This window comes from Lissotriton vulgaris, chromosome 10, assembly GCF_964263255.1.
Source record: "Lissotriton vulgaris chromosome 10, aLisVul1.2, whole genome shotgun sequence".
NCBI classification, from domain to species: domain Eukaryota; kingdom Metazoa; phylum Chordata; class Amphibia; order Caudata; family Salamandridae; genus Lissotriton; species Lissotriton vulgaris.
The window spans coordinates 49,897,534-49,969,622 of record NC_141698.1 but is presented as its reverse complement, the minus strand read 5'-3'; the positions used below and the strand labels follow the sequence as shown (position 1 = coordinate 49,969,622).

The following is a 72,089-nucleotide window of genomic DNA, read 5'->3' as shown; positions in this document are numbered from 1 at the left end:
TTTGTATAGCATTTCTAGTATCTTAGTGCTTCACGTATCTCTTTCCAAACACTGTGTGTACATCCATTTTACGAGTAACTCCGTATAGCTACACAGCACACACTGCGTGCAGAGCTTGCTCAGTATTTGAATGTTTGTGTGTATAAGTCCCCCATACATCTTGTTTGCAGTCTGCATAGTTGGTGAGCAAATGTAAAAACTTACCCACTGTATGCACCATGCCCAGTTATGTGAGTGACTAGGGCCCAGATTTACTAACGCTTTGCACCGGGTTTATATCACTTTGTGTTACGGTGGGATTTATTATGCAACACAAATCAGGATTTGCTTTGGATAGTATCTCAAAGAAACTCAAACTTCCATTATGCGCTGCTTTGCAGTACTTTGTGTCAAGGGGTGTTCCATGGGTGGTGCATGGGCGTTCTTATGCAAAAAGTCATGGATTTGTGACGCAAATCACTATCTATAATTTTTGATCACACTGGGTTATGCACCAGAATCTTACACCTCCTCAAGGCAGGCATAACAAGGAGACATTTTTCATTTATTCCCATTTTTCCGACTTTGCATGTATGTTGCATTGTACACCAGACATACAAAGTCTAAAAAAACTTAAATATACTGGAAGGGACCATTTTCAGTAGTAATCCTAAGCTACAAAGTACACGAACACCCTCGCACTGTGGCTCAAGGGCAGCTGCGGTCCGGGCAGGTTACAGTGGTGGGGCGGTGGGGCCGCGTGAGGGGGAATTTTGAGGGAGCATGCCTAGAGGAAATTAATTGTTTATTTAATTTTACCTCTGCATCGTCCCTTGGAATCCCCCCCATCTGACCCCACCACCCCACTTCTGTTACCTGAACAGAGCGCGGCTGCTTAAGGGGGTGTGCATTGATGTGTAAATGTGTTTGTATTTTTATAGTGCCTTCTACCCTGAGGTCTCGTAGCGCTGTATTCATACCGCTGTGGAACCCTTCCTGGCTTTCCTGTGAAGTGTCCACTCCTGGGCACCCCCAAGGTGAAGCCAGGCATCCAAGCGCTGCTGGGGCCGTTGTGGAGATTAAGCAAGGTATTACCCAGAGTCACAGAGTGGGACCCATGATTAGACTAGGCACCGAGGCGAGAATTATCAGGTCCGGGGAGATTGAGTCCAAGAGCCGTAGAGGCGGGAATTGAACCCTGGTCCCGGGCCAGACCTCTGCAACAGGGTCTGCCGCTCTAACCATTGAGCCACGCTGATGCATGGCTGCTAAAAGTGCACCCGTGCATGGGTACATAAAACATCATTGTGTTCTTGTGCCCCCACGCTGTAAACATGGCCTTTATGCTGTATGTCTTTGTATATATACTCCACAAGCTGTATGTTTTGTCTAGCTCCTCTCCACATATCATTGGTGCTTTGAGAGTTTATTTTTGGGGTTTAAGCGTGTGCAGCAATTTTGTGTCTACTTTAACCACCAGACTGCACAGTTTTTTTCTGTGTTTAAGCTTTCCCACGCTATGTACAGATAGTGCAATGCATTGCAATGTGTGATTGTCTTCATGACCCCCCCGCCAAACACAAGGTAAGTGCAGTCTGGAGTGTATGCGTCTGTGCTGCCGGTCCACAGATAAACCCTCCCACACACACAGGGCCAGATTTATTAACACTTGTGCCATTGTAAAGTCACCAAAAGTGACACAAATCAGTGCAAAGTGTTGAATTGCGATTTTCTTTACAGCGCAACACATATTCTTTCCCCCTTTTGTGTTTTTCACTCTCTTGCTCTGGATCAAAGTTTATTAAGAAAAATAAGAGCCAGTCCTAACTAATAAGTGCCAGCGGGACTTACCTGCAACCCCTGGATCTGGCTTAACAGATAGAGTGGCCGCCTTTGAAGCTGAGGAACCAGGGGGCATATTACCAACAAGTAGCGATATTTATCGCTAAATAGGCTTAGCGATGATTTTTTTAATCGTTGCCTATCGCTGGATATGTTAGCGGAGAAAACATGCTATTAGCAACGTTTTTCTCCATTGTGCTACAATATCCAGCGAAAGCGGCGAAATGCGTGAATATCGCTGAGAATACAGCGATATTCACGCATTAGCGACGAAATGCTCTTAGTCATGTTATCCACCTCCCATTGGATAACATCGCTAAGAACTGGTCTGGGCAGGGGATAGTATTTGGAAATATTCGCGCTTAGCACGAATATTTCCAACGCTACGCCTGCCTTGCTAATAGGCGAGAGCGACGTTAGCGACTGCTTTCAGTCGCTAACTGGTTGGGTACGCCCACTTTGAATGTCATTAGCAATAAACATCGCTGACATGCAAAGCGGGCCCCAAACCGCTTGCTATCGCCTAAAAGCTGTCGCTAACATCAGTTAGCGACAGCTTGCTAATAGGGCAATAGAATTATTGCCGCTTAGCGGCCGAAAACAGCTGCTAAATCGGCGATAATTGGCTATCGCCTCCCCCTTGGTAATATGCCCTTAGGTTCGAGTCTGGTGGGAGGCTCAAACATCCTGTGTGCCACTTATACTCCAAGGCATAAAAATGAACGTGTCCATCTGTAATGCAACTGGTGCTCCTGTAAATCGCTCTGATACCTTCAGGTCGAGTTTGCAACATAAAACTGCAAAAACAAAAAAACTGAGCACTAAAGCGTGGCCTCGTCGCCATCCTATCATGAGGAAACAATGCTAGATCCATGTGTAGGAACAACCGCAGGCCTGAAGCAGTGTGTAAGGAAGGACAGGAGGCGGCTCAGATCAGGCACCTGTTTTCCCAGCACTAATAGAGGCCTTCTTAACACACCGTGCTCTTTGAAGCCTTTGGTGACATTCCATGGCCTGAGGGGACTCAAATCACAGAGTATGCGATTACCAGCTGTGGACAGCCATGTTTAGTCAAATAGAGAGACACCATTTTTCTTTGAAGGCTGCATCATTCATGCCAATGAGCAGCATTCTTAGCAGCTGATCTAGTACGTAAATGCAATGCAAAGGTGCAAGGCATGCACCATGCTTCTATGCCCATGGCTGCCTTCTGCCAGGCTCTGCAAGGGTGCACTACCTGCACAGAATACTTCTATGCCATGGGTGACTCTCTGACAGGCTCTGCAAAGGTGCACGGCCTGCCCAATGTTTCTATGCCCTTGGCGTCCCTCTGCCAGCCTTTGCAAGGATGCACTGCCTGCATAGTGTGCTTCTTTGCATTGACTCCCCTGTGCTTGGCTCTGCAAGGGTGCACTGCTTGCGCTAAGAGCTTCTATGACATTGACGACCCTCTCCCAGGCTCTGAAAGGGATAACTGCCTGTACAGTGTGCTTCTATGCCCTTGACTCCCCTCTGCCAGCCCTTGCAAGGGTGCACTGCCTGCATAGTCTGTTTCTATGTCATTTACTCCCCTGTGCCAGGCTCTGCAAAGGTGCACTGCCTGCAGAGCGTGCTTCTATGCTGCGGGCGCCGCTTTGCCAACCTCTGCAGGGGTGCACTGCCTGTACAGTGTGCTTCTATGCCCTTGACTCCCCTCTGCCAGCCTTTGCAAGGGTGCACTGCTTGCATAGTCTCCTTCTATGTTATTGACGCCCCTATGCCAGGCTCTGCAAGGGTTCACTGACTTCGCAAAATACTTTTATGCCATTTACACCCCTCTGCCAGCCTCTGCAAGGGTGCACTATCTGCACAGTGTGCTCTATGCCGCAGTCACCCCTCTGCCAACCTCTGCACTGCCTTCACAGTGTGCTTCTATGACAGAGACAACGGCTCTGCCAGTCTCTGCAAGGGTGCATTGTCTGCACAGTGTGCTACCATGCCACTGACACCCCTCTGACAGGTTCTGTGCTTCTATGCCATTGCGTCCATCACCATCCCCTTTTGTACCGCTTTGTTCGCCATAAGTTGGCTGGGTATGCTCAGACGTGAGTCCCTTGCTCACTTTGCCACTGGATTCAAGCAAGCCGGGCTGAAGTCGGCTGAAATGCCAGAAACCGGTCCTCGGAAGCTTGTTTCCGGTCCAGGGAAGGCATGGCTTGGCGGTTCGGGCTGGACTGTTCCCATGAGGCACAGGGTCAGACTGATTTGCATATGGCCATGTCTGAACTGGTGTGGCAGAGTGGGCTAAAGAACAGTGATGGATTAAACCCAGATCTGCTGAATGGGTGTGAGTGTTTGATTGGTTCAGATGCTCCGTCCATCACCACCCCCTTTTGTACCGCTTTCTATGCCATTGACGCCTCTCCGTCTGCCTTTGCAAGGGGGTATTGCCTGCTCAGTGTTCTTCTATGCACAGTTGCCCCTCCGCCAGCCTCTGCAAGAGTTAACTCCTTGCACACTGTGTTTCTATACCACTGACTCCACTCTGCCAGGCTCTGCAAGGGTACACTAAATGCACAGTGTGATTCTATGCTGCGGACAAACCTCTTCCAGGCTCTGCAAGGGTGCACTAAATGCATAGTGTGCTTCTGAGCCACGTACGTACATCCTCCAGGCTCTGCAAGGGTGCACTGAATGCACAGTTTGCATCTATATCACGGACGCCCCTCTGCTAACTTCTGCAAGGATGCATTGACTGCACAATGTCCTTCTATGCCTTAGATGTGCCACTCCCATACCCTGCAAGGGTGAACTGTCAGCACAGTGTGCTTTTGTGCCACAGACGTCCCACTACCAGCCCCTGTAAGAGTGCAATGACTGCACAGTGTGCTACTATGCCATAGATTCCCCTCTACCAGCCTCTGCAAGTGTGCACTGCATGCACACGCCGACATAACCCAGCTCATCCTCTCGCTATCAGAAGGCCCATCCTCCACCAGGACCAACTTCTGCAGTTGCGTGACTTGCGTCGCTCTCTGGATGAAAGATAACTGCTTGAAACTCAACACAGACAAGGCAGAAGGGAACAACGCATCGTCTTGGAGAGCCACCTGGTGGCTTTCTGAACTTGGACCCTTGCCGACGCTGTCTGACAATTCCTGGAACCTTGGCATCATCCTTGACAGCAAGCTCAGCATGAAAAACCAAATCAATGCAGTCTTTGCCTCCTGTTACCGCACCATGCACATGCTAAGCTAGACCTTCAAATGGATCCCCGTCGAAAATAGAAGAACCGTCTCTCAAGCCGTAGTCACCTCGAGCGCAAGCACGGCAATGCACTTTACGTAGGCATCACCGCACACCTCCTGAAAAGGCTGCAGACCATACGGAACGCAGTGGCCCGACTCATCCTCAACCTCCCCAGATGAACTCACATCACCCCTCACAATAGGAAACTCCACTCGCTGCCCATCCAAAAGAGATGCCAATTCAAGAAGCTAATCCACACCTACAAAGCCCTTCACAACCAAGAACCAGTACACGCGGCGAAGGCCTGGAACAACCTCCCCCTTCACCTCCGAACATCCTCCTCTCTGCCGGAATTCAGGAAAGGACTCAAGACTTGGCTGTTCAACTAAACCCCCACCACTGCAGGGTTCACGGCATCTGGAGACCCTTACGGGGGATTAGCCCTGCGCTACAAATCCTATCTGATCTGACGGTGTGCTCCTATGGCACTGGCACACCTCTGCCAGCCCTTGAGGGTGCACTGCCTGCATAGTGTGCTTCTATGGCACTGGCGCACCTCTGCCAGCCCTTGAGGGTGCACTGCCTGCATAGTGTGCTTCTATGGCACTGGCGCACCTCTGCCAGCCCTTGAGGGTGCACTGCCTGCGTAGTGTGCTCCTATGGCACTGGCGCACCTCTGCCAGCCCTTGAGGGTGCACTGCCTGCATTGTGTGCTTCCATACCACAGGCGGCCCTCTGCCAGCCCCTGCAAAGGTGCACAGTGTTGTTCTCTGCCGTGACGTGAGGGCCATTCCACCAGCCTCTGCAAGGGTGCACTTTCTGCACAGTGTGTTCCTATGACTCGGACGCCCCTCTGCAAGCCTTTTCAAGGGTGCCCTGCCGGCATCGTGCTTCTATGCCACGGGCGGCCTCTGCCAGCCCCTGCAAAGGTGCACTCTTTGCACAGTGCGCTTCTGTGCCAGGATGCCCTCTCTGCACAGAGTTGTTCCGTTGGTTAGCACCCTGTACAATTGTCTTGTATTGCATTGTAATGCTTCTATGCTCTGGACCCCTACTCTCCCTCCCTCAGTCGCCCACACCCAGGGTGCACCAGCCCCGCCCCTGGGGGTTGCACACCTATAGAGGATGCTTCTGTGCTCTGGAAATCCCCCTGTGCACCGCGCGGCCTGCACTCCGCGGCGTGCACACCGCAGGCAGCTGCTTCGAGCTCAGACTTGCCGCCAGGCCCGGGCCGCAGATGCCATGTCTCACCTGAGCCTGGCTGAGGCAACAAAGGACCTGGAGAAGAAAAAAAAAAGCCTTGTTATCCAAGCTGGCCACGCCCTCAGCCCGGCTTCTCACATCCGACACCTGCCCCGGCCCCGACATTCCTGGCAGAGCAGTCTCACCTTCCCTGCCCCCAGCCTCACCTCACCGGGTCCGTGAATCCCACCGAGGGGCTGACAGCACAGGTGAGCGATCACCCGTACTATGCACGAGCGCCATTGCTGAACCGAGGCCTAAAATGCAGCCCCCCTGGGGAGGAAAGCCCTGCAGTGATGACCCAATTTAGGACTCACAATAGAGGAGTCGTGCGCTCGATGCAAATTTAGGAACAGATGTCTGGGTTTGAATCCTGGCTTCCCCACTTGACCCAACATTGTGATCTTGGTTAAATTATTTGGTTAACCTATTGGTACAACTAGTACCCCCTTGACTTTATTCTTTTGTTTTCTTTCCTCTCCGTATGACTCTTTTTCGTGCTTAACCTATATCCTTTTGTATAATTCTACGAAAGTTATGAGTTATGTGGTATAACCAATTGTAACTTGCATTACAGAATTCGAGGTATCAATATTGCTTGGTCTATCAGGACTATTTCACATAACTATCTTACATGTTAACAAGGATCTTGAGAAACACAATTTAAGGTTAAATCACTCCTGTCCCATCAACGTGTATCATGTGTAAGACCTGACTACCATGCCTCATCCTTCCACCTGTACTGATGAACACACAACGTTACTGTGTCTTTTTTTCCCTTCTGTACTTGTTAAAATCCAATAAAAATGATTTGAAATAAAAAAAAATATATATCTTGGTGTGCATCGGTTCAATTCGTGTTTACACATAGGGAGGTGATTTATCTGCAGAATGTACCGGATAAAACAAACACTGGCAAAGGCAGTAGGTTTCCCACTATACCTGCCAATGTAGACCCATTGACTTTGTTTATACTTTTTGTAGATGATTATCAGATTCTGGAAAGCATGGGCAAAAAAAACCCTTCATCAATGATGTGTACACACTGTGTCATGACGATGCTACGGTGGCCATGGGTGATTACACAGATGCCATTTTTTTTTTTTTTACCACCCCAAGATGGTGGAGCCGTTCTTTGAGTCATAACAAAGAAATACATTGATAAATGTTCAGAAAAGTGCCTTTTGTAAACGGAGTGGCCCGGTAATAAACTGCAACTTACTTGCCCTCCAGAAAAGTATATATATATTAACGGTGGAGTGGGTGTGGGAAAAATCAATGTGGGGGTGCAGCCGAGGAGCCTGAGTGGGGGAATTAAATAACAAAATATAAGCAGAGTGATAAAGCAATGGACGAGCTGAGGAGAGGAAGGAGCAACATGGATCATGTGAGGGTGGATATTTTAGAAAGGGATACCACATGACTAAAGGCAAAAGAAAAATGCAGTTCCTTGAATGTAAGCAGTGGAAGGATACAAGTCATCCAATCAAAAGGGTAAACAAAAAGCTATGCCCCAAGGGAAGGACAAAGACAAGAAGAGGAAGGAAAGCCATTGAATATGATGTGAGCAAATGAGAGTGACAAAAAGCAAGGGTAAGCAAGTATTTGTATTGTCCACAATAGTTAATTTACAACAGACAGCAAAACTTGCAAAAGTAGAATACATTTTTTTCCACATAACTTGATTTTATGAGAAGAAAAACTTTCAAGATTCCGGAGATGGCTCTTCTACCCTTCACCTGCTACACGAGAGGTTATAGAAGAGGCTGAGAAAAGGTCTTCTTTTTTGGTTCTGGCCTTTAAGGCAGCTTTTGTAGCGTCTGCAATCTATTGCTCTCCAAAAAATGTCATACACAATATACATACATATCAGGGCCTTTGGTCAGCGGCTTCAGCCATTGGTCTACTAATTCGCATTTGCATGTGGCTTTCACCCTCTAGAGCAAATCTTATGGGGTAGTGGTACTGGAAGTAGGGCTGCAGGGAGTGCTGCAGCACCCCATAAATCCTTGGGTTTCTGATTTAAAATTAACCTTGAAGAGGCCTTTATTTATGAGACCTGAATCATTTATTGTGCATTCAAATACAAACAGTATCTTGACGGGCAAATTCGTTTTGTTAATTCTTTTAAAATGGAGAGCTGTGTTTGCTATTCCCTTCTCTGACATGTTTTTAGATATTTTGTAATTTTAGGTAGTGGCACACTTGGTGGGCTACAGGTGAAAGGAAAATGACACAGTATCCCAGAAGTCTTCTAACACATACATCAATCAATCAATCAATCAATCAAGGCATTTATAAAGCGCACTACTTACCCGGAGGGTCTCAAGGCGCTTGGGGGGGGGGGGGGGGTGCCGCTACTGCTCGAACATCCAGGTCTTGAGTTTCTTCCTGAAGGAGAGGTGGTCTTGGGTCAGGCGAAGGTCGGTCGGGAGGGTGTTCCAGGTCTTGGCGGCCAGGTAGGAGAAGGACCTTCCTCCTGTTGTCTCTCTTCGGATGCGGGGGACGGCGGCGAGGGCGTGATTGGTCGATCGGAGGTGGCGTTTGGGAGCGTAGAAGTTGAGGCGGTTGTTGAGGTAGCTCGGGCCTTGGTCGTGTAGGGCTTTGTGTGCGTGGGTGAGGAGACGGAAGGTGATTCTCTTGTTGTCGGGTAGCCAGTGCAGGTCTCTCAGATGTTCGGAGATGTGGCTGCTCCGGGGGATGTCGAGGATGAGTCTGGCTGAGGCGTTCTGGATCCGCTGGAGTCTCTTCTGGAGCTTGGCGGTGGTTCCGGCGTAGAGGGCGTTGCCGTAGTCCAGTCGGCTGGTGACGAGGGCCTGGGTGACCGTCTTCCTGGTCTCGGTGGGGATCCACCGGAAGATCTTCCGTAGCATGCGCAGGATGTTGAAGCACGACAAGGAGACGGCGTTGACTTGTCTGGTCATGGAAAGGGAGGAGTCCAGGATGAAGCCCAGGTTGCGTGCGTGGTCTGTCGGTTTGGGTGCGGTGCCCAGGGTGGGGGGCCACCAGGAGTCGTCCCAGGCGGAGGGCGAGGAGCCCAGGATGAGGACTTCCGTCTTGTCTGAGTTCAGTTTCAGGCGGCTGGTCGTCATTAAGCATGAGCGAATTTTGCGGATCTCGCGTTCGTGAATTTGCGGATTTGCGAACTCGCAATCCGCAAAATCCGCGAATTCTTGCGAATTTGCGGATTTTTTTTTTTTTTGTGTTCGCAAGGATTTCTGCCAGTTCGCGAGGGTTTCGTACCAGTTCGCAATTGCGAACTTACATTTCGTCGCGCAACGGTCGCGAATTATGTTGTTTCTACGTCTGGTTCATCATCACAGGTTCCCAGCACCCTCTGTTTCACCACTGCAACCCTCTGTTACATCAATGCCACCCTCTGGTTCATCATTACTGTAGATTATGGGGGGGAAAAGCAAGCACACCATCCCTGCTTCAACTCAGATGAATTAATTTGGGGTTAGTTTATTAATGTGTCACTGTTTTAAAATTCCAGTCTGGCACCTGCTTCCTTATCTGTAATTTTGCTTTCTGTTGCAGTGCATTTTTTTTCCCCAGGACCTTCTTTGTGGCCTACTTGTAGCTATTGTATGAGCCTGCTGTGAGGGTCAGAGCAGGGTCATACAATTGTTGCAACTAGCAACTGAATTCTGAGGGGCCCCAGTCAGGAAGCACTACCGGGAATTGTTACTAATGATGAGTTTGAACTCTTGCCCCTGCCGAGTGCTTTCACTTTTGAAAAACTCGTTTTTCTGCAATTTCGCGGGGTTCGCGGGGTGCGAACACGCGCAAGATCGGATTCGGAAGCCGCAAATTCGTGCGAATATGCAATTTGTTTTTTTTGCGGCGTGTTAGTTGGCAAGGTTTTGTGCGTTTTTGCGAGCCGCTCGTAGCGCAAGACGCGAAGTTACCCTCGCGGTCGTTCAAGGGCGCAGCCATCTTGTTTGCCTGACGTATTTCCGTTTCCGGGCGCGAAGTGTAATCTCGCAAAGTCCGCGGTTTGCCAGTACAGTCTCGCGCGTGTTCGCAAGGAAAATCTCGCGCGAACTTACCCGCGCGGTCGTGAACGGGCGCGGCCATCTTGTTTCTCATTCATTGCTATGGTTCTGGGCATGGTCTTTGTATCCTCTGTCAATCTCTGCCATCCTTTGCTTGTTTGAACTTTTTTTTTATCTATTTTACTTATTATCTATCCCTCTATTTTTCTAGCCCTATATTTTTGTGTTTACTGCTACTTTTGGTTAATTTTAAACTACTTTTGTAAACTCTTTTCTTTTCTTCTCTTCCCTATTCTATTTTCTTTATTCCTTTCCGCCCAGACCATGGTGAAGGGAGCCGGGAAGCATCCCGAGAAGGGGAAGGGTCCCGCACCCCGTGTCCGGCTCCCGTGCGGGCGTTTGAGGGGGGAGCTAGTGATGCCACGGGAGATCTTTACCCCGGAGGAGGTGGCCCAACTCATTTTTTATGTTCAGCGCCGCCTCCCCAGGACCATCATGGGAGGCGGCAAGATCAGTGCCGGGTACGGGGCCCGGGAGCGCCGGAAGCGGTGGGAGAAGGTGTGCCAGGCCATTTACCACCACTCTCGGGTCTGGCGCACCTACAACCAGGCCACCCACCGCTGAACGGATGTCCTGACCCGTGAGCGAGATCTGCTCGACCTCCTTGGCCTTGAGATCCCCGGGCTTGGTGAGTAGTAGTAGCTATGTCTTTACTACTATGTTTTCTCCTGCTGTGTTATTATATTGCAAATTTTTGTTTTTTACCAAGAGCAATAATGCTGCTCATTACATTGTAGGTACATTTTATTTCAAAATCTTCTGTGCATTTCAGGTACACTGCTCTCCTTCTCAGTAGTGTTGCTACTATGCTTATTTTTTTTAGATTTTGTGTTCATTTCATTGGCCTGTGAAATTATGTATGAGTGTAGTTGAAAGAACTGCGCAATGCTACACACTAAGGTTCAGATTTTTAATTACCGGCGCATCCCTGCAAAGTTGCAGGGATGCGCCAGTAATTGTGCGTCACGCCACCATCACCCATGGTGCGCCGTATTACAATGCGGCGCGCCATGGGCCCAAAACGTCACCAAAGCGTTACGCATCTGTGCCGTAAAGGTGGCGCATTGCTGGAGTTGCGTCGCAACGATGGTGCAGCTCCATCAATTCTCTGGGGTGCCCTATCTCCCCAATGCTGCGTCAAGCCGTACGTCTGCTTCAAGCAGGCGCAGGGTTTGAGTCACGCATCATTGTCCTCAAAGTGACTGATTGAAATCTTGTAGATTTCCCTCAGCCACTTTTAGGATGCGTTCCTGCGCAGGAACGCCCTCCCTTGCGCCGGAACACCCCTATTGGCGCAGGGCTTTACAACGTGATGCATCTCCCAGATGCGTCACGTTGTTAATATACGCCGCACCATTGCGCCTCTTTTGTGCTGTCGCTGCGTCACAAAAGTCACGCAACAATGGAGCAAAAGAGCCGCAAGGGCCTTATAAATCAGCCCCTACAGACTCAAGTCCAGTCCTTCCTTTGTACACATGGCGATAAGAAGAAATAGTGGTGGTGGATTAATAGTTTGAGTATTTTAATGCCTGGTGAATGTAGTAGGAAACTTTAGTGTTGTCGCTGATCTTCAATCACGATGGACTTTGGCTGTCACTTTGCGTGCTGCGGACTGCTGCCTGCCAATCCTAGGCAAACCTTTTTAGTACTTTGTTTAGTGAGTTACATAGGGTAGTTTCCAATTCGACGGTCCGCAAATCAAGCAATACTAAAGTAATGACGTAGTCGACCACATGAGATTGGTCAATAATATATCCCGTGGAGTCGTTCCCTATTTGCTATTTCGCAAAAATATTTTGTTACTTTGTTAGTTCTTTTTTAAATGTTTGATTTGGTTGAGAAATAAATATCATCCATGTTTTCTGTTTTTCTTTCTTTCATGTTGTACATCAGCTTCCCCCAGGGGCAAGAGGAGGACACAGGAGGAGGAGGAGGAGGGTGCTGTTGTCGATGCAGGCCAGGACCGGGCAGTCGAGGGCTCCTTTGCTGGCCCCAGTAAGTTTTAATTGTAATATAGAGTACTTATTTTTTCCTAGCGTTCCTCATTCGATTTTTTCTAAATCGTCTTTGATCTTCTTGTAGACAGGATCTAAATTCTTATCCCTATGACTCCGTGTGGTATTACTAGATTATTCTTATTAGTCTGTCTGTGTAGCTAACTAAGATTGCACATTTGGCATTTCCATTGGACTCCCATTCTAGTCAGCAATAGCTCTATGCACTGAGTGTAGTCCTCTGGGATTGTCCATAATGTCTTTTCAAGTATTCTAAATGTTTATGCTTTGACCATTGCCAACAATAAAAAGGTGAATGACCACCACCAAGAAATAATAAGATACTACTTTACTTTTGGTTTGGATAGGACAATCCATTCTACTACTGTTGCAGGGACAAATCTGCACAAACAGAACTATGGACACTAAATAATGCATCGCTTAGCTTATCAATTATAATAGGTGCTGTAACTGTTAGACTTTCCACATACCTCAGTGATAACAGACTTTGTAGTTGAACCCCCAATCTCCTTACTGACTAGATAGTGTGGCAGAGTCATTTAGCTCCCAAAGTCACCGATGGCAGAGGCACGGACTCATGCTTGCAAAAATTCGAAAACCTTTAGCTCATCCACTCTAGTCTGGAGGACCAAAAACCACAGAGTCTATTTAAGTTTAAAAGCTTTATTAAAAGTAAACACATTTATTAAATTCAAGTTTGTCATAAAAGTGAACGTGTAACTGAAAATGGAAAAGTGCTTAGTGCTGACGATTAATTGGACACATTTCTTGTGGTCGAGCCGAGCTCTCACCTGGTTTGAACTTGATCCTGCTCGTGTTCTTAGAAGTCAAGGTTCTGTCTGTTAGGAGAAAAAGTGGTGCGTGTTAAAAAGTAAAAAGCAAACATTCATCAGTTGTGCCAAAAAGTGCAGCAAGACAACAGCCTTCCCTGGAAAAAGGGACATTTTTACTCTAGAGTACACAGTCAAAAATTATTAAATTGTACACTTTTTTTCACATTTCTTTCTTCCTCCTAGACCAAATATTATATAGTAGTGAGTGGTGTATTCTAACATTATTAAATGTACTTTGTAGGTGGAACATCTGGAGACGGGGCCAGCGCGGAGGTGGTGGCATTGGACGAGGAGGACAACTCTGGGGAGGAGGCGGTGCAAGTGCCGGAAAAGGACATGCCTGTGAGGGTTCACACGGTGGTGGCGGGCAGAGGTAAGCTATACATTCCTTAGTCATTGAGATTGAAGACTGCAGAGTGTGCTTTCTGCACGGGTGTATTATAAAAAAAGCAGGTAGTAGCCTCCTCTAAATGTACTTCGACTTAGCTGTGAAGTTTTTGGCGAGAAGAATCCCAATCAGATCTGAGGTGAACTTGATGGATGGGATGAACGAAAAGCGAAAGAAGGGTGTAAGTAAGTGTGGAAGCACGAGAAATGTAATGATGACTGGCAAAGAAGAATGATATGTGTTTGCTTGGTCCCCGAGGTGGCTGGGAAGGTAAGAAAATGGTATGGTGCATGGCTGGGTGAATGATGAAGCAAGGATGGGTGGAAGGAGAACAGCCTGGGTGGGTGAGACAGAAACTGTATGTGTGCAATATACTTTGAATGGATGGATGGATGCCTGGATCATTCATGGTACTATCTGACTCTTAGATAGCATATGTGAATCTAGAGAGAGTAGACGGTCACTGGATGAACTAAGTGTTACTTTGAAGAGCATGTAACACCGCACCCGCACGTCCGTTCCAGTGTAGGAAAGGCAAGGAAAAGAAGTTGTAACGTTGTCCAAAGACTACCATGAATAGTAGCAGTAGTTTGTATTGCAACTGCAAGCACAGCATATATCCAGTTATTACGGTGGGCACTCCCTACCTCCCTTAATAACTTTAGTTTAGTAGTAGTACGTCATTCATGTGTGGGGGTATCACTGTTCACTCAATAATAAGCAAAGCACCTAAAGTCATCCCATATGTCATCAAATACATCCCATGTGAAGTGATAGATAATCAGATAATTTAGCTTCTTCGTTTTCCTTTTCTAATACTCATTTGCACTGTAGGGTGAAAGCTAAATTAATTAAGCAGTAGCCCTTTTAACAGAGTATTCTCAGTGCCACCCGTAATAGAAAAGTAAGAGCTTCACCACCTGCATGTACTGGACCGGTACAGTAACGCAAGTCTGTCTCACTCACCATGGTGTGCGTCTGTTTTTCTCGGGTGCAAGTTCACTGCGCTGGCATTATGCCGGCTTGCATAAGATAACGTACCAATTTTCCTAAACAAGAGAGAAGAAGAAGAATAAGAGTGGTGTACTGTCATAGTCGACTGTAATAGAAGTCCATAGTGCTCGTAGAATTTGTTCCTTAAACTCCCACTAATGTTAGAGCAAGGATGAAGAAGTCGGAGGTTACATAGATACTGTCCTCAATAGTTATGCACTGTGCTTTCAATTTGCTACTTGTACTGTGACAACTTTCTGCTCAATCATTTTGTGTTAATCTTAAGGAGCATTGGTTACAGACTATGTCTTTCTTTTTTCATGTAGTTGCTCCTTCCAAATCCAAGACACCATCAAGGAGGAAGGAGCAGGCTCGAATGGCCTGGCAACGGAGGCTGGATGCCACTGTTGCTGAATATCGGCGGCTGGTGTCCCTGGAGGAGGAGGAGACGCAGTCTGGAACAACAACAACGTCCACTGGGACAGCTGCCTCCTCCTCTGTGCGGGCTGCCAGCCAGCGCAGTGCTCCAGCGGTACGGAGCCGGGCTACCAAAGCCAAACGCCACCGCCCAGCAGCAAAGAAAGCAGCTGCCCCTCACAGGATTTGCAAGGCACACCGGCGCCGCTTATCCCTCAGACTGTCCTACCTGGAGCAGGAGGTCCATAATTATAAGAACGTGGTGGAGGGCCTCCGCTTCGAACTTGCCACCCTCCGCAAGGAGCATGATGCCCTGGCTGCTAATTCCAACAGCACCCTGCCATAGTGTCCCTTGCCCCTTTTTTAGAGACTTTTGGGGGGTGGGAATTGGGAGTTGGGATTTTTGGGGACTTTTGAAGGACAATCGTTGGGGTTAGGGAGGGTCTTGCGGGAGATTCTTTTGTTAGGGCTATAAAAATATACTTTTTGAAACTTTATCTGACCATACCTGTTTTTTACTGCTTTTGAGTCTGGTGGGTGGGGGTTTAACATAACAGTAAGTTTGTTTTCCTGAATAGTCCTAGGACTTTAGTAGTACTACCGTCAATCAAATCTCTCGTCTCTCCTAATACTCCATTATACTACCTCCAACCAAACGCCTATCTTACCTGTAATTTCTGTTTGCAAGTAGGGCTAGGCCCAGGGCTGGCTCCACGGGAAACAGCAAATAAGGTTGGCAATCCTGGGCGGATAAAATTTCCTCATAGCGGTGGTACTAGTGGTGTGACACAGTGGCAGTTGCTTGCCTATGAAAAAAAGAAAATGAAATCTGGTTTGTCCTCCTGAGCAATACAAAGGTACAATACAGAATATAGCAGGTGACAGAAGTACACTAGAACAGTGCCACGTTGTAGCCTAACAAATGTTAAAGTATAACTAATTCGGTTGAAGTTCTTTGACATTAGCCATGGGTCTTTGTCAAGCAGAGTAAGAATATATCCTGGGATTTCTTCACCAGCCTGTTGCTATCACCTTATCCTCCCCAGCAAGTGTGTGGATTTATTGCTGTAATTTAGTCACACATCAATCAAAACCACACAGCCCGGGGGAAGAGGGTTAGGGTTTGAAAAATGGATGGGTACGGGGGTTTTTGGGAAAGGTTTTGGGAGACAAGAAAAAGTAGCACAGCATGGACGAACAATTGTGAACATAAACAAATCTTTGGGTACAAACCTATCCATCAATCTTTGAAAGTGCATACACTACTGTAACTGCATGCATGTCAGTTAAAAGTAATTAGTACTTTCGACAACTGTGGAAGAAAGAATGCGACAGTACAGGGCGTGGGTGGAAATATTGATAACTATATTCAACATAAGGTCTCTGTAGCCAGATACCTGAGAGCCTTGCTGGTCACTATAAATCCATTCACAACAACACTCAATGGGGTTGGTCTGGAAGGTGTCAGGTTTACTCCCCGTGATCCAGTCGATGCAAATATGGTTCCACCTCCAAATGTCACCAACACCCAGAAGTGTAAACACAGGGTGTTCGAGGCATTAGGCGGGGGAGAAAAATAACAAACTAAAATAAAAAATGTGGGATGGGTAAAGGTAGGGTCAGCAGGGAAAGGATACCTGTAACAGAAGACAAGACAGGCATCAGTGAAGTGCTGTCCTAACATACAAGGGTACTCTCATATAGTCTCACTAAATAGTCTGCAAGTCTCCCGCCTACTCATGGGAAATGTAGTTTCATAGTACGGTAGGCGCTTAGGGGCTGCGTAACCTGACAGAAGGTATAGTAGATAGAAAAGGAGAAATTGCTTTTTTTCTAGGTGTCCCCTCACTCACCAGGGTTGCCCCTTGGTGACATGCTTCATCATTGGGGCCATCCCAGTCCTCTACGGCCTGGGGCGTGCTGCGACTTGCGAATTACGTAGGAGCACTTACAAATGACTATGTGTGGTGCAGATGTGATAGTGGAGTGGACTAAGTGATGTGTTAAGGGATCAATGTAGAAGCAGAGAGAGAGCCAAGAAATGCAGTCACAGTCAGAGAAAAAGGCAAGGGATACTGTATCTATGTGGTTGTAGTGGTCCTGTTGGAAGTGGTAAGTAAGTTGCCCGCAGAAAAAAAATCCTCCTATTAGCGGCACTCCTCCATTGCAGCCGACGCTTCGTCCATCGATGTTGGTCACCAGAAGACACCCTGTCCACTGCCTGCCTGATGCTGAATTGTGGCTCGCTACTGTGAAGCCTGACTCCATCCTTTTTTCCCCATTGCAGAGACTGAAACCCGGCCTGTAATTATTCAACGAAAAACAGGAAGTGATATAATATTACAACACCACTGATAAATAAATATAAGGTATGTAGGCTGTAAACTGTGTTTTAGAACAAAATTAGATCTTCCTAGCAGTGCTCCCACCCAGACCCTTACTAAAGCCAGTCGCAAAAATGTAGAAGACCCCCAATCAAATCTCAAAAAACGAGGCCTAGCAGAAAACTGGTGACAAAACTTACTTTGAAAGTAAAAGTAGGCCGAAGTACCCTAATTACCCATTACCCACCGTGGATTGCATTCAAACCACTTGCAAGCAACCAAGCAAAAGTAGCCATAGCCAGCATCGCTCCAAGACTCGAAATCCCCCCCACTCAAACACATGCAATAGAAATACTGCTAACCCTAACGAACCCTAAGTTAAGAATAGTGGCAAAGGCTTTCTTTAACTATGCCAAATCCCCCCTTTCCCACCATGGATTTTCTTCAAATGACTTGCAACCAAAATTACACATTCTCACGAGTGCTCTAAGACCCCAGAACTCAGTTTGAAAAATCTAGAACACCCCGAAACACATGCAATCCTGCTGCTAGGGCTAACCCTAACGAACCCTAAGTTACAAAAAGTGCCAAAACTAAAGGCTTTTCCGCGCGGATTTTGTCCCAACCACTTCTACCCGGTATTAGACCTTCCCAGGAATGCCCCAAGACCCGGCAACCCACCCGCCAACAAGCGTAACACCCCCAAACAGGCCAAAAGCAAAATCTCATACTTGCAATATTTCTGGGCCTTCGGTCCAAACGCGCTGCGTAGCTAGGCCATAAGTCGGGGTTGGCACGACGGATTTCCTGAAAAGCAAATGCAATCAAGATTAGAGTGTCCCAGCAGTGCTCCCAGACCACGAAACTCACCCACAAACACCAGGAAGCCCCCCAAACAGGCCCCCGAAAACGCTACATAGAGCAAAATGTCAGAAATAGCCCAAAAAAAAATCGGCCTGGATTTTGTCCCAACCACTTCTACCCGGTATTAGACCTTCCCAGGAATGCCCCAAGACCCGGCAACCCACCCGCCAAGAAGCATAACACCCCCAAACAGGCCAAAAGCAAAATCTCATACTTGCAATATTTCTGGGCCTTCGGTCCAAACGCGCTGCGTAGCTAGGCCATAAGTCGGGGTTGGCACGACGGATTTCCTGAAAAGCAAATGCAATCAAGATTAGAGTGTCCCAGCAGTGCTCCCAGACCACGAAACTCACCCACAAACACCAGGAAGCCCCCCAAACAGGCCCCCGAAAACGCTACATAGAGCAAAATGTCAGAAATAGCCCAAAAAAAAATCGGCCTGGATTTTGTCCCAACCACTTCTACCCGGTATTAGACCTTCCCAGGAATGCCCCAAGACCCGGCAACCCACCCGCCAAGAAGCGTAACACCCCCAAACAGGCCAAAAGCAAAATCTCATACTTGCAATATTTCTGGGCCTTCGGTCCAAACGCGCTGCGTAGCTAGGCCATAAGTCGGGGTTGGCACGACGGATTTCCTGAAAAGCAAATGCAATCAAGATTAGAGTGTCCCAGCAGTGCTCCCAGACCACAAAACTCACCCGCAAACAGACGGAACCCCCCCTAAGAGCACCTCAAAGGCAAGCAAGTCATCAAAAACACAAAAAAAATTCCGCCTGGGATTTGGTCCAAAACACTTTTATCCGGTATTAGAGCTTCCCAGCAATGGCCCCAGAGCCGTCAACCCAGGAGAAAACGAGTAGAAGACCCCCAAACAGCCAAAGAGCAAAAGTACAAAAATGGGGACTTAGTCACTTTTTCACAAATTTCCCAAATCACTCCGCGCGCGCTCTGCAGCTAGGCCCTAAGTCCCCTCAGCCACCATGGATTTGCTTCAAACCTCTTGCAAAGTAAAGTATATATAGCCAGCAGTGCTCCCACACCACGAAACTCACCCACAAACACCAGGAAGCCCCCCAAACAGGCCCCCGAAAACGCTACATAGAGCAAAATGTCAGAAATAGCCCAAAAAAAAATCGGCCTGGATTTTGTACCAACCACTTCTACCCGGTATTAGACCTTCCCAGGAATGCCCCAAGACCCGGCAACCCACCCACCAAGAAGCATAACACCCCCAAACAGGCCAAAAGCAAAATCTCATACTTGCAATATTTCTGGGCCTTCGGTCCAAACGCGCTGCGTAGCTAGGCCATAAGTCGGGGTTGGCACGACGGATTTCCTGAAAAGCAAATGCAATCAAGATTAGAGTGTCCCAGCAGTGCTCCCAGACCACGAAACTCACCCACAAACACCAGGAAGCCCCCCAAACAGGCCCCCGAAAACGCTACATAGAGCAAAATGTCAGAAATAGCCCAAAAAAAATCGGCCTGGATTTTGTCCCAACCACTTCTACCCGGTATTAGACCTTCCCAGGAATGCCCCAAGACCCGGCAACCCACCCGCCAAGAAGCATAACACCCCCAAACAGGCCAAAAGCAAAATCTCATACTTGCAATATTTCTGGGCCTTCGGTCCAAACGCGCTGCGTAGCTAGGCCATAAGTCGGGGTTGGCACGACGGATTTCCTGAAAAGCAAATGCAATCAAGATTAGAGTGTCCCAGCAGTGCTCCCAGACCACGAAACTCACCCACAAACACCAGGAAGCCCCCCAAACAGGCCCCCGAAAACGCTACATAGAGCAAAATGTCAGAAATAGCCCAAAAAAAAATCGGCCTGGATTTTGTACCAACCACTTCTACCCGGTATTAGACCTTCTCAGGAATGCCCCAAGACCCGGCAACCCACCCGCCAAGAAGCATAACACCCCCAAACAGGCCAAAAGCAAAATCTCATACTTGCAATATTTCTGGGCCTTCGGTCCAAACGCGCTGCGTAGCTAGGCCATAAGTCGGGGTTGGCACGACGGATTTCCTGAAAAGCAAATGCAATCAAGATTAGAGTGTCCCAGCAATGCTCTCAGACCACGAAACTCACCCACAAACAGACGGAACCCCCCCTAAGAGCACCTCAAAGGCAAGCAAGTCATCAAAAACACAAAAAATTTTCCGCCTCGGATTTGGCACAAACCACTTTTAGTGCTTCCCAGCAATGGCCCCAGACCCGTCAACTCACCTGCAAAGAGGTAGAACAACACCCCCACAAGTGCTGAGTCTTTCTTCATTGGGCGTAAACCAGCCCTCTGCTTTGATGGAAATAGGAGTCTGGAGGAGGAGGATAGAGGAGCATGTTCTTCTGAACTTGTGAACCTGAGGAATGCAGACTGCGGCACCTTCAAATAAATTAGCAAACAAGTGAAGACAGTTCTGCTGATGGGCTTGTTTTTGTGATTATCTGATTAAAGTTTGAATTATATTAACTGTGCACAACAAAGAAAGACAGACACACAGGAATAAAAGTGAATAAGGATGAAAAAGAAAGTTATTGATTCGTTGTCTCATTTTCAGGGCTCGAAGTCGGTATCACGGTCCAGGAATAAGAATAAGGCTTCGTCATCATACTCTGCGAATTCAGCCAGGGTGAGGTCAGTGCCACCTGACAGAGTAGAAATTCCCTCATCTATGGTGCTGGCCACCTCCTCTTCATCCGGCACGCTCTCTCGTACTCTTATATCTGGTGGTATGAGGTGCTGATTCATCTTGATCATTGTTAACCTCTCCACATTTTTGGGCGAGAGGCGGCTCCGTTTGGGAGTTACAATCCCACCAGCCGCACTGAAAACCCGTTCAGAAGACACACTTGCGAGTGGGCAAGACAAGTAGTTTAAAGCCAGGTTGGTGAGCTGTGGCCACAATTCTTTTTTCCCATGCCAATACGCCAATGGGTCAGAATTAACATAGACCTCTGTGGAGTCATTCAGATAGTCCTTCACCATCGACTCAAGGTCCTCCTCCAAGGTTCCTCCACTTTGCGTAGCTCTTGCTGTGCCTCTGACCTTTTGAGAACCAAACCCACGCAGAGCTAGCCAATCCTCTTCAGCCTCCAATGTTTCTGTTGTCTTTCGTGCAGATGATCCGGTTGCCGGTGTCTTTAACGGCTGAGAGGTCACTTGTGCCACAGCCACAGGTGCAGAAGTGGATTGTTTTGACTGGGGATGGCCTGCTGATGTACTGCCATTTCCTTCAATTTCCAGCCGTTCTGTTTCAAACTTCTTGGCTGACAAGGCTAGCCAACGTTTGTACTTTGTAACATCTTCATCAGCAAAAGGAAAGAATGCTCTGCCTGCCAGCGCCTTTTTGTAGCGTGGATCCAGAATAGTAGCACAAATGTAATGCTGTTCTGAGTGGATCTTTTTAAGACGTTCATCACCTTGTAGGAGCTCTAATAATTGCTCAGCCAGAAGCAAAGAAGAGTCTTTCTTTTTGTCATCTTTTCGAAACACAGAACACACCTCCTTCAGTTGGTCCTCCAGCATGTACAACAATGGGATAGCTTTTCCCAAATTAGAGTCCTCCTTGCTGACTGCACGCGTGAAGACCTCAAAAGGACGAAGCATGCGTGTTAGGCTTTCAACTATGTTCCATTGCGGCCCACCCATCCTCAGCTCCTCTATACCCTCTTTCAAGAAATATTGATCGAGTTGCGTATACTGCTCATACAGACGCTCAAGCATGTAGAAGGTTGAGTTCCAACGTGTTACCACCTCCTGGATGAGTGCTTTCACTGGCATTTGACATTGATATAGCATGCTCCTCAGCTGCTTGCGGGCCTTAAAAGAATGCCTGAAATGCTTGCAAATTTTTCGGCAGTTCTCCAATACACTGTACGCTGCACTGCGTTTATTACCCAAGAATTTTTGGACAACCAGGTTTATACAGTGCGCCAAACACGGCACTCTGAAATAGTAACCGTCCCTCATGGCCTTAACTATATTGGAGCCATTGTCCGTGGAAACATAACCAACCTTGCGTTTTAGTGGGGACAGACAGTTAAGGACCTTTGTGTTAAAGACATCCAAAATGTTTTCTGCTGTGTGACGTTTCTCCAAACCAAACATGGCTAGTGTTGCATGTTTCCGAGCACCTTTAAAAACAATGTTAGTGTCAACACCTGAGTTTAGCTTTGCTTTAGCCCCTGAAAAAGAGACCCAGTGTGCAGTGATGCACATGTAATCAGCGCCTGCGCCACTGGTCCACATGTCTGTTGTCAGATGTATAGTGTGAACAGCACTCTTCTGCAAAGCTGCCCCAATCACCTTCAGAACATCTTCATGTAGTGCTGGAACCGCAACTCGGGCAAAATAGAACCGGCTAGGAACCTTCCATTTAGGGCAGAGCACTGCCACTAATTCTAGAAAACCAACCCCTTCTACAAAAGAAAAAGGGAGAAGGTCCAGAGCTAGCATTTTAGCCAGCTTAGTGTTATACAGACGGGTCATTGGGTGGTTGCGTTCATATTGCGCTTCTGTAAACAACATCTTTTTAATGTTGCCCTGGACCAATGATTTACGGGATGATGATGATCTCTTCGACCCAGTTACGCTCGCTGATGAACTTTTCCGCATTGATGTCTCACTCTCTCCCACACTCTTAGTGTGGCTCCCATGGGGTGTGCTGCTGACATGGGAACTGGGTGTAAGTGAAGTGTTTGAATCGTCTTCTTCTACCTCCTCGTCATCAGCAGATGACAAATCAAAGTTTTCATTACGTGCAATTCCGGCTTTCTTGACCGCCTCTAGGTGCGGAAACCATTCGACAGCGTGCCTTCTCTCAAGATGACCTCTCTGGCCTCCGGTACCATAGTTAGAACCAAGCTTACCACGACTAAATCGAAGCTTACAAAGGCTACAAATGGCTACGTTTTCCTTTTTTGGGCAAACACTAAAGAAGTCCCAAACTGGAGACTTGAAATGTCTTCGGGGGCCGGAGTAGGTGGCGATACTGGTGGTGGTGGTCCTGCTGCTAATGACAGATGAAGTGGAGGATGTGGATTGCCGAACTTCAGTACGTTTTGCACTTTCACCACCACAAATTGAGGTCGAGGACGAGGTGGGTACCTTCTTGCGAAGAAATATGGAAGCGGTAGGTTTTGGTGTACTACTTAACTCCAAATCTAATGATTCCATTTCCATTGCCTCCTCGCCGACATCATCATCACGCTCAGCAGCTTCTCGGGATAGGGTCAAAATGTCTCTTTGCTGCATGCCCGGTGGGGCTGCAGTGACCTTTGTGATGACTGGCTCGTCGTCATCGTGAGAGGCTTCATCACCAGCAGTATCTGTCACTTCTTGTTGAGCCTCATCACACTCCATAGGTTTGAGTTTTTGGACGACCTTCCTTTTACGCTTAGGTGCCGGTGTCAGATCATGGTGTGCCTCTGCCTCACTGTCAGACCGCAGTTGTTGTGGTTCCCAAGACAGATCACTTGCACCAGAACGAGGTGGGCTTGAAGAAGATGTAGACACCCCCCTTGATCTTTTCCTTGCTAGGGATGTGGAAGACAATGAATGATCATCAGGAGGAGTGGCTTCCAATGATACCTCAGCTTCAATGTCGATTTCCAAATGTGCCCCTACTTCGGGAGGAACAACTATTGTGGGCACTTGTGAACCTCCATGCACCTTTGCTTGCGCATCTCCTTTTGCTGCCTCTCCTTCCACATGTACTTGGGCGTGTACTTGCACATGGTGTTGTTGCGGCTGTGGTTGTTCAACACTTGTCAGATGAGTTACAACAACCTGTGTTGATTCAGGGACATTGCTGCTACTTTCTTGCGATGAGCCAACATCACTGGCCGATGGTGATTGGAGAAGTACACTGACTGCCTCTGAAGCACTCAAGGGCTTTGACTTAAGTTGCCTTGGTGGTGGAGGCACTGAACCCAATGGAGCAGGGGTGCTGCTCTCAGGTTGGTCCCCAGCAGATCCTGCTGCTGCAGGCGTACTTTTTTTTTTGCTCCCAAAAAAAGTGGCGGGTGGCACACCAGCCTCCTTGGTAACTTGCTTCTTCTGCTGCTTACTAGCAACTTTCTTGCTAGAGGAGCTACGGAGAACTTTCTTTGGGGGCGGGGCCATCTTCTTCAGAGCAGGTCAGACAGCAGGCCGCAGTTGCACGAATTGTAGAGTTGTCTGAGGCCAGACGTGACGTCGCGTGACGTTATGCTGCACACACACACGCACCGCTGCAGGACTTCTTCCTGGCACTGGTGGTTCTCTTGAGTCTTGTGCACCTAAAAAAAATGGAAGACAGAGGAACATCAGTTCAGTTATAGAGCACAAAAAAATCGAAAAACACTGCAAAATCAGCACAATCCCAATCCATCCATGCCCTCCATAATGTTTAAATTCAAGACAACCCACAGAAAGACTAGGCCCATGCAAGACTCACTACCCCTGGGCATAAATAAAGGTTGAAAAGTAGGCAAAATGGTTGGAGGCCTAACAACAAAGCCTGCATTCAAAATGGCCACTTGCCTGCCAGCACATGGCCAGTGCCTGTAGCTGCACTCAAAATGGCCACCAGCCACATGGCATGTCCCTCCCCATGAACACCCCCAAAAATCGAAAAACACTGCAAAATCAGCACAATCCCATTCAATCCATGGCCTCCATGATGTTTAAATTCAAGACAACCCACAGAAAGACTAGGCCCATGCTAGACTCAAATACCCCTGGTGAAAAGGCCACAAGTACAGGCCCAAAAATCGAAAAACACTGCAAAATCAGCACAATCCTATTCCATCCATGGCCTCCATGATGTTTAAATTCAAGACAGCCCACAGAAAGACTAGGCCCATGCTAGACTCAAATACCCCTGGTGAAAAGGCCACAAGTACAGGCCCAAAAATCGAAAAACACTGCAAAATCAGCACAATCCCATTCAATCCATGGCCTCCATGATGTTTAAATTCAAGACAACCCACAGAAAGACTAGGCCCATGCAAGACTCACTACCCCTGGGCATAAATAAAGGTTGAAAAGTAGGCAAAATGGTTGGAGGCCTAACAACAAAGCCTGCATTCAAAATGGCCACTTGCCTGCCAGCACATGGCCAGTGCCTGTAGCTGCACTCAAAATGGCCACCAGCCACATGGCATGTCCCTCCCCATGAACACCCCCAAAAATCGAAAAACACTGCAAAATCAGCACAATCCCATTCAATCCATGGCCTCCATGATGTTTAAATTCAAGACAACCCACAGAAAGACTAGGCCCATGCTAGACTCAAATACCCCTGGTGAAAAGGCCACAAGTACAGGCCCAAAAATCGAAAAACACTGCAAAATCAGCACAATCCTATTCCATCCATGGCCTCCATGATGTTTAAATTCAAGACAGCCCACAGAAAGACTAGGCCCATGCTAGACTCAAATACCCCTGGTGAAAAGGCCACAAGTACAGGCCCAAAAATCGAAAAACACTGCAAAATCAGCACAATCCCATTCAATCCATGGCCTCCATGATGTTTAAATTCAAGACAACCCACAGAAAGACTAGGCCCATGCAAGACTCACTACCCCTGGGCATAAATAAAGGTTGAAAAGTAGGCAAAATGGTTGGAGGCCTAACAACAAAGCCTGCATTCAAAATGGCCACTTGCCTGCCAGCACATGGCCAGTGCCTGTAGCTGCACTCAAAATGGCCACCAGCCACATGGCATGTCCCTCCCCATGAACACCCCCAAAAATCGAAAAACACTGCAAAATCAGCACAATCCCATTCAATCCATGGCCTCCATGATGTTTAAATTCAAGACAACCCACAGAAAGACTAGGCCCATGCTAGACTCAAATACCCCTGGTGAAAAGGCCACAAGTACAGGCCCAAAAATCGAAAAACACTGCAAAATCAGCACAATCCTATTCCATCCATGGCCTCCATGATGTTTAAATTCAAGACAGCCCACAGAAAGACTAGGCCCATGCTAGACTCAAATACCCCTGGTGAAAAGGCCACAAGTACAGGCCCAAAAATCGAAAAACACTGCAAAATCAGCACAATCCCATTCAATCCATGGCCTCCATGATGTTTAAATTCAAGACAACCCACAGAAAGACTAGGCCCATGCAAGACTCACTACCCCTGGGCATAAATAAAGGTTGAAAAGTAGGCAAAATGGTTGGAGGCCTAACAACAAAGCCTGCATTCAAAATGGCCACTTGCCTGCCAGCACATGGCCAGTGCCTGTAGCTGCACTCAAAATGGCCACCAGCCACATGGCATGTCCCTCCCCATGAACACCCCCAAAAATCGAAAAACACTGCAAAATCAGCACAATCCCATTCAATCCATGGCCTCCATGATGTTTAAATTCAAGACAACCCACAGAAAGACTAGGCCCATGCTAGACTCAAATACCCCTGGTGAAAAGGCCACAAGTACAGGCCCAAAAATCGAAAAACACTGCAAAATCAGCACAATCCTATTCCATCTATGGCCTCCATGATGTTTAAATTCAAGACAGCCCACAGAAAGACTAGGCCCATGCTAGACTCAAATACCCCTGGTGAAAAGGCCACAAGTACAGGCCCAAAAATCGAAAAACACTGCAAAATCAGCACAATCCCATTCAATCCATGGCCTCCATGATGTTTAAATTCAAGACAACCCACAGAAATACTAGGCCCATGCAAGACTCACTACCCCTGGGCATAAATAAAGGTTGAAAAGTAGGCAAAATGGTTGGAGGCCTAACAACAAAGCCTGCATTCAAAATGGCCACTTGCCTGCCAGCACATGGCCAGTGCCTGTAGCTGCACTCAAAATGGCCACCAGCCACATGGCATGTCCCTCCCCATGAACACCCCCAAAAATCGAAAAACACTGCAAAATCAGCACAATCCCATTCCATCCATGGCCTCCATGATGTTTAAATTCAAGACAGCCCACAGAAAGACTAGGCCCATGCTAGACTCAAATACCCCTGGTGAAAAGGCCACAAGTACAGGCCCAAAAATCGAAAAACACTGCAAAATCAGCACAATCCCATTCCATCCATGGCCTCCATGATGTTTAAATTCAAGACAGCCCACAGAAAGACTAGGCCCATGCACCACTCACTACCCCTGGTCAAGGCCCCAACAACAGGTCAAAAATCGAAAAACACAAAATTTTACAAAAAAAAAAAATCGAAAAACACAGAAAAATCAGCACAATCCCAATTCATCTATGGCCTCCATGATGTTTAAGTTCAAGACAACCCACAGAAAGAATCAGTCCACCCACCACTGAGTACCCTGGGCCCTGGGCAAAAGGCCCCAAAACAGCCCAAAAATCGAAAATCCCAAAATTTTAGTTGCAGCAACTGTAATGCCCCAAACAAACTTACTTGTAAAATTTCTAATCCAACAGTGATCCAAACAAAGTCAAAAAGGCCTCAAATCCAAAGATCCAGCAGCATCCACAAAAAGTAATCCTTCCAGGTCCACATCCAAATGAAAAGTGACCAGGAGATGGACAAAGCACTGGGAGGAGCCTGCTGAACAGGAACAGGAAGTTGAAGACTATGGGGCACTTCCTTCCTCCCACCCCCCTGCCCCCTCCCCAAAATGGACTCCTCGCTAAAAAAGTGCAGGCAAATGTCAAACTAAGGAGTTATTCACATAAAAATCATCATTTCTAGAAGGTTTATGCTGCTTGCTGGTGGATTTCTTGTGCAGAATTGCAAATTTATATTTTCGCTCGCCGCATCTCAAATCTCGCAATTGCGAAGTACCGCGAGACGTGATCTCGCCGTACTCGCGTTGACAAACTCTCGCTGTGCAAGTTGGCAAGCCGCGATGACGTAATCGCGCTCGCCAAATTCCCGCGGGATCACACAGCAAGATCCAAAATGGCGCAGCACTCGCAAAATATCGAGAAAAACAACTCGGCAAACGATGAGAAACGCCGCGCGCCGCAAAAATTGTATCACCAACGCCGCGCGCCGCCAAAAAAATCCGCTCTGTGCGAATTTGCGGATTTTGCGGGAAATCCGCAAATCTCGCGGATTGCGGATTTCCCGAAAATCCGCAAAATCCGCGAGCGGAACGGATTTTCCGCCCACGCTTAGTCGTCATCCACTCGGCTACGTCTTTCATCCCTTCGTGGAGGTTGGTTCTGGCGGCGGCTGGGTCGTTGGTCAGGGAGAGGATCAGCTGGGTGTCGTCGGCGTAGGAGATGATGTTGAGGTTGTGTTGGCGTGCGATGGCCGCAAGGGGGCTCATGTAGACGTTGAAGAGGGTGGGGCTGAGCGAGGAGCCCTGAGGAACGCCGCAGATGACTTCCGTGGCTGCAGATCTGAACGGTGGTAGGCGGACTCTCTGTGTCCTTCCAGTGAGGAAGGAGATGATCCACTCCAGTGCCTTCTCCTGGATTCCGGTGTTGCTGAGGCGCTGCACTAGGGTGCGGTGGCAGACAGTGTCGAACGCCGCGGAGAGGTCTAGGAGGATGAGGGCCGCTGTTTCACCGTTGTCCAGCAGGGCTCGGATGTCATCGGTGGCAGTGATGAGGGCGGTCTCGGTGCTGTGGTTGGCTCGGAAGCCAGACTGCGAGGGGTCGAGGGATCCATTTGTCTCGAGGAAGGCGGCCAGCTGCTTGTTGACGGTCTTCTCGATGACTTTGGCTGGGAACGGGAGGAGCGAGATGGGGCGATAATTCTTGAGTTCGGTGGGGTCCGCTGTTGGTTTCTTTAGTAGAGCGCTGAGTTCGGCGTGCTTCCAGCTCTCAGGGAAGGTGGCGGTGTCGAAGGAGGAGTTGATGATGTCCCGCAGGTGGGGTGCGATGACAGCGTCGGCCTTGTTGAAGACGTGGTGGGGGCACGGGTCAGTCGGGGATCCGGAGTGGATAGAGTTCATCGTGCGGATGGTGTCTTCTGTGTTGATCTGGGTCCAGGCGCTGAGGGTGGTGGTGGGGGGCGTTGGTGCGGTCGTTGGGAGCGTTGTTTGTGGGCTGAAGCTGTTGTGTATGTCCGCGATCTTGTTGTGGAAGTAGGAGGCGAGGGAGTTGCAGAGGTCTTGCGACGGGGTGATGTCGTTGTTTCCGGCGTTGGGGTTGGAGAGCTCTTTCACAATGTTGAAAAGTTCCTTGCAGTTGTGTGCGTTGTTGTCCAGCCGGTCCTTGAATGCTGTTTTCTTGGTGGCGCGGATCAGTTGATGGTGCTTCCGGGTGGCGAGCTTGAGGGTGGTCATGTTGTACGGTGTTGCCTCCCTTCTCCAGGCTTTCGCAAGGGCTCGGCAGTTCTTCTTGGAGCTCTTGAGTTCGTCGGTGAACCATGGGGCCTTCTTGCTGCCGGGTCTGCTAGGCGGGGTCCTCAGTGGGGCGAGGACGTCTGCGCAGTTGCTGATCCACTTTGTGAGGTTGTCGGCGGCCTGGCTGGGGTTCGCTGAGCTGGCGGGAGGGTGCTGGCTAAGGGAAGCGGCGAGCTGGTCTGCTGTGATCTTGTTCCAGTTTCTTCGAGCAACCTGTTGCTGTTGGTGGTGGATCGTGGATCTTCTGAAAGTGAAGTGGACGCAGCTGTGGTCCGTCCAGTGGAATCCGGTGGCGTGGGTGAAGATGATGTCCTTGCTGGATGAGAAGACAGAGTCGAGTGTGTGTCCGGCGAGGTGGGTGGGGGTGGTCACCAGCTGCTTGAGTCCGAAGTTGGCGAGGTTGTCAAGCAGGGTGGTGGTGTTGCGATCGTTGTTGTTCTCCAGGTGGAAGTTGATGTCCCCCAGGAGGATGTAGTCAGCTGATGGGAGGGCGTGCGGGCTGATGAAGTCGGCGGTGTCTTCGCTGAATTGTGTGCGTGGTCCCGGGGGTCGGTAGATGAGGGTGCCTCTGAGGGTGGTTCTGGGGCCCGTGTGGATCTGGAAGTGCAGGTGTTCGGCGGTTGTCAGGGTGTCGTCGGTGTTGGTCGTGATGCGGATGGTGTCCCTGTAGATGATGGCGATGCCTCCTCCCGTCTGGTTGCCTCGGTCTCTTCGGGTGATCTTGTAGCCCTCTGGTATGGCGATGGCGATGTCGGGCGCTGAGGAGTCGTTCATCCAGGTTTCCGTGAGGAAGGCGACGCCAGGATCTGTGGTGTCGAGGAGGTTCCAGAGTTCGATGATGTGTCTGTGGACGGAGCGGGTGTTGAGTAGGATGCACTTGAGGTGGTTGCTGCTGGTGATCGGCTTGGCGGGTGCTGGTGCGGGGCAGGTCCGGATGCAGGAGAACTTGCAGGCGTGACAGCTGAAGGGTCCGTGAGTTCGTCTCGGGGTGGCTCGGTAGCATCCTGGGATTCGGCCGGTGTTGAGTGCGCTGAGGGTGGCGGCGTCGTACGTCCGGCGGGTGGGCTGGGGTCCTCGGGGGCCAGGGGTCCTGGCACTGGGCGCGGTCCAGGCGCGGACGGGCGCCGACGGGCTTACCTTACCATCAAGACGTGTACTTGCTTAACAAAGTTCAAATATGTTAATGCACTAAAGCAAGGAGATGTCGATGGCCTGCACACCCACTACAAAGGAAATGAGAGCGTCAATGAGCCATGGCTTAGCCATCTTTACCAAATGGTGTCCATCACTTTGAGTGACTGTGCAAAGCCTTTGCACATTGTTCTCATTCACCGATAAATAGTTCCTTTCTTTTCAGTTGCAAAGTTGTATGCTTTTACTATTATTTATTTTTATGTTAACTTTAAATACAGGCTATTTATTTATTTTATTTATATATTTTATTGTTTTTTTAAAGACAACAATGGAGGCAGTGAGTAAGACATGAACACAAGGATTTAATGTGCAAAGCATAGAAGGTGATACTATCATTCTACAGTTTGTAACAAAGAGAGCTGATAGGGCCTCGTGCAACCACCCACCAGTTTGTAGGCATCATAGTAGTGTCTCGGGCTCACATTACCCTGGGCTTCAAACAAACCTGAGGAGCAAATCGAACATCCCCGGCCCACAACCTAGTCCTGTCATCACCCAACAAATACTACACAATTAAGCCCACAATCTATTCACGGCTCGCAAGATGTATAGAGGGGAAGTAAGCTATGGTACAGAAGATAAGCTGCTACATCAAAGGTGAGTCAAACAATACCATTGTCCAGGGGAATATGTGTGATGCTGAGGTGTTGCACATATTTACATTGTCAGTGTCAAGGGTGTCGTCCGGTTAAAGGTAATCTAGAAGGCCCTTCCAAGGTCTGGCCGTCTCCATCGGGACCCTCCCTCCCTTAGCATCTCGCATAAGGGCCATACTCTCATATTCTGCCAATCGCGTCAGATCACCCAGACATTTCACCAACGTTGGGCCCCTGTAGTTTTTCCAATTAAGAATGATCAGCCTTTTGGCCAATATTATTGCAAGGTCTATGAATTTAGCAGTCACTTTGCGGGTTTAGGAATCGGGCCCAAAAGACACGTCAATGGGGATGGTACAATATTGCGGTTTGAGATGTCATTCAGGAAGGCCATCACCCAAGTTCAAAATATACCAAGATGGAGGCAGTCCCAGATCATTTGTAACAGCTCAGGTCCACCTCACCGCACCTGGTGCACCCCTCCTGGGTAGAGTGTGTAGGAGACTGGCTCAGTATATAGTGTCCACCCATGGTGAGGCACTGTGAACGGAGTCCAGGCAGCCCTTAGTGATTGTATTTAGATCCCTGATAACCAGAGCTTCCAAGGAGTAGCTGTCGGGAGCAGCTAAGACCTATTCAAGAGGGTGGAAAGCAGATACATTTACCACATTGTCAGTCAGTAAGCCTTCACACAAGAAAGAACCGCACCAGCAGTGGCGGCTCCTCCGCTAAGATGGGGGAGCGTTACCCCACTGCTTTTTGCAGTGAAAAAAGGAAATATAAACTGATAAGAATACGTGTTATTATCATCTTTTTATTGGATCCTGCTGCGGCTTCTGGCGGGGGTGGATATTGTCTTGTCGCAGAGCAGGGGGAGAAGTGGTGGGCACTATGTAAGTGTTTATGAATGCTTGACCAGCCCTCTCGGGCCAGCCAGTCATGCACACTTTGCATGTTCTCCATGCAGGCTGCATTACAGCCTGTGTGGAGACCATGCCCAGGCTCCAATTTCCTGCTTGAGCGCTGAACCACGGCGCTCAGACCAATCACAACGCAGCATTGTGATTGGCTATGGGGAGCCCGGGCTCTTCCTGTTTCTACAGAAGAAGCCAGGAAGAGGACGGAAGATAAGCTGCGGCGGCCGACCAGCTGGCCGGAGGGCAGGTATGTGATTTTTTTCCATTTGAACCCTCCTCCCCCCTCCCTGCCCCCACTGCTGCTTCCCGTGAGCAGTCACCACTGCACACCAGTGTTTATAAAAATAATGTAGTATTTCTTTACACCGCACTAATAACTAACTTGGTATATCTCCTACCAGGAGATATCAAATACATATAATAAACACTTTAAAAACAGGTAAGTATCCTAGAAAAACACATGGGGCCCTATAGGGGGACCAAACCGTATACTAAGAAAGTGATATAGAAGGTAAGTACGAAAACAAGACTGTTACCCAAGTATGGAGAAGCAAGAAATCACCAAAGTTGAAGTAGCTAGGAAACCCAAGGTGCCCGGGTGAAGAGTGGCTACACCGGGTCAAACGTCCATAGGATAACACAGGGAAAGTTGCAGGACCCTTTCCAAAGGACTCCAAAGACACCAATTGGATCAACGGACGTTGGAGAGCTACCCCACCCATGGATACCCAGGGAACCAGGATACCTACACCAGGGGACCAGGGTGCATAGGTGTGGAATGGTGTCGGCACCGCCTGTAGGAGCCAATGGAAGATCTTGGAGGCTACAATGACTCATGGACCTGGACGGTGGAACCCAAACATGTATTCTGGACAAGAAGTACCTGAAAGCAAAGGGGACAAATTCCAAACCCCCCAGAGGTAAGCAGGAGGAGCAGAAGCACAATGCCACTCCTTGTCAGAGGTACTTGCTGAAGCACGACAGCCTTGTGGAAGCAGCTGTGGAGCCCAGGCGATGATGCACCAAGGGCAGCCTTGTCTGGGGTCCTGGCTTGAAGAAGCAGCAGAGCTCCAGTGTCCACCAGAAGAAGAGTCTTTAGACGACCATAGGAAGAAAGACAGTCTGTCCTTGAAGATGTTGCCTAAGGACCCACCCTCAGGGGAGCCCTTAAGTACCCCTAAAAACTCAGATGACTAGCCAGTCAGATGCTCCCAGGGGCCAAGATTCAACATGGCAGAATGAAGTGGCCACCTAGAGGAGCTCTGGGCACCTCCCTAGGGAGGAGCTGGACGCTCCCCTGTGCTTTGTGTAGTTTTGCGCCAGAGCAGGAGCCTTGGGCTCTTGAACTGGGCCAAACTGGTTTATGCAAGGAAGACACCAAATGTGCCCTTCAATACAGCCTGGTGGTGCTCGGAAGCACCCCACCCTTCCTAAGTCTAAAGGAGAGATGGTCACACCTTTTCTTCGCAGGAAATCCTTCGTACAGCTTCCCCTGCCTGAGTTAGGCTCATCAGTAGGTGGCAGAGCAGTGTCTGAGGCCGGCAGCAGCGCGGGCTGGCAGGCAGACATTGCAAGGCTACACAGGTAGGTATTAGGGGTTCTCTAAGGGGCCCCCCAATACTTGGCATCATGCAACTATCACTGGTATCTGTGTAGTTGCAGGATTGTAACATGTTTGATACCAAACATGACCATGTTCGGGGCAGCCATTATGTATTGGGACATCTTGACTTGTCATTGTCCACTACATACCTTAAAATGGCTGCCCCACGCTGACAAAGCCCATAGAATGGGGTTTGGGGTTTGTAGGGGTATCTGTGCTCATGTGGGGGTACTCACACACCTAGAACCATGTATCCTGCCCTTTGATTGAAGGGCTTACCTTAGGGGTGATGTATAGGTTAAAAGTGCAGTGACCAGGATATAAGGAAATAAATAAATCTATAGTGAAAGGTACCGTGCGATAGCAGCTCTGCAGACACAATTTGCATGGACTTCAATGGGTGGCAGAATACATGCTGCAGCCCATGGGAGACCCCTGGTGTGCCACTGCCCTGGGTATCTCAGTACTAAGCACTAGGGACTTACAGTGGTACCCCAGTATGCCAATTGTAGGGTGTACAAAGTACTTACCATCAAACTTAGAGGAGAGAGTACTGCCACCGGGCTCCTGGTTAGCAGGATCCCAGTGAACTGAACTACAGTCGAAGCACACTGACACCAGGAAAAAAGTGGGGCTATCTCTGCCACAAATATTCTTATTTCCTACATAACCACCCCCCCCCCCCTCCCCAACGAAAGAAGATAAGACTAACCTTGCCCAGTGCACCTTTATTTTCTAAGTGGAAATATCTGGAAAGTCCATCTGCGTTGGTATGGTGACTCCCATGTCCATATTCCACTGGAAAGTCCTTCACCTGTAGGGAATTGGACCCTCTCAAAAGATTTGGGTTTCTACCTGTCAAGCGTTTAATCCATAAGAGGTGCCTGTGGTCTGTCTGAACATGGAAGTGAGTGCCAAGCAGGTATAAACTCAACTTCTTCAGGGTACAGACCACAGCAGAGGCCTTCCTCTTTATGGCTGACCTATACTTCTCTATAGGGGTCAACCTTCTGCTGATCACAGCTCCTGTTTGATCCTGTCTGTCTTCAGACATGTGGGGCCAGTGAAGGTGTGGAACAGCTCTGTCCCTGGTCTTGCTTTGCTCAACATGTCTTATAAGGGGGATGTCATTTACCAGGGACAAGAAGGATCCCTTAGATTGCTGAGGGTCATCCAACTTCCTAGTAGTACCAGAATCTGTCTCCTCTATCGATTCCCGCTACATCCTTTTGGGCATCGTGTGCTGGACACTCCAATATTGGCCTCAGCCTCCACCGCCCTCTTCGATCCCATTGGGATTCTTCTCTTGTGAGCAGAGTGTTGCCCATTGTTCTGGCATGGGTGGATGACTACCTTCATCTCAGCCGACTCGGTGGGGCTTGGAGCGGGTCTCAGCTCCCGACAACGAGTCCATTCAGACCCAGACATCCCGACACTCAGTGACAAGCTTGGTGCCACCATCAGTAATAACCTTCTGTTTTGCAGGGAATCACATGGCATATTTTATCTGCAATTGATGGAGGCGTTTTTTGGCATCAAGAAAGAAATCCCTCTGCCTCTGGACCAGCAGGTTAAGTTAGGAATATCATTAATTTCTTATTTTCACACACGAGAACCTCTTAGTTCTAAGCTTCCCTCAGGATATGATCTCTGTCCCTAAAATGCAACAATCTCACAACCACTGGGCGTGGTGGGGCTCCCGGGTTAGGGGGCCTCACGGGCACCCTAGGGGCACACTCAAGTGCAAAGAAGGGGGACAGGTCAACTGAGGCAACAGGAGACCATGCTCGCCCCCTCACTCCTTTCAGGCAGGTACACCACTCAAATGTTATTTCGTCTAGCTCTACCCTCCACATCCTCTGCATGGTGTTGCAGGATCCAAAGCCACTTGGTTGCATCCGAAATCCATTTTTTGGAGGGATCCCACTGACAATTGTGTCTCTTCAATTGTGCGATCTGAAGTTTTAAGTCTTCCCCTCAGTTTGCGTTTATCATCTCGGAGGATGTTCAAGCCGGTCACCACTGTGTCCATTTTCAGTTCCAACACCTCCCTAGTTTCTGTGATGGCAAGTAGGATAGAAGCCAGAGAGGCCCCGATGGGGCTGAAGGCGCATGGGGGCCGGTCTCCCTGGTCACCAGTGGGGCGAGTCTCTGACAGCGAGCCACGATCTGCTCCACAGCGCTTTATATGGCGACCCATGACAGCCAGTTGGCCAGCAGCAACAAGCAGTCGGGAGCCGGGGGAATCAAGTAGGTCATAAGTTATCCCTGAGCAAAGTTCCAGGGTTGGTAAAGTGAAGAGAGATCACACGGTCCCCCCTGGAGGCGGTAGGGATCCAGGGGGAGGTAATCAGGCCACGGGTCACACCCCAACAGTGTGACCCCGAGATGTATATCGAGGTCAGGTTCCTTAATTTCCCATGTAGGACCAGGAGGGATAGAGGTGGGAGGTTGTGCCCACAAGCCCACGTAGTAATCCGGACCCAGTGCCTTCCTTCCTAAAGTAGTGGTTGTGTGTGGTTCTGTTCCATCATCTTTCTTCTTCAGCTGTTGCTTCTGCTTAGTTGCATTTCTCATTTCCATTACTCAGCTCAATGTCTTCTTTAGTTTTTTCTGCAGCTTGCTTCTGTTTCATAATTTTTGTTGCTGCTCAGTTCTCTTCATTTTTGTTTACAGTCGTTGCTACTGCTCAGTTCTGTTTCTTGGTCGTTATTCGTTCAGTCTCTGCAGCTGCTTGGTTCTATTTAATCATCTTTCTTCAGTTCTTTTTCTTCGTCTTTCTTCTTCAACCTCCCTAGTCAGTTATGCCATCATCTTTTTTCTTCAGCTGTTGCTTCTGCTTAGTTGCATTTCTCATTTCCATTACTCAGCTCAATGTCTTCTTTAGTTTTTTCTGCAGCTTGCTTCTGTTTCATAATTTTTGTTGCTGCTCAGTTCTCTTCATTTTTGTTTACAGTCGTTGCTACTGCTCAGTTCTGTTTCTTGGTCGTTATTCGTTCAGTCTCTGCAGCTGCTTGGTTCTATTTAATCATCTTTCTTCAGTTCTTTTTCTTCGTCTTTCTTCTTCAACCTCCCTAGTCAGTTATGCCATCATCTTTTTTCTTCAACCTCCCTAGTCAGTTCTGTTTCATCATCTTTCTTCTTCAACCTCCCTAGACAGTTCTGTTTCGTCATCTTTGCTTCCTTCTGTCATTGCTGGTGCCTTGTTTATCACCTCCCTCTTCTTTTTACTCACTGTTTGTCCTTGCCCTTTTTTTCGTTACTCTGGATTGGTGGCATCTTTACCCTGGTGCACTGAGCCTATCTTCCTAGGACATGCATCATCATATCGATATCCCAATGCATCAATAAATGTCTCTTACTGTTTTGGAACAAATAAAAAACCTGCTTTTGGAACCCTTCCTCAGCCTAGGGAAGGGTTTTAATAAACTGGTGGTAAGTTGTGTTGTGATCTGAATAAGGCCAGGAAGTAAAGTTGAATAGCACTTCCGGGTCAGCCCACAAAGAGAAGGCAGTGGGGTAGCAAAGGTACAATGGGCTACAATACACGCAAGGGAGATGGGGCCCCTTTGGAGCTCATACGGTCATAATTGTGGTGCATTGCACCTGCTGCAGTAGTGAAAGCTAGGCTCAGATTTAGAATTGCAAATTGAATTCAGGAGGTCTAACTTCAGTTAGGAGAAGTAAACTGGACCTCAAGGTGAGATTAGTGCAGAAAAAGACTGTTTGGACACAATTTTGGCCACTTGTGAAGCCTATAATGATATGGTTGTGAAGTTGCATGCTTTTTGGGGTGTTCAGATAAATAATTTTGGTTTGTTTCATCGTTTGGTGTCTAGTTTTTCATAAGATATTGTGTGAAGATACAATCACTAGTGTGAACGTTGACTGTACCTGTGTGCGTCACAATAATTAACCGCCGTCAGCGACAGACCTCATGTCGCTCGTTTGCATTAGTAGAGGAGAACTTGGCTTGTTAAGCATCTGATGGAAGATACAAGGTTCATTGAACGCCATGGGAAATGTGAATTAATTTTAAATATATTTTGTTGGATTCAAGGATGGTATTGTATTGTAATTGCATTTATATTGCACTTACTATCCCTGACGAAGCGTTGAAGCACTTTTTCAGCAAGTAGCATGCTACTCCAGAACCCATAAAGGATTAGTGGTGAATTAGTATAATTAAAAACTAAAGTAATTTAAGTGGTGGATACGTTAGTCAGTTATTTGGATTGAAGTATAGTGGAGGGATAAAAGAGGGAAACGGGTTTGCATTTATGTAGTGCTTGCTACTCCTGAGGAGGTGTTAAAGAGATTTTTCGGCGAGTAGCGCACTACTTCAGAATCCATAAAGGATTAGTGGTGAATTAGTATAGTGAAAATATGAAAGTAATTTGAGTGGTGGATAAGTTAGTCAGTTATTTGGATTGAAAGTGCTGGCAACTATGGGGAATGTGTTTTATATGTGTCAGCGGTATTTAGTCGTGCTTGACAGCATTGGGTGTAATTTGTTGGGGTGCTGCTCTACTGAATGATGATATTAAAAACCTGTTAATGTTTTATTCATTCCTGTATTTATATTGCAAAGTGTTTTAATGTTATCATTTTATTCTGGAATAACCCGATGTTTTGACGAATTTATGATTTTTGCACATTCTCCTGCAAGAATAAATTAACATGTTTACATAATCATATTTTAATGAATATTTAAAATATTATACAGTTCTAACCTAAACTGTACATTTGTATGATCTCGAGATACCTCCTTGCTCTGTGAGCAACACCAATCAAAAATAATAATACCGGATGGTGTAAAACCCACAGCTCTTTCATATGGACACCTTGGGGCATATTTATAAGGGCAGTGCGCCACTGAAGCGTCACGTTTTGCGACGCTCCAGTGGTGTTGTGCCCTGCTCCATATTTACAAGGCCACACTAAGCCACTTTATGTGGCTTAATGCGGCCTTGTAAATATGGTCCTCCTCAACGCAGTTTTCTGCAGCAAAGGGTCGTGCAATGGGCATTCCCTTGCAACACCCATTACTTTTCGACATTGCCCCAGATTTACAAGGAGGTGCAAATCTCAGGCAGGGCCAAAAACGTACGCCTCCCCAGGGGAGGTGTAAGGAGAATTACTTTTATTTCTCCTCATTTTTTTCTCTATTTGTGCTAAGGAGCAGAACGCCCCTTATGATTTTTTGTGCAGGAAGGCGTCCCTTCCTGCACAATAACAACCATCCCTGCAAAGCAGGCAACCATGCATCATCGTGTAAGGGCGCCTGCGCTAGGCTGCTTTTTTGCGCCGGCATAGGGGTGAGTACAGGAATGCGCCGTATTGTTGTAAATAAGGCACATTCCGCTACTTGAAAATGATGCAGCTCGGTGCCGCAAAATTACTTGCTTCACAACGTGCCACCATTTTCTTGTAAGTATACTCCCATGTTCTAAGGGTTCTCCCTGCAAAATATGTTACATGTAACTATCTAAAGGTAGTCGGAGCGAATCTAGAAGGGTCCGTGGGGTTGGAGCAATATATGTGCTATCTAAGTTCTAATATACTAACTCCTGGCAAAATAGTTTAGTTTCCAAAGGTGTGATGCTTTAAGAGGTGAGTGACAGCTGTCAATCAAGGAGTGAGGTGCGATACCTAGAGGTGCAGATTTGAATGCCCTTCTGTGGTCCTCACGTAAAGGCTCACCGTTGGACCAATGAGATTGCAGAGATGCCTCCTCCGAGGTCTAGGTCATGCATTGCTATGGTGACAGCATCTGAAGGTGACGTCACAGCAGATTGTCTGCAAAGTAGTCTGAAGCCAGCTCCCCGCTAAATGTTCTACTTACATCCTATTTGCACTATTCCATGCCCCTAATGTTCCATGAGGCCGTCACTTTTTGCCTTTGCCCTTAATGGTTGCATTGATGTGTTTGCAGCATGTGCAATGTATTTAAATCTACCAAACAACATCTGAATTCAATTTCCACCTTCAGTTTATTACATAGAAAAATACACATAACATTTACGTACATTGATAGTGCTTTGTATCCAAGAAACACGAGAGACCCTCCACTCCCAACCCAGCAACCACAGGAAGTGAGAGAAAATGCTAAAAAAATATTTTCAATATTATTATCAATTTACACAAATGAAAAAATAATAAATAGGCTATTTACAAAGGTAGGCAGTGATGATTGATCTCATACAAGTTGTCGATATGAACAAGCGTTGAATGTGGCTGGGAAACTTAGCTTTTCTGTCTCTAGACACTTTCCCAAGTTTTCAAGAAGGATTTCCTTTATTACAAAAGTCAATCATGTTCTTATAAGTAAAAAGAATGCTGTTACTTTGCAATTTGCTACATTTAGTTGAATGTGGCGGTCGATCCCTTCCCTAATGGGTCTAACTCAGGTCTGCTTGATGCTACTTCGACATGCCTAGGATGACAACTTCTCTTTGACTATAGGTGTTTCATATGCATAAGTATGCCATATTCCAGACCTTTGTAGATCCTGGCGCATCCAGTTTTTGATAACTCCTTTCAAATCCCCCTCGTCATATCTCGCTTCAAGGCAATTATCAACCCTGGATTGAAAAAGTAGAACTAACCAGGCACAGCTAATGAATATTATTGGAACTCAGAATCTTACAGAATTAGGGCTTCACATTCCAAAAAATCTAAATTATGAATTTAGAAAGGGGGTGTAATCTAATTTATGTCCAGAATCTGACACACTTATTGCAAAAATGTTTGGAAGTTTGTTAGGAATTTATCAATCCTTTGAACCTTAGTTAAACAAAGCTCACAACATCAGACAACTATCGTTGAGGTGGGCGAACTCATACCTTGTTTCCATTATCTTCTGAAAAACTTTACAAAAATCTCTTTTGCAGTATTTGTTTCCTAACAAACCAGATGATCTTAACATTGAAAGTGTCATTTGTCATTAGAGAGGGAGAGATACATAAGAGCACTAGAGGGGAAACAAACACAAGCCAGTCTTCTGCAAATCTCCTGGTCCCCCATTTCATTATTAAGAAAAATAACATATCATTAGAAGGCCCTCTCTTCCCTAATTGCTGGTCACCCTTCACGTTCGACCTGGTTGGCTTTTGCCTATTGCCAGTGAATGTTTGCGGCAATTCTATCACCAACATCAGCCACCATGGTCATATTTGACCTGTTTAACCAGTAGCGAGACATTGAGTCGGGGATCTCCCCATAGTCCCATAGAGAAGACATGGTTGGGGCATGCCGTTCCCATCCCAGTTCTGCTGGCTTCAGCAGACCGCTATGGAAGAAATACAATCATAGTCCCACAGTGCTGCTTTGCTGGTGTTTACGATGTGCTCCCCGGCCGGCTGCTGGGAGAGGACGGTGACGAGCTCCCACACGATGACGCCCCAACGGAATCGGTGGACGGCTGGCGGATAAGCAGCCACTTTGAGCCTAGGGCCTTTGAAAAATGGTCATCTACACTGCCTGCAACTGAAAGGGCAGTGGCGGAGTCCGCAGGGCAGTATTGCATCCCCAAGCTACGACGGAAGTGCTCCTCGACAACGGGGTCACAAGTGTGTGGCGAGCAGGCAGCATCTGAGAAAAAAATCACAAGGGGAGATATTTACAATCATGCTTTCAGGGGGTTAGGCAATTGACAATACATTGCAAATAGCAAGTCTCTGTTCTTTCCACCCACAATCCATCTACACTTTGGCGTATTCAGAGGACTTCCCTAATAATGATTGCCATTTAGCACACTTTGGTCGCGGACACAGTTCTGTGTCTTAAGAACGCTGGTCCTACCCTTACCATGTAGGTTTACAATGAGTCTAGCGTGGTGGACCACACCTGTCATGGGAGTATACAGAGAGCTTTGGTGCTTTGCTTGGGTGTATCTCCCTTACCCTCTAGATTTACAAAAAGTTTGGATTCTTTGCACTCGACTAATAAGTAGATAGATCTGCAGGGTTCCTGGACGCTTACCTGGGCTTCGGGTTTCTAGGCGGGGGCAGTTGTTTGTGGGACTGGTGGATGGTTTGTTCCAGTTGGAGACGCAGGTGATGACTGATGGACGCATCTGGAACAGAGCAAAGTTGCTGTTAGATCAACTCAACAAGGACACCAAAGTGTAGAGAGTCAGAGTGGTGAGTTAGGAGGAAACCAACAAAGTGTGTGAACATACAAGAGAGGAAACTTGAGGCAGACAGAAGGTCAAAAACTAAAGATAGACAGGGGACACATGGAGGGGGTCAGAGTAAGATGAGGGAAAAAAGTGACAGTGAGAGAGAACCAAAAGAGAGGAAAAAGTCTTAACTATGATGGTGCTGTCAATGAAGTGATGCTTACCTGCTGCAGCATGGAGGCAGGCACCGGGCTGGGTGTTTTGCTGACAGTTGGCACAGGGCTAGGTGTCTTCCTGATGGCGGGCCCTGGGCTAGGGGTCTGTCGGCCAGCGGGCACTGGACTGGGCGTCTGGCTGTCAGCCGGCATGCAGCTACTCCGTGGCTTCTTGATCAACGCCAAAGGCTCGTCCAAGGGCGGGCTGGGCAGCGAAGACATGCAGTGGTACCTCTGCTGGGCTAGCGCCCTCTCTACGGCCTGGTCGCGCGGGCAGCGGGGCTGCTGGGGTGCCGGCTGACTTGCTGCCAGGCGGAGGGAAGCGGGGAAGAGTCGCTGCAGGGCCCGTGCCAGGGCAATGCGTTCAGATGGGGAGCTCGCCAGTTCTAGGCGCTCCGGCAGCTTGGCTATTCTCTCCCGGTCACACACCTTTGGTCTCTCCAGGACCTGAGACGTTCTTTCACTGCAGATGGGAATAAAACACACCATTTGTTATTCAGCATAGGGACAGCAGCAATTGAACTATGCAGAAACGAGATTCTGAGGCGCCAATCGATAATCAACACCTTCTAAATGATTCTCAGCTCCCCTCGAAGGCCCCTCAATGATCCTACCCCTCTATTGACTTTCAGTCCCACTCAATGGTTCACCTTGGTGGCGTTGAATCCTTCACTCAATAGCTCTCAGCCCCCCAGTGCCTCTCAGTGCTTCTCAATGACTCTCAGCTTCCCTCCAATGACTCTTGACACTACTCAATGACTCTCAGTTCTGCTCAATGACTCTCAATACCGCTCAATTACTCCCAATACCGCTCAATGACTCCCAATACCGCTCAATGACTCCCAATACCGCTCAATGACTCAATACCGCTCAATTACTCCCAATACCGCTCAATGACTCCCAATACCGCTCAATGACTCCCAATACCGCTCAATGACTCCCAATACCGCTCAATGACTCCCAATACCGCTCAATGACTCCCAATACCGCCCAATGACTCTCAATACCGCCCAATGACTCTCAATACCGCCCAATGACTCCAAATACCACTCAATTACTCCAAATACCGCTCAATGACACTCAATACCGCTCAATGACACTCAATACCGCTCAATGACTCATTATTCCTATCGCTCAATGACTCTCAGCTCCCATCAGCACCTCTTAGCCAGCCCCCGACCCCCCCCCCCCCCCCCCCCTTCCCCTCAGTGACTCTCAATCCCTCCAATGACTCTATTCCACTCACTGGTTCTCAGTCCCATCCCCCACCGCCTCTCAGCTACCCCTGGACCTGAAGCCATCCATTGCCCATGGCCAATCCCAGCCCCCAAGACAGCACTGAGAGTGTTCACTTACATGCTGATTGGCAGCGGGGTCCTCTTCCTCTTAGGCCCCGCCTCCTCCGGGCGGAGGGTGGGCGCGCTGTACCGTTCAGGGCTCAGCTTCCGTTTGATTGGATAGACCGGGATCCTGTGGCTCGAGACGGGGCGGAGTCTGTCTTCTCCCCTCATGCTCGGCTGCCCTGTTGATGCAAAACCGCACAAGGGGTGAGTAACACTGTCGCAGGCCCCCCAGTTTCAGTCAGAGAAGAACATGAGCCTCAGAAAACCCACACATGCACAACAACAAAACATCCTGCAAAGATGAACTCCTTAATGCGCCTCTGCACATTGGATGACCTCAGGGCTCACACATACTGCTAGACGGGTCTTCAATGCTGCTATATCCCGGATGCATTCTCAGTGTTCCCATGTACTAGAGGTTTCCTCCATGGTCCTATGTACTACAGGTTTCCTAAATATGCCTATGTACACTACTGAAGAGTTTCTCAGCGCTACTGTGTGCTAGCGGGTCCCTCAATGCTCTTGTATGTACTGGAGGTTTTCTAAGCGCTACTATGTATAGGAGGTTCCCTCCATGCTCCTGTGTACTGGACGTTTTCCCAGGGTTCCTGTTTACTAGAGGTGTCCTCAGGGGTTCTTCAATCTTTATTAGCTCCCAATGCGTCTCATTGAACATAAGTAGCTCTCAGTACAGAGAAGGTTGGAGACCCATCCATAGGTTTCTACATACTGTAGATCTTCTAGGCGCTATGACTTTATCTAAGGGTTCATAGACTCGACATCAGGTGCACGTCCTACAGGCACAGCCCTGGGTCAGTGCGCTTGTAAACTCACCTCACACGTGGTCACGTTATTAAACGTCGGCAGTGAGTGACCTTATAGGTTCTATAGGCTGAACTTTCCACGGTGCAAACGAGGTCTCCTCACTGCACTGGAGGGGGGGGGGGGGGGGGCGCTCGGTGTCTGTGCACACCCGGGCATTTCGAAACGCACCAATGACTTCCTAATTAGTTCTGTGCACGGCCCCCTTCAACGCCCAAATATCTGTGCACACACGACTGGGGCCAGTCGACACACAGAGCACATCTCGCCGTACTCGCGTACCCTATCTCAGTGCACTGAAACACCAAGTGTCAGTGCACTGATTTACCACCCCTCGCCGAACGCGGAGGTCACAAGACATACGCACATCCCAGCGGGAGTGCAGATATGTACCATAGCATATCCCTCGTTACGAGCACGCCCTGTCACGGTGCACACACGCACATGTGCGTGCACACATCCCAGGGCGTCCATAGGGCAGATCTTTGCGAACCAGATACCTCATTTCAATGAAAACGTATGCCTAAGATCACTGCACGCAAACACCCGCTCCCGGTGCAAACACACCACACGTCAGTACTCACAGTTATCATTTCACAATGCACACATATAGGATACCGTAGGCAACATATAGCTTGTCTCACTGCACTCGTGTAATAACATAACGTGGCATGTGTATTTGTAAAGCGCGCGTTCACTCAAGGGTACCTTGGCGCTGAACAACAGATGTTTATTGTTCATAACAGGGCTGCTGTACACTATACGCCATATATAAAACAGGGCATCGGAAACATAAGTCATTTCTCATATGAAGCAGATGGCAGAGAATGCACCAGCCGGACCACCTATAGCACATACCAGCGCTCACACATAGCACATCTCTGTGTAAATATACCTCAACATTCTGTGCACACATAAAGCAGACTTCAGTTCGCATATATAGCTAATTGTGAGGAATATATACCTCGTTTCCGAGTGAGCAAGCATAAGTTAGTGTCGCGTATAGCCAATCTTTAGCTCAGATCCTAAAAAGAGACAGTTCCTCCGATAAATGCGTCTAAAGAGAGACAGCTCTTTCCAGACAGACGGCCCGCACCTAACGAGTCCCCGAGTCTACCAGATATGAACATTTGCACCCAGCTATTGGAAAAGGCCTGCTATGAGGCGCTATACGAGAACAATATATTATTAATAAATCGGCGTTCAAGCTGGTCACTTGTTAGCCAAACTGGAACACAGCTGACTCAATTTATTCCCGGCTCTGCCTTTACTGTGGCCCTCTGCACACCCCAGGGGCGTCATTACGATTACTGTGGTCACTGAAACAACATATTAATAAATCCCCGTCTTACCTTCCAGGATATACACCTTGAAGCCTCGGCTGATGCCCGTGGTGTAATGGAAATTGGCCACCGCCATCTTGGTGAAACCCCTGCGCCTCTTCTGGGGGGTGTGGGTGAGGGAGAGTAATAGGGCCCCCAGAAAAAGATCTGGGAGATTGGGGGCGGCAGGCAGGGAACTGAGGAGGGGGCTGGCAGGAATTTAGGACGATGCTGGCAGGATGGCCTAGTCCTGTGAGGGAAGTGCCCAAGATCACACGAGCGGTACTGAGTGGCCGTGAATCCGCGCCCTGAGGCTCCTTTTAGCTCTGTGAGGCCTGCAGCCGCTCTCTGTGGGTCAGGTGCTGAAGTCTAACGTAACCTGCCTGCTCCCTGGAGGATATACCACAGGGAGGGAGCGAGAGGGCTACGCCCCTGACGCAGGGAGCCAATCCCCTTCCCGGACCCTGTTTTGGAGGTGGTGGCGCAGAGCACAGCCCCTCCCCCTCTTCTGTACCTGCTCCCGGCTGAGAGGGGAGGAGGGAGGGGGGCGGCCTGGCCTGCACGGAATTGTGTAGCTCGAGGGCTCAGGTGCCTGACATTCCAGACCCCGGAAAGGATATGTGTGCGGTGGGGGTCAAAGGTTAGAGGGGAATGTACTAAACCAAATCATTGAGGCGTGGGCTGCCGAAGAGTCACTCCCTGGATAAAAGAGCATATTCTACTCCATGTGCTCAGCACAAATAAAAATCAATTAAAACTGCATATTCATGAATCAGGTCAGGAATGTTCTTTTAGCTGTGGTGACCATAGCAATGTGAATGTTGACGACTGCAGCTTTCCCGGGTGTGTCACGGGGCTCGATCCTAGCTGCACAAAACCAGCCAGGGTTCTAGACTGCATGCACCCACCAAAGCCCTGCACCTTCTAGGGGGCTCTTAACTGTGTCAAATTACTGCAGTGCCTCGACTGCCAGGGTTCTTGCCTGCAGGGGCCAAGGCTAACAACGTTCTAGGCGGCAGTTATTACAGCCCTGTTAAAGTTATCGACTCCAAACAACTGCGAAGATGAATACTCAAAACATATTTAGTTTAATTGGACAGGTGGAGGATGTATTATGGAATTTATAAACATTATGCTCCTCCCCGTCCCCCCTCCCCCAACAAAGCTAACATAGAGCATAATATGGTTTATGCCATGGCATTATTTTCACGTGTATTTATTTTAACTGAAGGTTTATGAAAGAAAACAGAGGCTGCAAGTGCCAAAGCCTGGGCATCAAGGAAAATAAAACTGAAGAGATATCATGGCAATTGGGAGAGTTTTCCCTGTGTAACTTATTTGCTACATGCAATCTGCGAGGCAGTAAAAAGTGATTTCTTCAATTGTGCAATATTGTGTTAATAAACTCACATTTGAGCCTTATTGATAAATGTGTGAATCTATCTATCTATCTATCTATCTATCTATCTATCTATCTATCTATCTATCTATCTATCTATCTATCTATCTATCTATCTATCTATCTATCTATCTATCACCCAGTGGTGTTTGCCACTGGGTATCTTTAACTAGGATCACGTTTCCCTAAGAAATAGATTTTTTCTTTTGCAAATATGTTTCGCACCGTTTGCCGAATCATAAAACTTTCTGGAAAAAAATTCTCCTCCACCTCCGTTCCTTCCTGGAAAATTTTAGGGTAATCGTCAAGCAGGGCCTAGAAAAAGGCAGGGTCATAAAACACGCTTTCCCCAAGCAGTTTTACGTAGGAAAATTAGACACAGATACAGAGTGGCGGCTGGTACTTGAAGGTGTTGGGGGGTCGCGGTGGCTAGGTGGAGGGAATGAAATTTAAAAAAAAGACAAACCTTTCTGCCACTGCTGCCCACCGTCGCTGCCGTTGCCTCTCGGTCCTCTTCCCTGCTTCCAGGGCAAGAAGCAGGATTCACCCGGCTCCCACCCTCCTGATAGCCAATCACAATGCTGCAATGTAGTGTTGTGATTGGTCAGAGAATGAGAGGCTGGGCATGTTCTCCATACAGGCTGTAAAAGAGCCTGCATGGAGAAAATGCAAAGTGCGCATGAATGTTTGGTCGGCCTCAGAAGGCTGGCTAAACATTCATGCGCACTTTAGGGAGTGCAAACCACTCCTCCCCTCCTCAGTCAGCAGAGCAGCCCCGTCCCATCCCGCTCGCAAAGTTGTCTCAACAAGGAAAATTATTTCCTGTAGTGACACTGCTTAAAAGCAGTGTGGCGATGCTGAGCCACCACTGCAGATACAGCCAAAAAAGCTGAGCGGAATTATACAAAATTTGGCTGAAAGTTAGATCTTGGCCCAGAAAGCGTGCTTTTTAGGTCTCGTGACCTACAATACGCGCAAGCGCATTGAGGGATCGAGAATTCAAGTGGCCAAAATCATCGTCAAACCACGGGCTTTCAGCCGCGGTTTTCTTTAAGTTCACGTGAATCACGTGATTAAACATGCATGCGCATCGGCAGCATTTCTCCTGCACAAGGCTCGCAAAAGGATCTCCTCCCTCCCCACATCAAAGGCATCAATCACCCTCCCACAGGCTTCCCCAGCGCTGCCCCGCCCCCTGCTTCACAGCCAGGCCATCTGTTCCCTGCCAGACCTCTCACACCTCCGTCACAGCATGCCTGTGTACTTCAAAGGCTTATCACTTCACACCGCCGCAGGCCGTGCAACCAGAGCACTTCAGTTGGTGCGCAGCCCCCCTCCCAGCACTGCCTTATTACTCTCGGCAGCCGTGAGTCCCTAAACACTTTTTATATTTAATTAGCAGCAGCAGCATTTCTCCTGCGCCAGGCCACATCAAAGGCTCTGTGCCACTTTCACCCACACAGCACCACTTACAGACACGCAACGCCACTCACACCCACGCAAGCCCACTATCACCCACGCAACACCACACTCACCCAGGCAACGCCACTCACCCAAGCAACACCACTCACACACCCAACGCAACTCATCCACGCAACCCCACTCATCCACGCAACCCCACTCATCCACGCAACCCCACTCATCCACGCAACGCCACTCATCCACGCAATGCCACTCACACATGCAACGCCACTCAGCCCACGCAACACCACTCACACATGCAACGCCACTCACCCACGCAACGCCACTCACTCACTCACTCACTCACTCACTCACTCACTCACTCACTCACTCACTCACGCAAAGCCACTCACACCCACGCAGTGCCACTTTCACCCACACAGCACCACTTTCAGACACGCAACGTCACTCACACCCACGCAAGCCCACTATCACCCACGCAATGCCACACTCACCCAAGCAACGCCACTCACCCAAGCAACACCACTCACACACGCAACACAACTCACCCACGCAACACAACTCACCCACGCAACCCCACTCATCCACGCAACGCCACTCATCCACGCAACGCCACTCATCCACGCAACGCCACTCACCAACGCAACGCCAATCATCCACGCAACGCCACTCACACATGCAACGCCACTCACACATGCAACGCACCTCACACATGCAACGCACCTCACACACGCAACGCCACTCACCCACGCAACGCCACTCACCCACGCAACACCACTCACCCACGCAACGCCACTCACCCACGCAACGCCACTCACCCACGCAACGCCACTCACACCCACGCAGTGCCACTTTTACCCACACAGCACCACTTTTACCCACACAGCACCAATCACACCCACGCAAGCCCACTCTCACGAACGCAACGCCACACTCACCCATAACACCACTCACCCACGCAACGCCACTCACCCACGCAACGCAACTCACTCAAAGCCACTCACACCCACGCAGTGCCACTTTCACCCACACTGTGCAGTGAACAATAGGTCTCGCAGTAGGAAAGTTGGAGCTAATGGTTTTGTAAATGACAAAGCCCTTTATGTTTTTAAAATGAAAACAAAAATAAAAGGCATTGTTATTTGCAATTGTAATAGCTCCAACTTTCCTACTGCGAGACCTATTGGCAACGCCAGTGCTTGTTGTGATATGGTGTAAAACCGTTCAGGATCTGCAGTTCTAACAGATCATAAGCTATGATCTGATTGTGTGCCACCACATCAACAAAGATGTGGCAGCAGTCATTTTAGGACTCAGGGCCTCAGTCCCCTTCCTACAAAAAGATTTTTTAAAAGATATAAGGAGGCAGGGTAGCGACACCATGCCCCCTAGGCCCGGTGAGGGGTGGGGAGATTCCAAGCGGGAAAAAAAACGTACTTTTAAAAAAACCATTAAAACCCACTGGGGCCCAATGATTGCTGCAGTGTCCCTGGGATGACACCCCCATGATACTGCTGTGTTCCCCTCTCAGTAGAGTGCAGACATGGGATATAAACATTATTCCCTACCCGCACTCTCCCAGGCGGAGAACTCAACTTTGCTCCGCCCAGGCGGGAACAGAGAAAAATGCTACTCCCATATGGGCAGGAGTAAAGTAAAAGAGTTGTCTCCCATTGACACCACATGGGGAACCGTGAGCGGCCGTTGGGCCTTGGAACTCACCACGTGGTCCCCAACGATTTTGCCTGTGGTGAGTGCCTTGGGTGGCCACCCACTTTAAAAACATACCCAGCTCCCACTATGGGTGCTGGCCGGGGTCACAGGGGCATTGGTGTTCCACCCCCAGCCATCAGCGATTTGGGCTTTTGTGGGTGCCCTGGGAGGCCACTGGGGCACTCGCTTAAAAAACATAGCTCGCTCCCGCCAGTACTCACTATAGGCCATGGCAGAGGAGCTGGCATGGTCACATGGGCATTAAGGCTACACCAGCAGCCCCCAACTTAAAAAAAAAAGATGTGGGTGCCCCTGGTGGTCACCGGAGAATCTATAAAGAAAAAACAAACTAAACAAAGAATAGTCATTGAGCATCAAGCAACACTTGTTTATTAGTCACCGCTCCTACAAGGAGAATCCTATAATTCCCTGCAAGGGCTTTTTAAAATATTTGTTCTTTCTAGTGGAGTCCCTAGAAGGGGCTGGGTCACCGCCAACTATTTTTTAATGTTGTGGATGGCTGCAGGGAGTGTAGTAGTACCCCAACAACATAAAAAAAAACCACAGTAAGTCTCCTGGGTCATTGAATGCATGACCCCAGGAGAGCTTACCATATTTTTTAAAGACCTCACTCCTCAGAAAGAGTGCAGGGAAAGAGTGTAGTTGGTTCTATGGGTGCACTTTGTTCCTAAAATGTTTAGAAAATAGACTCAAAATGTATTTAGTGTTTTAAAAAAAATGATTTATTAAAATTAATTTGAGAAATCTCTATTAATAAAATTGGATGTGTGAATTTATGCAATATACATTTGATTATAGTTATTGGTAACTTTTGGCAAAGCCAATACGTCTGCTTAATATATGTTGATTTGCTATCCCCTTGATAAAGTCAAGAGGCCCAGCCTTTTTTATGTTTTAGTATTTTCAGGCTTTGAGAAATCCAGTAGGTCTGCCTTACTTAAAATGACACCGTTTATAATGTCATATGACATGGTAAGCCATGCATTGTGGTGACGGGTTTGGCGTAGGGCCTGGCCGCAGGCAGTCCACCTTCAACTCTGCACGACGGGGTTTAGAGGAATTGCACCCTTGCCATGCAATGCTAATTACCTCCCATATTACGTCACTCATGACATATTGTATGACATAATTTATAACATCACTATAACATCTGAAATTACATCATTGATAAAAACACTGTTATTGGTGGGGCCGAGTTGTAGTTACTTTAGGGCACAAGTTATAGTTACTTGAGATAACTATAACTGGTGAATTTTAGTGGCTTTTTTGTTTCAAAGGATATGTTTTAACTGACATTTTCACCTAAGTTTAACGTCCTTGCAAGCTTTGTTTTTCTCAATATATATATATATATATATATATATATATATATATAAAAAATCCAAAACTCGCATCCTCATTTCTGGGTAATTTTTATATATATATATATATATATATATATATATATATATATATATATATATATATATACATACATACATACATACATATATATATATATATATATATATATATATATATATATATATATACTAGCAGCCCGCCCCAGCGTTGCCTGGGGTAGAAGGGGGCTGGGGGCTGCATTTCAGGTTTGCGTGCTCTCCCGCCCAGGCCCCCGCCCGCCACGACATTGTCTGTGTCCCGGACAATGTTGTGGCGGGCGGGGGCCGGGGCGGGAGAGCACGCAAACCTGAAATGCTGGCTTCCCCTACCCCCGCCTGCCCTGACATTCCCCAGCAGCCCGTGCCCCGCCCGCCCCGACCCTGGCTGCCCCGGATTCTTACCTTGCCTCTGCTGCTCACACCGCCGGTCCATATTTCTCCGGTGCGCCGCTCTGCCACTCACCACCTGTCCACCGCCGCTCCTCCCCGCGCCATATCCGCCTCTCCGCTCCGCCGCTGGCCTCACTTCACCGCTCCTCCCCTGCGCACCATGTCCGCCGCACCTGGGACGCTGCCACTCCCCTGCTCCTGACGTGACGACGCACAGTCACGGCCGGCGCTACTTTGGGGGAACTACTTTTTGTAAAAATGTAACTTTTTATATAAAGTTTAATCTTTTAAAGCCTATGACCATCTACACACCCTGCCGAATTCAACGGTGTATCGGGTGTGTAGATTGGCGCTGTGGTTCCCGAGTTTACCTTGCCTAAAGGTGCAAGTTCTCTCTTTCTAATAGTAGTATAGATATAGATAAACTCACATGTGCAAGTACAATCTTGTAGGCCCAGTTACAGCCATCAGATACCAAATCAAAACCTCAGTTGCCCAAGGTCAACCATTTCATGTCCATGCTAGATCATTATATGCCAAGACTCAGCCATCATTCACCCAGCCGCTATCATCATACACCCAGGCGCAATAAAAATATGCTCCGGCTCAACTGATCCCGGCAAACCCCTCAAGTGCACAGAGATATTCTTACATACACAAAATCTATTCAGTTTGGAACAGTATGTCATTCTCAAAGAACAGAAATGGCCAATGCTTTTTTGCAAGTTTCTGCTGAAGTTCTCATAGAGCCACATTTCCCATATTTTCAACATTTTGGGCTTTTCTCATATAAATCCTAGAATCTTGACAAAGGCTGGAAGAGAGCAGGAGGGACAGCTCAGTCTATGTGCAAAATGGTCAATGTCCAGTGACACCGTCATCCAGTCTTGGCTTTTGGAAGATAACACTTTGCCGGATGTGACACAGAACATGGGACCCGTTGAGCTCTTGTCAAGTCCAGAGCATGTTTTGCTACCTGCCCACTTTTCCATCACATCCAGCTTCCTGCTTCGCTGGCATTAATAGCGCCAGATTGCATCAGAAAAGAGTAACAGTTCTCCTCATCTAAATGCAGGTCTGTGATTGGATAAAGCCCCTATGAGAATCTTACTTTTAACCAATGGTGGCCAAATTCACAAAACTATTTGCATATGAAAGTTCAAGTTAAATGATTCGCCTTTTGAGTATTTAAAATTCAATTTTGTAATTCTCAGAGGGGAATTTGTTGTCATTGAAGGATTTACCGCATAATTCTACACATGAGTAAGTACACTCTCATAGGCGGGGAGAGGACATCTCAGGGCAGGAATCAGCGTGGGAAATTTGAACTCGTGAGTTTGCAGGTATTCGTGTCCATGACCCATTTAGAGCCTGGAAATAGGCAGAGATTTACCCCTGTAGAGCAGGAGTAAACTATTTTCCATTGTGGGAAGGGGAAGGGAATACCCCCAAAACGGGTTGAGGTTTTCTTCAGGGGATTTCTTCATGGGAACATTTTTTTCCCCTTTGAAAACACATAACATTAGGACCTGGCTTCACCGGCACGGAAAATGAATTTCACCAAATGCCTGACCCCTGAACCTGTTCCAGGTAGCCAGGAGAACTCTCACGAACATTTGTGATTTCACGAAAGATTTAAGTCTGCGTCCTCTTGAGGGAGTAAACCTGCAGGGACAGATTTGCAGACATTTTGTGAGTCGCCAGTTTACAGGCGTCCTCGTCCCAGGGGGCAGGCAGGCTCTCTGTACATCCTCAGTTTAAAAGGAAAGCTTTGTTTTTGTACCACATGGCCCGCGGTTTAGATTCCCTCAACAAAGAGATCTGATTCTTTACACATCATTAGATGTCTGCTACCAAGGTCATTGGCAGTGATAGCTGAGCAGGCAGGGGTGTAGCTTCCATGGGTGCAGCAGGTGCAGTGGCACCGGGACCCACAGACCTGATGGGCCCCCTGATTGTTAGAGTATTCCATATTTCAAACAGCAGCCAGGGGGGCTATTTCCTCCGTGCACTGAGACCCATGATAAACTGACTACGCCACTGTACCTGTGAAGAGGGGCAATGCACAATAGCTCGGTATTTAAGTGCCTGTGTTTAAATAAAAAATATGCATGAGACAGATATAAAATGCATTCTCAATAAAATAGTTTATTTTGAGTAGAAACCCCCTAGCTTTAGGACGGATCCTCAAAAGAAAGTCCCACGCCAACAGTGAAAGGCTTACAATTACCTTAAAGGTATACTTAGATTCTTTCCTTGAACTCGCAGCAATTTCCAGCAGCACACGGCTTTGCGTTATGGACCGCACCCCTCATACAGAAATATCTGCACCAGGGCATGTTCACCTCGGTGTAAACAACAGCACGTGTAGCCACAGGGCCCAGATAATGGGGCCGAGCCAGCCCTTCAGACAGCTGTTTCCTCTTATGAGTCCCTGGGGAAGGCTCGTTTATGGAGAGGGTTTTCAACACCGCATAATCATCCGAGCTCGGATCTTCCGTCGCCCCCTGACCTCTGACCCGCGGTGGGACTTTGTTCTCCAGGCATTTCCGATTGCAGTGCAGGGAGTGTTTGAAGCGCCTGTGATTAGCGGGACCATCGCAGCATCCTGTGACTTCCTGTACTCAGACGCCTCTCCTCCCCGTGCTGACGTGCTGACGTGAGCACGCACGTCGCGGCCGGCGCTACTTTGGGGGGGACTACTTTTTAAAAAAAATATAAATATTGTAAATACCAGTTAATTTTTACATTTATCTAGCTTATAACCATCTACACACCCTGCCGATTTCAGCGGTGTATCGGGTGTGTAGATTGGCCCTGTGGTTCCCGAGTTTACCTTGCCTAAAGGTGCAAGTTCTCTCTTTATAATAGTAGTATAGATATATATATATATATTAAATAACAAAAGGTCCAGTGCAGTACGCTCTCAGGAATCAAAAAGCTCAGCCAGAAGTATATTGCAACCTTGGTTTATTCACACAACGCGTTTCGGCGACCTGCCTTGATCACGTGTGGTCACGTCACGTAGGTCACACGTGATCAAGGCAGGTCGCCGAAACGCGTTGTGTGCATAAACCAAGGTTGCAATATACTTCTGGCTGAGCTTTTTGATTCCTGAGAGCGTACTGCACTGGACCTTTTGTTATTTAATACTATTTCCGGCGGCTCCGCCGGAGTGTACGCCACTTGTCTACGGGTCACCACGCTGCAGCAGGAGCAGCTTTGTGATTGGAATATATATATATATATATATATATATATATATATATATATATATATATATATATATATATATATATATATATATATATATATATATATATATATATATATATATATATATATATATATATATATATATATATATATATATATATATATTACCCAGAAACGAGGATGCGAGTTTTGGATTTTATTTTTATCAAAGTGATGATCCCCACACCCCCTATATATATATATATATAAAAGCTCCTGAGACCAGCCTTGTTTTTTGTTCTTTCATAGCTCTGTTACCAGGACGGGCAGATGGACAGCACACTGGAATCCTTATAGAAGCGATTTATTAGGCTTCGAAATACTTCCATAATTTTCAAGAAAATATCCCGCAAAGTGCAAGGTGCATGTTAACCTCCAAGTCAGATCTATGTGTTTCGGCCGTAGCCTTCTACCGGCTCATATGGTTCAGTACACAGAGTGCCATTTTAAAAGGACAGCTGTACCCTTTACCATCACCAATTAAAAACTTCATATAACTGTTACCAGGGACAATCAGATTAACAATTCTTATATAAATTAGTCCTTGCTGCAGATGTTGTAACAGAAAATCACTGTAAAGTACACAATTGAAACACATAGCTTAAAATCTTTTCAAAAAATTATTATTGGCACTTCCACAGATAGGTTTTTTTGCAAAACATAAATTAAACAAATATAATGAGCAAATCCCAACTTGAATGATACAAAATCTCGCATGGTCTAATATTGTGTGCCAAAAAGGTGGAAATCTCTCTATTGTGTAAGACAATGGTGGATCGGAATTGTGTTGATTATATTTCACATATTTAAATTATTAGCCCAGAGTGGATGAAAGGGTTATATATAGAGACAATACGTTCAGAAACAAATACATATTTAATCCTGTCAAAAACAATATGACAAGAAAATTAAAGTCAGATTTCATTTTTTTTTGAGAATACGAAACGATTCGCATGCTAAGTGAAAATTTACATTTTCATTTCCTAGCAGAATATCAATTGGTGGAAAATGAGACCTGAGTGAAAGCCGCCTCAGAGTCAATCTCGAGTGTGGAATTATTGAGACTGATGTGACCTGATCAGAAATATTTTTGTATCTCTTTCTTGGAAACCAAAGTGATTGGATCAGGTGAAGTGCTGTTGGATTGAGTTTCATATTTTGGATGCAAATATAGTATAGAGAAGGACTGGGTCAGGGCGTATTGTTTTTTTTTCTTATGGTAGGGTTTCCCAGTGCTGTGGTTCAGTACTGTGGATAAGAATCTGACCCTCAGAAAATTTAAGTTTTTTAGCCAAGTAGTGGGTAAGTCATGCACTGCCCTGGCATCTTGCGAAAATACCATTGCTTCTCTGTATAGCATCATGGCACCCACTCCTCTGCACTTGTTCACATAGTGAATTGCAGAAGTTCTGTCTGTCAGCAGCAACAAACAATTACTCCCCCATTGAGCAAGATAAGTCTGGTTGAAGTTGTGCCAATTCTGCTCCAATGAACCTCCAGCTGGGATAAGGAAGGTCCTCCCTGAATATGATAGATTCAACAACAGCTTCCATTCAAGAAAGTGACAGGTGGGTCTTCCCAAAGTAATAAATATGTGAAGAGTTATTCAGAAAATGGTGCACTTTATTGAAAGTTGGTTTGAGCAGCTCACTGCCGATAATCCATTACCTAGCATAGCATAAACTAACATTAGCATGAAGTTTATCTTGGTCGATGGCTCAAGCTCTGACTTGAGGCATCCCAACAGTAACATAACATCGTGGTGAAGTACCCAGGTTTTGTGAAGTGATGGTAAAAATTATCCCTTTCTTGGGAACCCTGAGAGTGGCTGGTGTTTCCGCTGGTGGTGCCGTGGTAAACGCAGCGTGGTACCCACTCTAAGGTACACAGACTTCATTTCCCATCTTCAGGATTCAAGCACCTGACCTTGCAAGAGGCCCTCAGAGATAGGACAGCCTATGTGGTCACATCACCAGCACATTTAACAGACTCCACTGGACAATGATTTCTAAGGGGAAACAACACTTACAACGCAACTTTTACAACGCACTACCTTTACAACGAAACTTTTACAACGCAACATCCATTACAACGCATGCCATTACAACGCAACCATTACAACGAATGTCACTACAACGCATACCGCTACAACGCATGTCATTACAACGCAGTCATTACAACGCATACCATTACAACGCATACCTACACTATCCAACATTTACCCTACTGTTGCACCCCCTGGAGTTAGAATAGTAATTTTAACCCCTACACTATCCAACACTTACCCTACTGTTGCACCCCTGGAGTTAGAATAGTAATTTTTACCCCTACACTATCCAATACTTACCATACATGCAATGTAATGATATGCGTTGTAATGGTATGCGTTGTAAATGTATGCGTTGTAACAACATACATCCATTTCTAAGGCATCTAAGCGGGTTGGGCACCACAGGGGCTTATGTACAAGCCCCTTGCGAACCCATACGTCACTTTTTCCCCCCATGTTAAAAGTGACGCACCAGCGGTGCACGGGGCTTAATGGTTAGAGCGGCAGACCCTGATGCAGAGGTCTAGCCCGGGACCAGGGTTCAATTCCCCCCCTTGGCGGGTCTTGGGCTCAAAAATTCCAGGGACCTGATAATTCTCGCCTCGGTGCCTATTCCAATCATGGAGTCCCACTCTGCAACTCTGGGCAATAGCTTGCTTAATCTCCACAACGGCCCCCACAATGCTAAGGATGCCTGGCCTCCACCTTGGGGGTGCCCAGGAGTGGACGCCTCACAGGGAAAGCCAGGATGGGTTCCACAGCGGTATTCGTACAAGCGCCTTGAGACCCTTGCGTGTGAGTAGTGCGCTATACAAGTATCAATTTACAATTTAAATAAGCCCCACAGTTTTTTCACAGCCCAGACACAGTGAAATAGCTCTCGAATAAACCAAACTTTGTAGTTTGGATTCTTTCAGAGTTTCTCTACAACCTTTTTGGTCTTCCTACGTACCGCACTCCTATGACGTAGCTTGACAATCAGTGTGCTTTTGTGCTACTAGGTAATCAGATTGCTTTTGGTTAATATGACATTTTTGCTTGAACGTCGAGGTCACAGGTTGAAAATGTCAGATGCCATTTCGTGCCCTCTGGCTGTATTTTTCAAATTCACAAACAAAGGTTGAAGGTTGCACATTCTCCAACATTTTCACGCCCTTCAGAAGTGGCCCAAGATTGTAGGCCGGTGGCAAAGCCTGCCTTCTCCATATATGGTAATGATCTGGTGAGATAGCTCAGGTGATTAAGGCACACGCTGCGGAGCTTTAGGAGGCGCAGGATGAAAGAGCAGCAGGCTAGGGCCAACATTTCTTGACTCAGAGAATAATCCAAAAAATGCTGAAATTGCGGAATTTTCATTATGCCTATAGCACAAAATTTGTTTTTTTGGGTATCTCACTTGAAAAATTGTACCCGAGTACAGACCCCGCGTTCTGCAGTTGGGCGAGATACTCCCAGGAGACTAGGATGAGCAGAAACGAAATGCCTGTGGTTGCAGGTTTACCATTCCTGCAAGACATTTTGAGCTCGAATCATCAGAGATGAAGGCCGGACAGGCCTTTTATTCCATCCGGCATTTGCCTGGGGGCTTCAGCCTTCGAGGTTGGTTCTTCAAAGTCCTGGACCTCTGTCGCTTTCTCCAACTCACTGAACTGTAGCAGGTACAGGGAGGCTTCAAAGAGAGAGGAGGGAGGTGGAGAAAAAGAGACCAATATGGAGAAAAGAGAGAGGAGAGAAGGGGAGAGAGTGAGAGAATGGACAAGGGGCCAAGGCACAAGATCCCAGGTACCAGAGACAGGTGCGGGCCAGATCGGGCCAGTCAGGGCCAGTGGCCAACAGTGGCAACGTTTCGAATATCGCGCTCTCCCAAGGCGAGCAACCATTGATTGACACATGATTGGTGGGGGTCGGCTGGGCAGTCGTCAGGAGCAGCAGAACAGGTTATACATTGGGCAAGGTTACCTGATCGTACTTCGCTGCCTGTCTTGCCCCTGATGGTCGCCGACACAACTCTTGCCCTTTCAGCCTCGTAGAGGGATTGGTGGTTGGTCGGGGGAACCACCCAGGCCTTTAGTAGGGGATGAGTCATGTTTGGCCACAAAACAGGTAGACAACCTTGGCATCAAGAATATAAGTGCAGCTGAATTCTTAAAAGATGGAATAGGATTTTTAAAGCTTTAGGTCAAGTCGGGCAGTACTACAGTCTCTACTGGAATTCTGAAGACGCCCGCTACAGCGATTGTCCATGCCGGCGCCAGGGGAACAAGGTATGGCCAGGTTGCCAAGGCCCATCTCCCAATAGGTGCCGGGGGGGATCCCTGTATTGGGTACGCTCTGGCATGGTTGTTATGGGGACCAGTTCTTAAGCTGGCCCGAGCTCCCTCTGTCTTGAGAGGGCAGGTGAGTTCACCTTGTAGAGGACAACTTATGGAGGGACCGACAGGTTTTTGTCCTGGGCCAAGTGAATTGAATTAGTTGATGCCGCAAAGGCCTGAGGAATGGTCAACCACGACTCCTTTGGTGTGTTTGCTAGGAAGTGTCATCTATTAGTTATGTCCATGTGATAAGCACAATTCTGTTCTGTGAATTTTGTAACTTTATAGGGAAACAAAAAATGTGTTGTGTTTATGAGCTGCAATAGTTACAGCCAGAGAATGGTATATCCTCTAATGCAAGAATGGGGTCTTACATTGTGTCCTTGTCGCGGAATCAGCGATATGTTTATGGCTGTGTAATGTCTGTCTGGTTTAAGATATGAATGGTTTCGCTGCATCACCCCGCCTGGTGATGGATGGAAAGAGAGAGATAGTTAAAGAGAGAAAGGCACTAGGGTCCGATTGAGCATTTTTTTCAGGGCCGCTTCTGTTTCCCGAGTCTGCCCTTTATGCAATGGGTGAAAATTATGTAAAAGTGCATAATGCCAAACTTCATGCATTTTACAAAACCTGAACTATTTTGGAATTTCACAAGATTTCTCCTACAGAATTATGGGGCATATTACCAAGCAATAGCGATAATTATCGCTATTGCTTGGTTAGAGACAAAAATGTATCGCCGACCTGCGGCGATTTATATCGCAGATAAACCTTGGTATTACCAAGGTTTATCGCAAATGCGATAAAAATCGGCTGCAATGAAAAGTCAGCGATATTCATGCATTACCGAGCTAATGCTCTTAGCCATGTTATCCACCTCCCATTGGATAACATGGCTAAGAACTGCTCGGGGCAGCTGTTAGCTTTTGGAGATATTTGCGCTTAGCGCGAATATCTCCATAAGTTGGTAATAGGAGATAGCGATGTTAGCGACTGTTTCCAGTCGCTAACATCTTGGCACGCCCACTTTGCATGTCATTAGTGATAAATATCACTGACATGCAAAGTGGGGCCCAAGATGGTCGCTATCTCCTACTAGCTGTCGCTAACTGGTGTTAGCGACAGCTAGGTAATAGGGAGATAATTTTATCTCCGCTTTCTTGGCTTTTAAAGCCAAAAAAGCAGAGATAAACCCCCTTGATAATATGCCCCTATAATTCTAACAGGGCCTGTTGTAGAATTTACGTGCAAAGGCGTTCACGAAAATAGCTCGGCCAGGCAGCATTGTGAAGGATTTTAAACCTGCAGGCTCTCCCTCATAACAGAAGCGCCCTCCCCTTCAGAATTCAAGGTGAGTCCTTGCAGAGAGAGAGGCACTGGGCTTTTCCTAGAAAGCTGCCCCTCCGTTCCATGAAGCCCTCGCATTCCAGCATAATTTACTGCATAACAAGGAACTTCAGCGGCCACGAGCATGACAACTTGGCTCAAACCAGAAATGGCTGCAGGTTTCTTCAAATGCGTGAACATAGCCAGAACAACACAAGCCTTAATCTGCACACTTCAAATAAAACAACTTGGGCACTTGTTTCTCTACACAAGGGCGGGTTCTGTGCGTATTTAAATCTTATCGTCTGCTCAGTCCCAGTACAATATCACCACTTTGCAGCACAGAAATGTCTAGCATATATTGCAGTATTTTACCTCTAATTGTTCTTTGTTTTCTCTTGTAACCTGCACACTTGTCACTTACTCCTCCTGTGCACTGTTTGCTACCTCATGTATTTTGTTTGCTCACAATTGTCACTTTTACCTCATGTAACTTAACGTCTGCTTTTGTAATCTGTTCACGTGTAATTTTCCCCTCTTGTATCAGTTTTGTTCTTATTGTGAAGCGCTCTGACGCCTTTGGGTAAAGTCCGCGCTATATAAAAACGCATAAATAAATCAATAAAAATACCAGTTTTAAATGCATATAAAAAATTAGGCTGTGTTGATTTGGGCAGGGAATGGGTTTGACAAGGGGCGTGGAAATGTTGGGGGGGGGGTGACTTCCGGAAGGGATATATGACGTCACTGTGTAATAGGATTCAGCCAGGGGTTACAGACTCCCCAATGAGACCCCTGTTCACCAGACAAAAGAGAAGGGGGCGGGGGTTAGTAGTGCACACTTGTGTGCTTCTCTGGAGGGTTGCAGCAGCAGGCAGTGGCGGGTTGCATTCAGGGCTGGCGCTACCTTAGGGTCATTGTAGGTAAGGTGATTGACCAAAATAAAATATTGTGTGCCCAAAGTATCATGGTAAGAATATTGAGGACAAGAAAATCGTGAAGGTAAGTGTCGAAGGGTAAGGAACGTTTTACTATGCCTACCTCCACATATGTGTACCATGACGATATACATATAAGGTCTCTTGTCCGCACTGAGGGTGACAAGAAAATATAATAAAAAGACTTACAAAGTATTGGGGCCATGTTGTGCTGTTGTTTCTTAGCCTCGTGAATTTGAATTGGAAGTGGACTGGGGCTGTTCTTGGGAACATTTGAGGATATATATATGTGTATATCTTCATGGTGCATAGATGTGGAGTTAAGAATAGTAAGTCTATACTTACCTATTTGCATCTTAATATTCTTGTCCTCAATTTTCTGGAAACACTCTGGGCCCGATTCACAGAACTATCTTAAGACATCATCCGAAACTTACTACTTTTGGTATTCACAGAAGTTAGGATTTGGTCCTAGCGAGCACTATTAAATAGCACCTTGACAGCACCACCAAAAAGGTGGGCAATTCACTGTGGTGGGCAGACACCACTACCATACTTAACATCTAGTTCATGCTTTAAACCTTCACCTAAATATGGTGCAACTAAATATTGAATTATAAATCTGTGCAGGGCCCTCAATAGGTTGGCGTTGACATGGGAAGGTAGTGCCTTGGCCTGTCCATCAGAATCACTGCCACCCCAATTATGGGGTTGTTTCGAAACTAGAACCAGGAGGGATGGTTTTTACTCTCTGTCTCCCAATTTGAATAATGTGTGTGCTCTTGCCCAATCATTTTTTGAACGTATTCCTCCTTTGCACCCATTTTTGTCCGAGATTGGGAGTTTTTAGAATCAATCTAAACATTGTTAGTAAATTTGTGGTTAAATGAAATACCTGGGGCCTTATTTATGAAGGCCTTGCGTCAGTTTTGCGCCGCCGGTGCGTCACTTTTTGTGACGCACCAGCGGTGTAAAAAATGCGCCTTGTTGCACCATATTTAAAAAGTGACGCATCTAGGTAGATGCGTCACTTTTTAAACCCCTGCGCCACATTATACCTGCGTCAGGTATAATGTATGCAGAGGGGGCGTTCCCCCGCAAAAAGCCTCGTAATAGTGACGCAGTGAAATCTATGAGATTTCACTACGTCACTTTTAGGACGCCGTTGCGTAGGACGCCGTTGCGTCAAAATCTTGCGCCTGCCTCACAGCAGGCGTAAGACTGATGCAAGCCCTTTCACATGGGGCTTTCCCCATGTTAAAGGACGCATTGCTGGAGTTGCGTCACTTTTGTGACACACTCCAGCAATGCGTCACTTTTGCGCTTACAGATACGTCAGAAATACTGACACATCTGTAACTCCTTGCAACATGATGCGTCATACATTAAATATGACGCATCAGGAATGTCGCAAGGAGTGCGCAGGGAAAAGTGACGCATCGCTGTTTTCACGCAGCGATGCGTCACTTTTCATAAATGAGGCCCCTGGATTGCAGAGTACCTCGGGGGAGGGTGCATACACAGTTCCCGCTCTCGTGGTTTGTTCACCAGAATATAATATGGTGGTATAGTAACAGCCTTTGATACAAGCAGTACTGTATTGCTATCTCGGGTCTCCTGCTTGATCAAATTGTTTGGTATTTGGCAAATCATACTGTCCTTTCCTGTGTCCCCTGATCTGATAATATGTGTGCACCTCAGAAGACACCGAATGGTAGAAATAAACACCAGTTGCATATTTCCAACATAGGCCTCTCCCATTGTTTTCATTCTCACATTCAGGGCTGTTTAAATGCAGGTCTCCACATTCCCTAGTGGAATCTCTAAAGGCAATAGCGCCCCTGAAGCTGCCCCCTAAGCTGCCTTATGCAGGACCCCTCCTGGGATGCAGCTCCTGCCTCCCAGTCCCAGACAGGCACCTCTTTCAGAGCTCATAAAGGGCTGAAAGAGTGAGAGTCGGACAGTATACTAGGCCACTTGAGGTGTCTAGTCAGAGAGCAAGCTGTGAGCTGCAAAAAGTGAGACGTTTGGCATCCTGCAGCAGCTAAGTGCAACACCAGTTGGGTGCAGGCAACCACCTAGACCACTCAAATGTGGGAAAACTGCAAAAAAAACGGATGGTTGGCCTCCCTATGCAGCTTTGTATGGGGCTAAACAGAATGGCAATAAAAAGCCTCAACATTGCGAGCGAGTGTATAAAAAACCTTCTTCTTGGTGGTATAGGGAGTGCATCCATGGCAAAATGTAATCTTGCTTTGAGATAAAAAATAATCCTTGCACCAGAGGTGGTGACACTTATTTTCATGTGTTATGCTGCACAAAATATTTAGTTTGCTTTGGAGGCCCAATATTGTTATTCTTTTTTAAGTTTAGAATTTTTATTTTAAGTTTAGAATATTGTTATTCTTTTTCACAGTTGTAAAACTCATCCAAAAGAGTGAAATAGCTGGTAAACTGAAAACCTTGGACATTCTTGGAGAACAGTGCAGATCCGCAGCCATTCACAATATTTATCCATTTTTCTACATTTGACCTGTCGATAAGAATGATCGAAAATACATTGCCGCTGGTTCCAGCAATTTTACAGCTCCATCTTTGCCCAGCCTTTTTCTTGCAGCCTTTACATGGAATCATAAATGGATACAACCTTCCATAATTTTGCTCATGACATCTAGGTGGTGTTTCATCTAATTAGAGACCCAGACATGGACCAAAAAAATTACTTTCTGAAACTGAAAGAATTTATGGATAGTGGGTGGCTAAGCTTAAATGCTGACAATACACAACATTATCATGAACATATTTGCGGACGTTATACATAAATACTCATCCAGTCACACAATGAGTCATATGATGTTTCAAGTGTGCCAATATCCATCTTTCTACAGCAGTGGCTAACTCTGATGTGTACCAAAAGTTCAAAACCCAGATCCACATAGTATTGATGGGTTTACTTGTGGCTGAGACCTCCAGGATGGTGATGTGCATTCTGGGATAATGCTGAAAAGTCAGTGCACGTGTGGTGGACCTGGGACTGACATGTCCAAAGAGATGCTAGTCTCATGGCAAATATGTCAAAAGCAAAAACATATCAATGCCAACCTTTTATGGGATAAACTGTATGCCTATGTACAACAAGCTCATTAAGAAAAGAGGCTATTCCTCAATGCAGACTCTCCATAAGGCTCCGTTGGTTTAGGTAGCGTGTTATGGATTCTTCGAATGCCACATCTCCTTCCCTGGCTTAGATACAACCAGAGTTGTACTGTGTCACCTCCGCCTTCTGTTGCATCCTTCCATTCTTTCTTCTACTTATTTTTCTGTTCTATTTCTTTTTTCTTTCTTCTTCCATTTATTCACACAGCTTCCATTATTCCATACATGGTTATATCCCATCCATTTATGGTTCATCTTCAGTAACCGTGGGAGATTCAGCTCAGATTGGTTAAGATATCTCGATTGATACAATTCTGACTGTTTTATGTCACAATATTGACTACAACAATATCAGCCTGCAACCAGATCCCCTCCACTATACTGACTACCACTGTACAATCCATTCTATACAGGAAAGCTTAGATTTATGAATCTTATCTACATATTTACATACCTTGGAGATTTATTGCAAGTAAATATTCCCTGGATTTGATATTATTGCAAGCTAAAATGTCATCAGAAAACCTTGCTAGCTTCCACTAAGAATTTTCAGCTACCTGTCCCCTGGCTGTTCCAGTCTCTGCCTTGCCATCCCGTGCCTAAAGATGGCGGCTGAGCAAAACCAACACAGAAAGAAAGAAACCTCATTCATTAAGCTGCTATGCAGATGCTCATCTGATCTGCTAGAATAGCTTTACCGGGGATAGTCGGGCAAAAGGTTGGTTCTGAGGGGAAAGGGTGTATTCTGCAGAGGTGGAGTCATCCATCAAACATTGGCGGAATTCCACTCTCTGGAGGTCATAGAGAAAGCCACTGGAGATGGCGATGACGCCCCAAAGACAATAAAATGGTGGCAATGGGCCCGATTCACAGAACTAACTTAAGACAAAATCCTAAACTTACTACTTTTGGTATTCACAGAAGTTAGGATTTTGTCTTAAGTTTGTCTTAAGACAGACTTAAGACAGACTTAAGTTAGGATTTTGTCTTAAGTCTGTCTGAAGTCTGTCTTAACCTCATCGCTGCAGCGGCTATTCCGCCGCGGCGCTAAGGGGGAGGGGGGGCGCGCGGCGCGCCCATGCTGGTGACAGAACCGCTCCGTCACCAGCCGGGGTTGAGCTGTGCTCATGACGGAGCGGTTCCGTCATGGCCCCGCCCGATTAATAGAACGCGCCGCGCAGGCACGAAATCAGCGCCGCGCAGGCACGAAATCAGCGCCGCGCAGGCTCGTCGGGCGCGCCATGATGGAACCGCTCCGTCATCAGCACAGCGCCACCGCGGCTGATGACGGAGCGGTTCCGTCATCAGCACGGAAAGGGTTAAGACAAATTTAAGACAAAATCCTAACTTCTGTGAATACCAAAAGTAGTAAGTTTAGGATTTTGTCTTAAGTTAGTTTTGAGAATTGGGCCCAATGAGTGCGCTGGTCTGGTGGTCCACAACTAGTGAGAAATCAGTAACAAGCTGTGATCTAGTTCGATGAGTTGATACTTGAGGAACCCCCCATTCTGCCCTGCTTAGCAGAGACCTTCATGGCCGGTCAGATGGAGCAGCGAGGTCTCACAGAGACTCGGGCAGGGCCCTGCTCATTGTCTCTGTTCCTGGCCTCCATTTTGTCTCCATATATAGGCAATATGCACTTTCTCTAAAAATAGGGGCTGATATTGCATTGCTAAAAAGACCAATCTTGTCCCCGGCTTAGCTGTCCAACCTTTACCCCACTTTGTTGCTTTCCTCCCTCTCCAACCTGTTACCGAACCCAACCTGCAACCGGTTGAAAGATCTGTAGGACCTGCTCCAAAACTGCAAGTAGACTTTAGACCTGTCTCAGTACAGAGATGGGTGTTGTAGCTGTTTTCAGAGTTTTCAGCTTAATTTAATGGTGGCATAACTGATTTTAATGTTGCTGTATATCGGTAGCCTTCGACCTGTTGAGACCACTCAGTGGCCTCGGTGTTGTCGTTGAGGACACTCCCACAGGGTGGCTTCAAGACTCTCTAGAGTCCAGCAGATGTTGCTTCCAGTCTGTGACATCCTACGTTTGTGTTATAGTAATATTGCCTAATGTAAGTTTGCATTAGTCAGCATAACTAGGCCGCAACATGCCACATTACCAAAGACTGCCTGTTTATTTTGCTGTGAACGAGCTGCGCATGCTCATATTTCATTTTGCTTTCACAAAATCATTAAAAAATTGAGCTGCACAATTTGATCTCTATTTGCATGTAAAAAAAATCATGTTTCACTAGTTTCCCTGAAAGGATGTTCTGATGTTGCAACATCACAAGGCTGCTCAGCTGAGACTGTCAGCTTGTAGATGTTATTTATGTGCAAAAGCAACTTAGTTAATTGTTTTTTTTCTTGTGTTTTGCAGTAATATTACGTACAGTTTCTTTTGTGCAATGAATTGTGTGCACTGTTAGCCAATGAAAATAATGTAAAAGTAGGGTAGAGTTGCTTTTTTAATTAATTGCTGCTCGGTTCACTGCGTACAAAGCATTTCAATGCTGCTTTTAGGTAATGGTTTGCTATGAAAATTGAGTGTTTTCTTTGCACAGAACATTATAAACGTTGTGTTATTTGGGGAAGAGCAGGCCTTCTGTTCATTCTGCTTAGAGAGTGCTAGATGCTCGTGGTCCATTCTGTATCTAGGGCCTATTTACTATTATTTGGTTGTCTGCCAGATGTGCATATGGCTCACTTAATTTCTTAAAGGCACTTTGCATTATTGCATTTTTTAAGGGTTTTGGTTTAGAGTAATCCCCTTAATTAATTGATGAACTTTTCCTTTTCTGCTCTGTAATTATACTGTTGTTTGAATAGATCTAATAACACTGAGAACTGGAAAAGCCTTGTTGTGCAGGTTTTCTTAATGGGTTTGTCTGAGCATTAAAGTTCATGCTTCTCCATTTCCTATCAATCTTGTTAATACATTTGTGGTCGAGCGTCAACACATCTATTCCTTCCCATTGGCTGATTCCCCCGCCCCTTTTAAGTTTAATTTCTGGGCTAGCCGTGTAGTAAACTTGAAGCAGTTGCTTTGCTGCTCATGTACCCTGTTTGCTGATGACAGCCAGGTGCTGCTGAAAGAAGAGAGGGACTTGAGGGTGGGTATGGTCAGAGATCTCTGGATCACAGTTGATGATACGTTATAATGTCAATCGAACAGCTACTACGTGCTTCGCATGACTCAAAACCCTTTGGAATATTCAAATTTCAAATTTCAAAATTTCAAAATTTTCAAATTTCCTTTGGAATATTCTTGTTTTTTTTGCAAAAGCTTTGAAGTTGAGGCCACCCTTTCCTCCAGGCTGGACTATGCAAACAGCACCATCCCAGGCCTTTCAGAATACTGTCTCACCAGACAAAAAACTGGTCAAAATGCTACCGCTTGGTGCATCGTGGACCTTCCTCCAAGACCCTGAGTCCTCCTCTCAACACGTTTCGCTGCCCCACCCATAGAGCGGTTTTAGGACTGACGCAGGTACTATAACTTCAATTTCAACCTTATCCGTCCAGGTGCCCTCTGAGGTCCTCTCCTCCTCATCTACTTCACATGGATAAGATTAAGCAGTTTGGTGCTGGAGGTCCTGCCTTTTCAGTCAATCACAGGAATGTGTTTCCTCTCAAGTTGTGCTCCTAGCAACACTTGTGTGGCTGTATTTCTGCTCAGTGATGTGGAAGAGCCAATGGAAATGACTGTAAATGAAAGACGTTATCCTGACAAATGCCATGCCATCTTCTTGTGTTGCTTACAAGTTGAAATGGATTTTAAATGTTTTGGCTAAACTTTTGTTGCGACAGAGGAAACGCGACAGCTGATCTCCCAGACTTACATCCTTCACTGGTTATCAGGGAATCAAATCAAAGCATCCTTCTTGATGGACAAATCTTCGTATGGCCAGAAAAGACCACCCCATCTAAATGCTTTAAATGGTATGTTCCTTGTTGGAAACAATGAATGAAATCCACTCCGAAGTTCCGGAGACTTTTCGTGGGTGGCAGAGCTTTCTTGGAGGCCACTACAGAGTTTTGGAATTTCATCTCTTGATGCTACAGGTAGAATTGAATCTACTGAGGCTCAGAAAGCTCTAAAGGAATCAACAAGAAAATGCCAGTACTGCACTTCAATTTAATATTTTTCCAAATTGAGTAACAATCCTCAATTGTAAAGGACCAATCCTTTTAGTCTTGTGTTTGAATAGTTCTTTTTATTATTAGAACCTTATTTCTTTTATTTTTTATCTGTTTTTGTTAAACCTTGTATCACAACAAGAATGATATCACAAAAATGGAGATTTGGAAAGTAGATAACAAAAATACAAACAATATGTCAAAGATTTTCACTACTCCACATTATATGTATAACATTACAAAAAAAGTGGACTCCATGAACATTCAAAAGACAACATTAAGTGGACTTGGAGACACAAACATAAAAAAACTGGACAAATAGACAACAAATTGACCGATAAACCTGTTTTGCAGCTAGTGTACACGCCCTGTAATGAATGAAGGTTTTTTAGAAGACAGGTGCGGGTACTAGTGGTTAGTAACAAATTGGTTTCCACTTATTTAAACATGATAGACCATCTAGTAATTCAGTTTTTGAATATGTAATCCTGGGAAGATTGGTCTATTAAAGAACACAACGGTGAAGAGAACAGGGGTCGACGCGTTTCGAATCCCTTATGTGTCAGGGATTCTCATCAGGACCGTGAAGAATCAATCTGTATTTAAAGAATCAGAGGTCGGTCTCTCAACAGGGTGTCTAATCCGGTCAATAAATGGGCGGTGTGACCGCGTGGTCAGAATGATTTTGATTATGTCGTACAATCCGGTAGCTGTTATGTTAAGTGTCTTCCATACGCGGCTCCGTTTTAGTCTTGCGGCGCAGGAAGCCTTGGGTCTGACCGGGTTCGGTGCTCTCCAGTCAAGTCTCCTCCGTGGCTCCGTTCAGTGAGGCGTCCTCACTGAACGGAGCCACGGAGGTGACTTGACTGGAGAGCACCGAACCCGGTCAGACCCAAGGCTTCCTGCGCCGCAAGACTAAAACGGAGCCGCGTATGGAAGACACTTAACATAACAGCTACCGGATTGTACGACATAATCGAAATCATTCTGACCACGCGGTCACACCGCCCATTTATTGACCGGATTAGACACCCTGTTGAGAGACCGACCTCTGATTCTTTAAATACAGATTGATTCTTCACGGTCCTGATGAGAATCCCTGACACATAAGGGATTCGAAACGCGTCGACCCCTGTTCTCTTCACCATTGTGTTCTTTAATAGACCAATCTTCCCAGGATTACATATTCAAAAACTGAATTACTAGATGGTCTATCATGTTTAAATAAGTGGAAACCAATTTGTTACTAACCACTAGTACCCGCACCTGTCTTCTAAAAAACCTTCATTCATTACAGGGCGTGTACACTAGCTGCAAAACAGGTTTATCGGTCAATTTGTTGTCTATTTGTCCAGTTTTTTTATGTTTGTGTCTCCAAGTCCACTTAATGTTGTCTTTTGAATGTTCATGGAGTCCACTTTTTTTGTAATGTTATACATATAATGTGGAGTAGTGAAAATCTTTGACATATTGTTTGTATTTTTGTTATCTACTTTCCAAATCTCCACTTTTGTGATATCATTCTTGTTGCGATACAAGGTTTAACAAAAACAGATAAAAAATAAAAGAAATAAGGTTCTAATAATAAAAAGAACTATTCAAACACAAGACTAAAAGGATTGGTCCTTTACAATTGAGGATTGTTACTCAATTTGGAAAAATATTAAATTGAAGTGCAGTACTGGCATTTTCTTGTTGATTCCTATATTGGCGCAGCCTTACTGCGTTGGAGCCAGAACCCCCATTGTTACCACAGAAAGCTCTAAAGGCATGGCTATTTCTGCAGCATTCTGGTCACTTATGCCCATGCAAGCCTCAACAACTCTATTACAGAAAGAAGCCCCCAGGCACTAACCTGCGCCTCACAAGTACAAACTCAGTACAAACACAAAAGGCCAGCCCCTTAGGAAGACAGGACCCGTCTCTCCGCTGCCATAACCCAGGCATTAGCTGGTTTGAGACGGATGTACCAGCCCGTCTCTGAGTCCACAGTGACTTACTATCGCTGATTCTTTCAACCCAGACCCCAGACGCCGGGTCGGAAATATCACCGGCTATACAGGCCGTAACCCCATTTGTGCTTACAGCCCTGAAGAGTCACAGGCTCCTTGTCCGCTTGACAAAACACGTGTTGGCTGGTCATTTGCTTTTGAAGTTACCTTTCAACAAAGGAAGGTCAAATACAATCCTTTGAAGAACAAAAAGACTTTCTATTGTGTCCACTTTGTTTTATTTACTACCTATTGTGTTCTTTTGATTAAGCATGATACATGTATACACCTCGCTTAACCTGTGCACAGGATTCTTGTCACAAACACAAAAGGCTATTGCAGTAGCATAGCCGGACAGAATTACTACATGGGCTGCCGACCGTCATGCTTCTGAAGAAATAGAAGCTAGCATGTTTTGGATAACACGGAGCTTGTTTGCAGTAAGCTTTATCCAACTGTCCAATAGCACTAAGTTGAGGATGAGTATAGACCCACTACAGTGCGTACTGAGGCTGGAGGGTCCTAGGGTGCCCTTACTGAGGCTGAAGGGGAGAATGGTGCCGGTACTGAGGGTGAAGGGACCGATGGTACCAGTACTGAGGGCGAAGGGGCTGATGGTGCCCGTACTGAGGCTGAAAGGGGTTATGGTGCCTGTACTGAGGTTGAAGAGACCAATGGTGCCCGTACTGAGGCTGGAGGGCTGATGGTGCCCGTAGTTAGGCTCAAGGGGCCAATGGTGCCCGTGCTGAGGTTAAAGAGGACGATGGTGCCCGTACTGAGACTGAAGGGTCTGATGGTGCCCGAACTGAGGCTGAAGTGGCCGATTGTGCCTATACTGAGGCTGAAGGGCCGATGGTGCCCATACTGAGGCTAAAGGGGCCGATGGTGCCCATACTGAGGCTGAAGCTGCCGATGGTGCCCATACTGAGGCTGAAGCGGCCAATGGTGCCCATACTGAGGCTGAAGCGGCCGATGGTGCCCATACTGAGGCTGAAGGGCC

At 47.0% G+C, this 72,089-nt stretch overlaps 1 protein-coding gene across 1 annotated transcript; it reads right to left on the bottom strand.

Moving 5' to 3' along the window:
- Positions 1-39,750: 39,750 nt before the first annotated feature.
- Positions 39,751-45,971, bottom strand: LOC147684587 (transcription cofactor vestigial-like protein 4). Its single transcript, XM_086940427.1, has 5 exons — positions 45,631-45,971; positions 43,470-43,635; positions 42,123-42,576; positions 41,760-41,853; positions 39,751-41,369 (listed from the first exon to the last, which is right to left on the bottom strand). Exons 1-5 carry the CDS (start codon positions 45,695-45,697, stop codon positions 41,116-41,118), a joined length of 1,035 nt encoding a protein of 344 aa, XP_086796553.1. The 5' UTR covers positions 45,698-45,971; the 3' UTR covers positions 39,751-41,115.
- Between the last annotated feature and the right edge of the window lie 26,118 nt (positions 45,972-72,089).

Coding starts and splice junctions, on each gene's coding strand:
- LOC147684587 (XM_086940427.1), bottom strand. CDS start 45,697: ATGGCGGTGGCCAATTTCCATTACACCACGGGCATCAGCCGAGGCTTC. Junction 42,577..43,469: donor ACCCCGCTGCCAATCAGCAT/GTAAGTGAACAC, acceptor TCCCATCTGCAG/TGAAAGAACGTCTCAGGTCC. Junction 41,854..42,122: donor CTGCCTCCATGCTGCAGCAG/GTAAGCATCACT, acceptor GCTCTGTTCCAG/ATGCGTCCATCAGTCATCAC.